This window comes from Panthera leo, chromosome A1, assembly GCF_018350215.1.
Source record: "Panthera leo isolate Ple1 chromosome A1, P.leo_Ple1_pat1.1, whole genome shotgun sequence".
NCBI lineage: Eukaryota > Metazoa > Chordata > Mammalia > Carnivora > Felidae > Panthera > Panthera leo.
The window spans coordinates 135110303-135182391 of NC_056679.1; the positions used below are offsets into that span (position 1 = coordinate 135110303).

Genomic DNA, 72089 nt, shown 5'->3' on the forward strand with positions numbered 1-72089 from the left:
ACCTTCTCTTATCTTTGTGGCTCTCCTCACATTTGCTTCATTCTTTTCCCACCCAGCCACTGACTGTCTTGGCTTTGTCATGGTAGAAAATAGCCACTACCAATGTTTACATCTCTTCTACTAAGGGGGATAACCAAACTAAACTGGAATCATATGCCAAATTCCAAATTCCTAGAAAAGGAACTCATTGGTCCAGCCTAGTCAGGTGCCACCCTTGGTTCATTTAACTCTGGGTTGAATGGCAGGTGGGTTCACACTATGGGAACATGGCTTCTATAGTAATCCTGTGTATTAGGATGAGGAAGTGATGGCTCCTAAAAGAAAGTAAAGCTCTAGGTGGACTCATTTCTTCAAGTTTCTGATCACATACTGCCTTTTGACATTTGTGTGTGTGTGTGTGTGTGTGTGTGTGTGTGTGTGTGTGTTGTCATTTTCATTGTTGATCACCTTAGTTTTTCATGGGCTTATATCCTTTCTCCCCAATTAGGTTGGTTATACTATTGTATTATATGTGCCCCCCAAATTCAGATGTTGAAACCTAACTGCCAAGGTGATGGTATTAGGAGGTAGGGTCTTTGGAAGGTGGTAAGAACAAGGCCAAAGTTCTTACCAATGCAACTAGTGCCCTTACAGAGCTATCTCTAGGGTACTCCCTGGCCCCTTCGGCCATGTGAGGACGCAATGACAAGTCGGCAATCTGAAACCCAGAAGAGGATCCTTACCTGACCCTGCTGGCACCCTAATCCAAGACTTCCAGCCTCCAGAACTGTGAGACCTAAATTTCTATTGTTTCTAAGCCACTCAGTCTATGGTATTTTTGTTATAGCAGCCTGAACAGACTAAGACATGTAATAAGTAACCAAAGTAAGGACTGTGAGTACAATCTTTTTTCTATTCCACAGGGCTAATGCAGTGATCTATAATAGGCATTTAAAAAATATCTAATGAGTTAAAGAATAAATGATTAGTCTTGGAGGGGGATGGAGGGACAAGTATTGCCAATTTAGTGGCTTTAAAAGGTCCATGTCACACCCTTGGAAGACTGACTTACTTGAAGAAAGCAGTTGAGTCATAAAGAGATGGTGCACAAGACAAACTGATGCTTCCTAGACCTTTTTTTTTTTTTAACTCTCCTTGCAAATGACTGATTAGAGTCTTTAAAAATTAGCCTGCCACTGACTACTAATTACTTTTGTGTCAGTCCTTGGATGCTGCAGCTTTACTGATGTTTGATTCTTACCTTTTCTTGCCATCACTCATTCCTAAAACTGAATCTTCATGTAGACATGTAAAGTATTTTTCACCCTAATGTCACTATTATGGATGCACATGGTAATTACCCTTAATGTTTATTTAGTGCATTTGTTACAGAGCACTCAACTCTTAACTCTTTAATTCTCTTTGTTGCCCATTCATTCATTTGCTATCCGTAGAGTGTCTCCAATGCACAAAGTCCTGGGTACATAACACTGAGTGAGAACCAGTGCCTCCCTCAAGGAGCTACGATGAGGGGGAGAAGCCATCAGCAGGCAGTTACTGAGGAAACTATGAGTTAGTCCACCTTTTTCAAATGTGTGGTTCTGCAGATAGCAGTCGCGAATAAAGAAACTTAAAAAAGTCTTCAGTTCCATAGCATCTAAGTAAAAAGAATCACTTGAAAGGCTACAAGTAGGTCATGGTAAAAATGTGTACCTAACTTAATGGACAGCGTTTTATGCATTCTTTATTTATAGTAACCACACTCTGTATTTCATTCCATCTGTTTTCAAGTGGAAGTCTGACCACTGTTAAAGTGACGACCCACTTGTTTTTCTTTCCTTTCTTCTTTCCTTCCTTCTTGTCTTTTCTTCCATTAATTCTCATTGGCCTGGAGCTCAATTTCCAACAGGCTTAGTAGTGAGAGGGCTCCCTGTGGGCCTGGGGAGTATGGCAATGAGAGGTCATTGTAGTCTCGAGAGGTCAGCAAAAAAGGGATACGCATTTACTTTCACCTCCCTCCCTCATTACAGCAAACCATATGAACCCCTTCGGTGGTCACTAGATGAGAAATGTGAGAGACCTCCTTGAGGAGGAGAGTAGTTGGCCCTTTGCTTTGGCTGTTTAGCATGCATTCCCATAGCAACATCCAGTGAGAAGGAACAGTCAATTGCTTATTCCCTCCATCCTCTAAATAATTGACAAGCCATCTCTTTGGAAACTTAATGGTACAGCTAGATTCATGTGAAAGAGGCCATTGTCAACCTTTTTCCAAATCTGTCCAAATATTCCATTCCTCCATCACTACCTCCAAATGTAACTGTGGAAGACACCACCAACCAACCAACCAACTGACCAGCCAACCAACAACAGAGCATTCTAAATGTAAATGGAACAAAGATTCCCGACATTAGCTAGCCAGAGAGAGACGCAAGCTCCTTGTTAGAGTTCCAGACCCCCTTGCACATGTAAGTACAAGGTTTGGTTTTGTGGTAACTTCTGGATCTCAGGAGGCTGCAGAATTAGCAGTCCTTGCGTGAGAATGTGGTTCCATTATTTATTCGAATAAATAGCCACATGAAAGCCCACAGGAGCCGTCAAAGTCAGCGTGCAACCGGGCCTGCGGGCAGAACTGTTCTTTCTTATGTCTTCTTCAGGGGCCCTTTCTAAAGAAAACATCACCACATATTTAAAACATGATGGGCTTGGTCTGACTTCATTTTGGGTGGTGCAAAACTTTGTTTTTTTCCAACTTGGGAAAACAAGTACTGGCATTGTGGTTAACCTTGGGAGACTCACTACCTACTCTCCTCCCACATTTATAGATTGTTCCATTCTTACTTAGTTTCCTCTTCCAAAGAAATGTGGATTCATTGTTCCACCATACTCTATTCAGCTTCTGCCAGTTAAGTGGTAACAAATTTCAACTCTTTCAGAGATGGCTTTTCTCTTCCTAATTTCTAGGGCCATATATCACAGTACTGAGATTGGCCATTATCAAATTACAGCTGGGACTTGTCTGACCTAGACTTAGGTGCCAAGTACATGGAGAACAGAGTCTGACAGTAGCCAAGGGCCTTCATGATATCTTTGTGCACTTTTAAACCTTAGTAATTTAAGTTGTAGGCCTATTAGAAATAATGCACAAGTGGCTTTTAGAAAGCCATCTGTTAAGTTTAAAACGGCTACGTTAGATAAGCATACATGATGCACTTTTTTTCTTCCAGAATCCATGACAAATAAAAAGCCTTCTATAGATGATAAGGGGAATGGTATCCTGTGGTTCCAGGGGAGAAGTCCTTATCGGTTGGGAGAAAAGAATTCAATTTGTGTTTAAATGCCATTTATAACTTGTTTCTTTCACAATTGCAGCCTGTTGTTAAATGTTTCAAAGCTGCTTCAGGATTTTATGATGTCTGAATTCTTAAAGCCAAAACATGTTCACCTTTTTCAGAATTATGTTTAAATAATAACTTAAAAAAAAAAAAAAGTAAGTGCAAAAAATGATGTACAACGTATTTAATATAACCCCGGTAAGGAAGGGTCAAGGTCATTTAATAGCTGGGGCCACTGAGCCAGAGGTGCTGGAGAATTCTCTCTCTTCTCTGAGATTCTATTCCTGGCCCTGTGTGCCCCTAGAACCATTCCATATTCCACCTGGATCAGAATGGGGACTGAGTTTTGCCTTCTCTGTTTCAAGCCAAAGTCCTACAGGGGCCTCCTCTGGCACAGAATAAAGATTTCCTTACAGGAATGATGTGCCCCGACTCCGGGAAGCATTTGCTGCCCGCACCGCCCGCATCTCTGCCTGGCTGATAGACGGGGATACGACCACATCCTAGCTCACAGTGTAAGCCCCCGAGCTCCCTCTGCATCAGGTCCTCACACACTCAGAATTACTCCGACGTGAAACAGGCCTGAGTTCCCATTCCAACTTCACCACTTCAACCAGCTGTATGAAATTTGTGAGGCCCCGTTTCCTTCTCTATAACATGAGGCTAATAATAACTAATCCACAGCATTACTGTGAGATTTGATGAGATGATACATGCAAGGCACTTCCTACAGTGCCTGCAACCATCACCTGAAGTTACTATAAGTGATCTGCATGAGGCAAAGTATCCAGTTGCTTTGAGGGATAAATAATTAAAGCCATAGATTCTTTCATTTTGACACAAAACACCCATTTATATTGATGTTGTGAAGAGCAGAGTATCTACCAGGCCTAAAATTCACTTCTTGTAGTCATTCTTGAACTTGACATCAAATTCCAATGTCTACGCAGAGTTGGAATATGGCAGCTTCCTGGTTCAAAACAAAAGTCCTCAATACTTACGGCAGGTTAAAAATTCAATAGTTCTCTCTTATGAGAGCTTGTCTCAATTCTTTCCCTGAAATGGTTCTTGATTCTGTTCTTTCTCCTTCTTTTGTTCTGTTCTCTCCTTTCTCCTGCTTTTGTAAAGTATAACAGCCTCAGCCTGATCTCCATGACTCTCAATTCTACCTACCTTCAGGCAATGGAGATAGAAAATACCAAATGAACTCAACAACATAGTCATTTTAAAAATTCACATTCTAAAAACTGCCACTACTGTGATGTTTTTGGTCAACATATTTACTGTACTTGATATTTCAAGTAACCATCAAGGAGGAAATTCAATTTTTGTGCTTATCAAAAAGTGGGAGGGTGAGTTAAGAGAGGTCTAGATGTTGTGACTTCGCAAGACACACAGAGCTCTGCACAACCTACCCCAACATGTCTTTTCAGGATCACCACTTGTCACTTCCCTGTGAAGTCTATCATCAGTCTTGTTGAATTACAAATTACATGGCCTCGTCTCCAAAACACACTGCTCTTTCAACCTTTGGGTCTTTGCAAACTTGGCTGCATCTGTCTCTGGAATGATCTAAATGCTCCCTTTCCACTTACAAAGCCTCTATTCAAAGGTCACCTTGCAAGAGGAATACATTCATAGTCCAAAGAATATGGGTTTGAATCCTGGCTCTGCTATGTCCTGGTTCCATGACCATGAGCAATGAATAACCTTCAGTTTTCTCATCTGTAGGCAACTCAAAGAGCTCCGCTACGCTAGGGGTAAAAATCTAGGCACTTACACATCCCTGATTCTCACTGGCTTGACCACCCCGTTCCTCCCCCAGCCAATTGAAAGGCAATTCATTTCTGGTTTCTCTAAATCCAGACCAAGCTGATGCATGCAGTGTACTTGGCGGCTGAAATTTTGCCCTTATTATAAATGTCACAGTCATCTCACTCACCTAAGGATGAGTGATTTTCCTTACCAGTTGGAGCAGACTCACTGCTGCTCAAGAGAAACATCTACCACCATCCCTGTCACCATCTTGATCCTCCTCGCTCAAGTCTGCGGGCAACACCACTACTGTTTCTTAACAGTTCTTTTTTGAACAAGAGAGAAAGTTCCTCTCTCACATGTTTCGGTCAGTCAAGGAGTTCCTAAGATGATGCAACAATACTAATTGGGTTCCAAAGTTTGATAGTTCTTCTTCCCCAGATAATTACAGATAGTAAATACAGGGCCTATCTCTATCCAGACATCGCCAAACCTTTAAGCCCTGAGCAAATCTTCAAGTGAGTCAACTCACTGGGCCACCTCCTCCCCATTTGGCCTTTCCTCCCAAAGATTCTCCCACTGTTCCCCTCTAAGAGTTCAAGGCCTTCTTAAACCTCAGATCCCCTTAGGCAAATCAGCACACTCAAATGAATACTGGGAGTGTTCCAGGAATGGTATTTTATCTCCTTTCAAAGAAGTTTCAGTTACCATCCAGGGGGAATCCATGGGATTGCAAAATTAGGGTAAGAATATCTACCTAAAACGATCCCAAAGAATGATAAATTAAATTATATTAAATGAGATATATTTCAAGCACCTGGTGCAGTCCCAGGTACATAGTTCATTCTTAGGCAGATGTAAGCAACCAGTGCTCCAAATACCACAGTAAAAAAGCTGCTTCTCTGGACTCCCACAAAGATTAGCAAGATTTTGGTTTAGCTCTGACTATACCATGTGGGGGGGTTGAACTGCTCCCTGTTACACTGGGACTATCTCTTCTCATCTCTATATCCTTACCACTCGGCCCTACCCTTGGCTTAGCACAGCACCTGGTCTATCATAGCCCCTAGGAACCTTTGAATGGATGAGTTAAGAGGAAAACAGACCTGAAACAAGCAGATTGCAATTTTCCTTGGAAAGTAAATTTCAGCACATCTTTTGAAGCCCGTGTGCTCTTTCAAAACTCTAAGTGAAGGTGTTTATTTATTTTTTGAGTCTCTAGTACCAAGCCCCAGTGTCCTGTACATGGTTGACACTCAATGGACATTTGTTAACGATAATGATAATTGAGTTAATGTTATGTTAACTGTTCAAACCATGACAAAATCCTAGGCAATATCATTAACCCAAATTCCTGAATAACTATCCCTCAAACAAACAAACAAGCAAAAAGTCTGCAGTACCTTACTGCTGACCCCTATGAGTGGCTGTTCAGAGTAACTGGACTCTGAAGCCTACCCCTCCGTGGACTTCCAACTATGTGAAATAATACACTTCTTCATTGTTTACAGCCATTTGAGTGAAGGTTTCTTTTCCTCATATCTGAAAGCATTCTAATTGGTAGAAGTCCCAAGAGAAAAGTAAAGAATCTGAACACATCTTTTCCATTCTTTTCCCAAACCTTGAAAGAATGGAACAGTGGTCTCCACTTGCTATTCTAGTCTCTTAAGGGACCACCCCCCAGCAAATCCTCCCCCTTCCTGAACTGGCATTTCTTCCTCCTTGTGGCTTCCAGTATTTGTACCATGTTTAAAACTCCTGTTTAAAGGATGTGAATCCAAAAGAAAGAAGTTGTTTGATGCCATGTGATTTAGGAAAGGGAAGAAGAGAGGAGTAAAGATTACGGATTATGGATGAAAATTACAAACACTGTATGAAATGGCACATATACCTCCAGTGCAAATCCAGGTCAGTTTTCAAACTCAACGACCCCAGGACCCTTTCCATAAAGCTGTGCTGTCCTATACAGCAGCCAACGAGAATTAGCCACTTTTTTAGCCAATAGCTATAAATATTTAAAATTTTAAGTAAAATGCAATTCAATGAAAATTTTAGTTTTCCAGTCACACCAGCCACATTTCAATTCTCAAGAGCCACATGTGGCTACAATATTTGAAGGAATAAATGTAGAATATTTTTGTAATTGCAGAAAGTTCTATCTGAAGAAATAAATGTGGAATATTTCTGTAATTGCAGAACGTTCTATTGTACAGAGCCATTTCAAAAGTTTCTCTTCATTCAAAAATAAAATGATAACCAGAGAACCAATCGCAAGCTTAGGAAGTATGAAGAGAGAAAAATGAACATTTTTGTGGTTCAGCTGACATTAAAATGGGAAAAAGCACATCACTGGAATTAGAATGTCCTGCTCATTCGTCACTTTTTCTTCAATTAAAATGGCTTTGCTTGCTTACCTAATCTCTATGAACCTTACTTGCCACACCGTCAATGTGGAGATAACATTTACCTTGCATCAGCGTCATGAGGACTAGAGTTGATATCTGTATCAACTGTAGATGATCAAGTACAGTATTATCCCCAGTTTCTTTCCTTGGGGGTGAATCATACACAAGTTTTTTGTTTTGTCTGTTTTTGTTTGGTTTTTTTCCACACAACCTTCTCTATTCTTGATTCCAAGTGTGGTCCACAGACCTGCAGCAGAAGCACCTGAAAGCGTGTTAGAAGGTTGGAAAGCATTCATCTATACAACATAGGCAAAAACTCAAAACAAGTACGTTACGTGACCACACAATAAAGATTTGGATAGTGGACTATGGAACCCTAACCATAACTTTGAGGCCACAGTTTGAAGAGCCTATGAGAGCCTAGTGGCTGAGGCCAGCAATGATGGGAAGTTGGGTCAAGAAGGAACACCCAGGACAGAAAGAAAGCTCTTGCACCAGCCAAGCAAGGTAATACTCCGAGAAGCAGAATCTCCCAGCTCCCTATGTGCATCATCTGGTAGCATCCCTGAATTCTCTAAGGAGGTTTGCGATTGCTGCATAACAAATTACTCCCCAAAAGTTAATGATTTAAAACAATAATTGTTTATTATCTTTCCCATTTCCTGTAGGTCAGAAATTCAGACAGGTCACTGGATCTGGGACCTCAGCTGGAAAGCTTGCAGGCTGGGGGATGGGGGCTGGAATCATTTGAAGACTCCTTCAGTCACAATCTGGCAGCGATGTTGGCTATTAGTGGTGGGCCTAGTTAGCACTGTCAGCTGGAACACCCACAATCCGGTCTCATCATGTAGGCTTTCTTCTTCAGATTGGTGGCTGGGCCTCAAGGACAATCAGAGAAGGAGAGGGAGAGAGGAAGAGAGGGAGACAGGGAGAAATGGAGAGAGAACACCAAATAGAAGCCCTATTACATACTGTGTCCTAGCTTTGGAAGTCATCCAGCATCACTGCTGCCACATTCTGTCGGGCACAGCAGTTACAAAGGTCTGTGGGGGATGAGAGGGAGGAAACATACACAAACATAAGTCAAGGTCATACCGTGACATAATAATATAGGTATGTCAAGGTCGCATTCTAAGAGCATATGGTGGGAAGAGCAAGTTTTGTGATGGCCCTCTAATTGAGGCCATCTTATTATGGCCATCTTCGAAAAACCCAATCTGCCACATGAATATTCTTTTTGGTTCAAGTTATTCCAGATCTCGAATCACCACGCCCACCACCATCATCATAAACAAGTTCTTATTTAGTGTCTTCCATGTGGAGGGCACCATATTCTGATTCATATTTATTTTATAGAAAAAGTTACAGGATATTCATCTCCCGTTGGTGTATCTTGTTCTTGGGAATTCTTTCATTTTTTTTTTTTCTCCAGGAAAAATAGCTTCAAAGCTAGTTTCACTTTCCATTCTGTCTTGTTCTTTTGCATTATTTCATTACAGTCAAACTCTGTGAATGTGACATCAAAGGACTTGGAAAGTTAAGTGAGAATAAGTGGGATAGGTAGAGATAATGGCTCCTTCGCTGGTACTAGGTTCCGAAATAGGTTTTTGGTTGCTCTACAGCTTAAGATTTATTGCTAATGGCAAATAAAATAATTACAGCAAAATGTGCCCATGGATTAAAATTTAGAGTTCCTTTTTTTTTAAAAAAGCTATCTAAATACCTTGTATTCTCAGACTAAAACTTTTCTCTGTGTATTTTCATCTTCATAATAAAACTTTCTTGGCAAGACTTCTCTCAATCTGTTGGGTGCTTCTTATATTAGAGTAGAATGAAAAAAGAGGGAGGAAGAGATATAGTTTTCTAAATATGATAGAATAAAAAATACTAGTGTTTGTTTCTCATTAAAAAAAAATCGGAGGCAAAAACTACAATTGGATCTGGCCTATAGCCATTCATCCTAAATAATGGAGGAAGAGAAACATAAGGCAACTGAATATAAACCTGGCACATACTTTCAGGTTTCTAATTTTACAGAGTCTTCTGTGTTCCCTTTCATTAGAAAGTCACATTCTAACTTTCTATAGTTAGCTGGTCTGCCCCTGTGATGGTCTTTTCTCCCCACCCACCTAACTGCTATTAATACCCAGGGTTCCCATTATTGCCTTCTAGAAATTTCACACACACACACACACACACACGCACACACACACACACACACTCACCACATACATACACATTCACTCATATACACAAACTTTCACACTCACACTCATTCACATGCACGTGGTCACTCATAAAATTATGCGCGTGCGCGCGCGCACACACACACACACACACACACACACACACAAGTTTAGTACAACCCACCTCCTGACTTTGACCTCCTATGCAACTACTTGGCCCCCTCTTCCTTGACATCCCAGCTCCACTCCTAAGCAGGATGAAAATGGTTGACCTTTTGGGATCTATCTGGCAATGGCCACATTCACATTCAAGACTCAGTTCCAAAGCTCATGCTGGGTCCTCAGCTTCTCCAGTGCCAACAGCACATGACCCTATCCTATTTTTTCTGCTAATCAAGATTATCAGAATGCAATCAGAAGTCAGTGAAATTTTCATGGGGTTAACCTTGAATCTGTTCTAATTAATTATAATTTCTCAAAATTCTACATAAGTGTTAAGGATTGAATGGTGTCTCCCAAAAAGGTATGTTAAAGTCCTAACTCTTGGTACCTGTGAATGTGACCACATTTGAAAACAAGGTTTTTGAAGATGTAACTGAGTTCAAACGAGATCTTTAAATTGGCACCTAAGCCAACATGACTGTGGGTTCCCCTAAGAGGAAAAGATCAGAGACACACAGGGAGATCACCATGTGACAACAGAGGTAGAAACTGGAGTGGAAACAGCAGCAAGGCAAGGATTACCAGCTAAACCAGAAAAGAGGCAGGAGCAACAAATGACTTTCCAGGGTCAGAGGGACATAGTCCTGCTGATACCTTGATTTCAGACTTCTAGATCCCAGCACTGTGAGAAAATAAATGCTGTTAGCAAAGAAAAGCATGAGGAGAGAACATGGGAACCAGGTTGGGTAGGAGCCAGGTTGTCTTAGTCAGCCTGAGCTGCTGTAGCAGAATCCCGTCAACTGAGTGTCTTATAAACAATACACGTTTAGTTCTCATAGCTCTGGAGGCTGGGAAGCTCAAGATCAAAACATCAGTAGATTGAGGGTGTAGTCATGACCCGCTTCCTAGTTCATAGATGGCCCTACAACCTCACAAGGCAGGGCAGAGAAGGGAGATCTCCGAAGTCTTTTTTTTTTATATATAACTTATGAGGGCTCCACCCTCATGACCTATGCACCTCTTAAAGGTCCCCCTCCAAATATATGTTGATTTAATATGAATGTTGGGGAATACAAATATTCAGTCTAGAGCACTGGTCCTTGGTCAATGTAGACTCCCTTAAGTCAACATCAAGCAACTACTTTAGGGACCTCATTTGCTCCAGCTCTTCCAGGAAATTTGATTCCACCTTGATCATCTACTGCTCATTAAAAAGTAACTTCTTATCCCTGTGCACATTTTCATTTATATTTATGGAAATCTTAGGTGTAGCTGAGTGTATTCTGCATGTTTCTGGGTGAGCATCAGTCCATGGAATGTGCTCCTGGCTGTAGTTCATTTCTTGTGTTCAATGACAACATAGCAATTACAACAGTTGATGGTGTACCTTGAATATGCTAGGGCTACCCCTTTAGGTGACTTGGTTAGAAAACATCCAAACCAGGGAGAAAAGAAGATGTTTTGGGAGGCTGGAAGTATAGAAATCATCAGAGAGCAGAAGAGAAGCTTCAAGAAAACAAAGGATAATGTGTATTCACAGAGGAGGAAACAGAGTTCTTATTTATTCTATCAACTGTACCTACACGCCAGGTATTTAACATCTCTACTGATATCTAATCCTAATAATATCTTTGGTTATGGGTGTCACGCCCATAAAAGCATAATGAAATTGAAGTTCTGAGAACTTAAGTAATCTTCTCTAAGTCACATAGCTACTAAGTGGGAGAGCTAGGATGTGAATCCAGTTATGTCTGATTCCTAACCGTCACTTGTAGTGAGAACTCAAACATTAGATCACCCTTTAGAAGAGCTGTTCACATTTATCAGAATCAAGGAAGGAAGCTAGATTCTCTTATTACGGACTTTAAATTGTAGGTAGCCACATCTTTTACATTGCATAATGGCAGTTTGATATTGATACTAAGAAGGTTAGACTAACATGTACAGGTTAAAATAATCACTGACTGAGAGCTGGGATTTAGGCAATTACCATGGCCCTTTCCTTTCTCCATAGTAACAGAACCCCCCATTTTTAATTAAACTCACAGCCACATTTATTGGTTTCCTTTACAACTTGATGTAACCTTGTCTCTAGGTGCTGACCAATGGGAAATGCAGGGAACTGTCATGCCATTTCAGTAAAGTTTGCTAAAGAAAGCTTAAGATACCCTTTGTCCCTTTCTTCTCCACCCCTTCTTCCTTTCGTGGCACTTGGATAGGATGGCTTGAATTCCAACCACCATGTTGGGACCCTGAAGACAAAACTCTCACTCTAGAGACACCAGAGCACCAAGTGGAAGAGGCCAAGTCCTGAGGACTTTGTGAAGCAGAGTTGCCAGTCAGTCCTCAACTGCCCACCTCCTACATGTTCACAAGAGAGAAACAAATGTCTCTCTTATTCGAGCTACTGTAGTTTGGGTCTTTGTTACAGGAAGCCAATACTTCCAATTAGCTAACCTAATTGATGTAGGTTCATCATAAAGAAACACTCCACTAAGAGCAAAGGATACAGCAGGGATTGGCCTGTGCCAGTAGCTTCCCGTATTATAGAGGCTTGTGTCCTTTTAACAAACAAACAGAAAGGATGCCTCCTTCTTTATGTTTCCTAGGTACCTTCATAGACTCCCCCTTCCCTCACAAAAAGCCTAAAGTCCTCAAGTCAAGTATTGGGTACTCAATTCCCATCTATTGCCAATAAATTCAATAAAATGTGTTTACATTTTTTATTTTTCTCCATTTCTTCATTTGTCTCAGTCACTTGCTACTTTTACTGCTACTTTTGCTCTATAATCTGGTTTGTTAAAAACAGTGACGAGAGGGGACATCGTTGCCTTGTTCCTGGTCTTCGTGGGAGACATTATGCTATACACTTTCCATGCAGATCTCAGAAAATCTTTGCAAAGACCCTGTGAGATAAGAACTATTGTAATTCTTTTTTTTTTTTTTTTTCATCTAAGGATACTAAAACCAAGCGAGGTCATGACCAAGGTTACATGTTTTATAAGTGGTTACAGGTGAGATTTGAACTCTCATATTCTTCCTCCACTATCTGGCTTCTTAGCTACTATTTCAGGCACTAAGACAACCTGGGAAAAAGTATCAAGATCCAAGAGATACTCAGACTTTTCAGCAAGTAAACAGATCCACGGAGGTATTAAAACGAGCATATATTGCAAAAGCTACTCAATTGACTAACATTTAGAATCTATCTGAATTAAACCTTAATAGATAAAGCTCAGGGGAATCAGTCTGCTGAATTCACCATATTCCTCTCTTATAATTAATTTAGTCATACACATGCTCCTAGAAGCGACACTGTTAGCAGTCACACAACAGAAATTAATGTGATGTCACCCTAGACCTCTGAGGTCCCTGTTCTAAAATGCAATGGCCTGGGAGCCTGGGTGGCTCAGTTGGTGGAACGACCAACATCCGCTCAGGTCATAATCTCACAGTCTGTGAGCTGGAGCCCCGAACTGTGCTTGCCGCTGTGAGCACAGAGCCTGCTTCAGATCTTCTGTTCCCCTCTCTTTCTGTCCCTCCCCTGCTCACGCTCTCAATCTCAAAAATAAATTTTAAAAACCTTAAAAAATTTTTTAAATAACATGGGCATGTTTGAAAGTACAAATACAGAGAGCAACATCTTCTGAAATCAGTTAGCAACAAGAGCAAACCTGATGAGACCAAGCATATTGTCACCGCAGGCGACACCCTCTGCTTGTGTTGTAATGGCTCACCTGTTGTAGTGGGTGGGAGAAGAAACAAATTGCTCCTCACCCACGTGACCAGAAACAATCTTTAAGGGAGATTAGATTTTAGGAAGGGCTTCTCTTCAAGCAAGAAAAGTAGCACTTCTCCTTTCTGTGTGGACTTCGCACTAAAGGAGATTCACCCAAGTTTGGGCTTAGATGTCAAGAGCCGGAAAATAAATTTTGCTGAATTCTGAAAGTGCACTCAGTTCACTGAGTGGCTTTTGGTGTGTGTGGGGGGGGGGGGGGTGGGGGCGGATGGTGGATGGGTGATATTCTCTTATTCTCACATCTGTGTCCCAAATACAGTGACTGGTGTGACTAGCAGGATCCCGAATGATCCAGAGGAACTCAGCTGTTCCTCTGGGTGTGAGTGGAAACAGGGGGAGATGCAGTTCATTTGCATAAGGACCACAGGTGTCCTACAGGAGTGACTGAATGTGGTGAGGCTGAGAGAGGGCTCAACTGTTGGAATGAAGTCTGCTCTAGCACCCCCGTCCTGCACTCAGATTCACCCTCAGGGAGAGGCTGTAGGTACTGTATTCATTTCCTATGGCCGCTGTACCAAGTTACCACACACCAGGGGCTTAAAACACCCGTTCTCTTTCAGTTCTGCAGGCTGCAAATCCAAAGTCACTATCTCCGGGCGGAAATCAAGGTGTTGGCAGGACCACGAGGGAGGATCTCAGAGAAAATCTGCTCTTTGCCACTTGGAGCTTCTGGGGGCCACAGCACTCCTTGGCCTGTGGTCATGTGACTCCACTCCTCAAGGTCAGCATCCTCAAACATCTCTCTCTGCTCTGGCTTCCCATGGCCTTCTCCTCTGCATCACTCTTATTAGGATACATGGGATTACATTGGGATTCCACTCTGATAACCCAGGACATTCTCCGCATCTCAAGAGCCTTGAACTAAATCACAGATGCAAAGATTTTGCTGTATAAGTTAACATTCATGAGTTCCGGGGATTAAGACCTAGTATCTTTGGGGACTACTATTCAGCCTACTACAGAAACAGAAGCCTGACCGTGGAGTCTATGGGGAATACTTTCTTGGCCAGGTCCCCAGAAATTACTCTATCTTTCTAATGAAGGACGGCAGTTAAACAATGACTCTAATTACAGTGCTATATGTGCATCTGCTATTTAAATGCAATTTGTTAAGGTTGCTAATATAGCCAAGGAAATCATAGATTTGTTCAACATTCAGCTACTTTCCATCGAGCAATCAACCCCCAAATTATTTGGTTTTTGCCTGGACCATTATTTCAATTTAATTAATGCTGTAAAAAGGAATGTGAGCGTATTTATGTGGACTCAAGTTACAAAATGTTAAATTTAGTATATGTTTTCTGAGGTGCGGCTCATTCGTGACTTCTGTTCCTATCATCTCGTGTTTGCACAGCTGGTAACCGTAAATTTGACGTAAAACACCGTTTGAAAAGCCAGCAGACATTTCACTGACCTTGAGGGTGAATTTGTCACTGCTTAATTCTATGATGATCTATATTCTCATCTGTTGCCTTTGCAGGAAGGTAATGGCTATGGTGTTACTCACTTGCCGGGGGTCCAAGGTTGGCCCAGCTTGTCATGTCACAAGATATGTGAACCACGCCCAGAACTTTGTCCTGATCTAACCACAGAGATGAACACTGACCCATCCATTTGATTAAGAAAAGGTACAATCCTGGCACTGGGGAAGAGGGGGGTGGGGTGGGTGATGCTCAGAGAGTTCAAAGTTCAGTGGCAGCCATAGTTAACCTCAGACTCAGAGGTCTCAGGGATGTGGAGGCAAAGGATGTTATTCATTGAAAGCAGAACACACCCTCTTTCTAACCACCATCTTCCTATCAACGAAGGTTCTATTGCCCTTCACTCTAGCCCTTTATCAGCAGTTGGTTCCTTTCACGTCCTTTTTAATGGCCTGGAAAGGGGATCTCGGTTTCTAAGAGTGGCCCTGAGTACAGTGAGCCAAGCCTTGCGATGAAAATGCCTGCCCAAATTCCTCCTTTTCAGTTTCTAACAGGCTCCGAATGGCTTGCGAAGGAAAATGGATCTTCAGCAGCTGCCTTCAAGGTTACCAACCCCCTCTCCCCTCCAGCCCCTGCCAACCCCACAAAGAGTACATACTCTCCTTCACGAGGACCTGAGAGGCCGCCAGTCAATGGCTGACAGAAATGGAAAATCGATTTCAGATTTATCTCCGCTGGGAATTAAGTATATTCCTTAGAAATAATGAATTATGAGGTCATCGAGGGCTTGTTCTTTTTCCTGCTTGCAGAGACATTTTAATTGAAGAAAAAGTGACGAATGAACAGGACATTCTAATTCCAGTGATGTGCTTTTTCCCATTTTAATGTCAGCTGAACCACAAAAATGTTCATTTTTCTCTCTTCATTATTCCTCAGGGTTCAGGAGAAACACTGTTGCCAAAGGGGAAAAAAACTGGGTAACTCCTGCTCCCTCCACCCAGCTTTCAAAACACTAAGATACAGCTCTGGCCTCAGCCAGCCTGTGTTTTCACTATTGGTGCAGCCATGATGCTCACTAGCACTGGTGAGTGCTAGTAACAGGACTAGGGTACCCCTAAGAAACCTTCTCCATACGTCTTCGATAACAGTGGGACACAAGGAAGAAAGTCATTCAGAACCCACAACACTGATCATGGTGGACCAGCCTGAGAGGCAAAAATCAGTAGTTCCCTTAGCAAGCCTTGCAACAAACACACGCGCAACTGCTCTCCACCCCGCCCAAGTGCACAGGCACCATCTACTAAGTGCCAGGTATGATTCTAATCCTGTTAAAACCCTGTCAACAGACATTGTCTCATCTAATCCTTGTAAGAGCCCTCAGACATCCCACAATTAGTCAACTGTAGGGCTGGGGTTAGAACCCAGGTAACACAGTCTGCGTTCTTAAACCCTGTGCTCTTATCCAGCCGTTCCCAAACATCGTCACAAATCGGAACCACCTGAAGGGGTTGTCAAACCAGAATGCTGAGCCTCACCCCATAACTTCGGATGCAGTAGGTTGGGGGTTCACACTTTGAGAACCACTACTCTAGCATCTCATTCTGATGGTCAACAGTCATATTCTAAAGGCTCTAGCCACGGAAGAACCTCAAATACAGAAAGCCATTCTAGGGTTTCTGTTCCTTTCTCTACTTCCTAAGAAAAAAATCTGAGAACAGTGGCTGGCATACCCAAGACCAGGCAGAGAAATAGGAAAAAGGATGAAGTTAGCGGGGTGCCTGGGTGGCTCAGTCGGTTAAGCCTCTGACTTTGGCTCAGGTCATGATCCTGTGGTCTGTGAGTTCGATCCTGCGTCGGGCTCTGTGCTGACAGCTGTGAGCCTGGAGCCTGCTTCAGATTCTGTGTCTCCCTCTCTCTCTGCCCCTCCCTTGTTCATGGTCTCTCTCTCTCTCTCTCTCTCTCTCTCTCAAAAATAAACATTAGGGGCGCCTGGGTGGCTCAGTCAGTTAAGCAGCCGACTTCGGCTCAGGTCATGATCTCGAGGTCCGTGAGTTCGAGCCCCGCGTCGGGCTCTGTGCTGACCGCTCAGAGCATGGAGCCTGTTTCAGATTCTGTGTCGCCCTCTCTCTCTGACCCTCCCCTGTTCATGCTCTGTCTCTCTCTGTCTCAAAAATAAATAAACGTTAAAAATAAATAAACATTTAAAAAAGTTTTTTTTTTAAAAAAAGGACAAAGTTAGAGATGCACATTTCTCTTCTACCAACTTCTCAGTTCAAATAAAACTGATTAGAGTTGCCGAGGATACCCATCCTTAAGAGCATAGCTATGCCCGTTGAAGTGACTGCCTCTTTCACGTGGGCAGGAGTTGATTCTATGGGAATGACTCTCTCTTCTCTACCATCCCAGCTCTTGCATGAGTGCTCATCATTTAAAATACTTTGTGTTCTCGGTCTCAAGCCACCCTGACCCTACCATTTTGAAGCCATGGCGAACTTAGCCGCTGATGCACCACAACAGCTGCAACCTCACTACCACTGAGTTGTAGCTTTTCCGTCTCTGTGAGGGTGTGACCCCCTGTCTCATATTATCACTGATCTTTCTTGAATTATTATTGCTCACTGTTTTCTCAGGTATTAGCTCACTATTGGTTGATTCAGTAACGAACCTGATGTAGTCTCATAAAATGAAATGCCTAACATAGGTAGACACAGCCCAATACTTTGACTACACTGGGCAAGGATCTAACATGACTCTCTTCCCACACTTCTCTTTCCCCAACAACATCGATGCCTTGGGCCTCAAACAGCCACCCTTTTCCTTTCTTGCACTCCCTTGAGAAACTGAGGACTTTCAGAATGGAGGACAATTATACAATTCCCTCCAAGGACAGAGGAGACGTCTATAACACTCCTGACCTTTATAAAACAGGGGTGGCCATATCTCCATAGCCTCATGGAGCTACTGTGAAGCAGGTGTGCTCCTCAGAAAAGAAGCTTGACAGGACAAAAGTCTACAGACTAAGGTTTCACGTCTTAATATGAAAATGTCACAAGATAATAATGGGAGGTAAGGCTTTAGGTTTCACCTGTCTATACTGAAAGGCTTATCGGAAGTTATTTCCTCACTAATAATTTTAAAAAATGGACAGCATTCGCCTGAAATGGCAAGGGGAACCAACATTTACGGGCACCTGGAATATAGAGGTTCTAGCTATGCTATTCAATTTAGCCACGACAATGGCTCTGAGAGCTTGACCTTATTATTCCCATTTCATAGAAAAGCTGAGGCTAAGAAGTTATGTAATTTGCCCAAGATCAAACTGAGTCAAGCCTGGAACCCAGACTTGTCTTTCTTCTATATACTATGGCTTTGTTGAAAAGCATATAGTTACTAAGGATGTCAAAGTGAAGGACAAAGATAAGCAACCTTTCAAGGAAAATAAGAACATTCAATGGAAAAATATCGAAGCCATTTACATGGATCACAGAACCAATTCTGTGACACCAATTCTGACACCGTTTCCAACGTGTTTTTCTTTGACATACCACCAAGCAATTAACCCAGTTCTCTGTGGACACTGACCAGATGTCCCACAAAGTTAACTCAATTCTGACACGACCTACCTGGAGGTAGCATTTGATTCCACAGCGTAAGGGCCCAGTCCCACAAGCCCTCACTTCAGATGCCAAATGCAAGTCAAGGTTATTACCTCTGTTTCTGACTGGCTGCAAATGAGGGGTTCCCACAACTGCCTCCTTGGGTTCCATTAACTTACAAGAACTACTTACAGAACCCAGGAAATCAGTTTACTTACCAGATTGCCCGTCTATTACAAAGGAAATCACAGGATACAAATCAACAGCCAGATGAAGATACAGAGGGCAAAGTCCCAAAGGCAGGAGCCTTTCTGCATGGAGTTGAGGACCTGGCACATGGATGGATGCATTATGGTCCCTCAACCCAGAAGCTCTCTCTGAAATCCTGTTCTTTAGGCTTTTGTGGAGGTAATTGAGGTTACCCAGGCATGATTGGCTACATCACTGGCCTTTGGTAACTGAACTCAGCCTCCAGCCTCCTCTGACACAAGGTCAGAGGGTGGGGCTGATCAACCCAACCCTCTAACCAGGTTGGTTCCCCCCAGCAACCAGCACCTTACTCTCCAGTTACCTGGAGCTCTCCATGTTTGCTTCATTAACAGAATAAAAGACGCCTTGATCAACTGATAGCTTCTATTAGAAAATTCCAGGGGATTTTGGAGTCTGTGCCAGGAATGGAGAGGAAAACCAAATATGCATTTCTTACTGTAAATCGTAATATCACAACATTTAAAAACCATTACCAACAAGCAAAAATTCAAAAATAAAGAGAGATTTGAGAAGTATTAAGAGATACTAATAGAAAGTTTCAGGAAAATTGGAGTCCAATCTTTGCTAACAAGTAGCAGACAAGAATGGGCAACAAATGCTTACCCGTGAAGGTATGAATATACCATAACGAAGACACAGAGAAACAGGAGTACCATTATGAAGAATGGGAATGTGGACAAAACCAACTAAAATAAACTATTTCTTTTTATTTTTTAAACGTTTATTTATTTTTGAGAGACAGACGGAGAGCATGAGTGGGGGGAGGGGCAGAGAGAGAGGGAGACACAGAATCCGAAGCAGGCTCCAGGCTCTGAGCCATCAGTACAGAGCCCGATGGGGGTTCGAACCCACCAACTGCGAGATCATGACCTGAGCTGAAGTCGGACACTCAACTGACTGAGCCACCCAGGCGTCCCATAAAGTATTTCTTGAGTCTGGTTAAAACGGAAGTGGAAAAGGAAATAGAAATAAGCATGTTATATAAATGGTAAACGCTAGAAATGTGTCAAGGAATTTAAAAAATAAACTGCCTAAAGCAGAGAAAGGAGGGGGAGGAGAAGGGAGAGAAGAAAAGAGAAGAGGCGGAAAGGGGGAGTGAAAGGGAGGGGAGAAGGGAGGAACAAGACACAGGAGAGAAGACAGAATTTCTAAAACATTTCCAAGAAACAGGCATGCAATTATTCCGATGTTTATAGAAACATTGATTTTCTGTTAATGAGGGAAAATGCCGATATGAAATGCCTTTAATGATTTCAAAATCAAACTACACAGACAGGCTAAAGTGACAATATCAGCAAGGTGTTCTTCAGAGGAAGGAACTCCATGAATTGAAAAGCCAGGCTGGACTTTTTTCTTCAAGGTGCCTCAGCGAACCCTGGTGAATTCAGTTGCCTTCCCTTCTTTGCTTTTCTCTGGCGCATTACTGAGGTGCAAGCAAGCAAGGTGCTGTCACAACCCCCAGCCAATAAGGGTGGGTTGGAAAGACACACCTGCTACTCTTCCTTTTATAGTTAGGAGCAAGCAATGCAAGTGAGGATTTATATCATGTCTGAAAATGCCCCAAAGGCAGCCACTGTCTATAGGATAACTGGCGTGGACAGCCCAGACTCAGATACAGATCCCACATGGAACCTATTGGAGGCAGCTGTCTTTATGGACTGTAGGATAGTAATTGAGGTTAATTGCCACTGAAAGACACACACCGTGTGATCTCTTTATGTCCGTTTAGTGAGACGGTTTCAGCATCGAGATCTTTTCCCAGGGGCACCACAGTGATTTGCTCTCACAGTTTATGTGCTCCTTACATTTATGGGTTATGCACAAGCTAATGGGGCTAATTGTTACTGCTCCAGTGGAGGCCCCTTTAACATTTTCCCCTACCTCCTGCCTAAATGTCAAACCCATTGTCTACTTGTGCTTTAGTGTTTCCACATTCTGTAGTCTTCACCTTTGAATTGCAGTTTGGAAGAAAAAAAAGTTAGCACGAGTGGAGGTTGGCAGCCTTGACTGTTGCTCTCTGCTCAAGAGAGATTTTGTTTTTCGAGTCATAGAAAAAAAATGATTTAAGAAAAAGAATCCTCAGCACTCAGGCTCTGCCTTCTAGCTTCAAAGCCTTTTACAAGCTGCAATTCATTAAACGCAATAATCATTTGAGGCCAGTGGACCGACCTCTGCAGGGAGAGGGGCCAAGCCCTCCCACCCCACCCTCTTTCCCTTTGTGTTCCCAGCCACAGAGAGCAGGAGGGGGTGGAATAATTGTGCTCCCACCAGGCAGGCCGCCCGTGGCCCTCAGCCCAGGCCTGCTTTTCCTCCCTTCCTTGCCAGGGCTCCACGCTCCACTTAGCCATCGGGTACAGGCTCTTCTCTCCTCGGGGCGGCATTTGTCTGCTTTTCACAAAATAATCTGCCCACATTTTGATTTCCTTCAGACAAATGAAGAATTTCCTAGCCACAGCGCCCAACCAAGCCTAACATTCGCCCCATGGGACAGACTGCTCCCGCTTGGCCACTCAAGGGCAGAGAACCAAGAGGTATCACACCCCACTGTCACCAAGAGAGAGCCAAGGTACCCCCACAGCCTGCAGGGGCCATTGTGTCAACATGTGCCCTTTCCATCGCAGCCAGATCTGGTTAGCCCTTGGCAGTCTCCCGTCCACTACTGACAAGGGTTGCCTCTACAGTGAGGGTGTAAGCATGGCTGACTGCGGTTCTTTGGTATGGGGTCACTGACACAAGAAATATGTGGTCTACTGAGGTCCCCTGGGTCGCTCCACGGTTTGGAACACCTATTTCTTTTGCCTTCCGTTCTTCTACCTGTACCCTAACCAGATGGTTTCTTGGAGAGAGGGAACAATACTAAAGCACCCACAAGGCCCAACAATGGCATATTACATTTCATAAGAAAACACCAAGTTGCTTTTTATAGTTCTTTCTTTCCAGTTGCCTTTGCTCTCCTCAATTCTGCCCACTAGTTTAAGGAGAAAAAAAAAGGATAATGCCCTCTTAAAACACTACATTAATGATGCCAGTGTAAGAAGGCAGGTTTGGTCTCCTTTTAACAGCTGATCATTTCCTAACGGTACTGAAAACATTCATGCATTTCATCCACACAACAACCTTAAGAGCAGAAATTTGCGCCAGGGTCTCCACAGCCACATGTTCATGTGGATGAAAGATGAAAAACCATATCCAAAGCCAGTCCTGACTGCCTCCTGCCCTTCTTCACCCTCTCTACCTCTCACCGCACCTGTCTGCTTTTTTCTCACCCCAACAGAAAAGTCCTGCGAAGACCATTCCTCAGGCACGTGTTTTCTCCAGGGCTCTCTCCTCGTGACCAGAGATTTATATGCTGCCCCACATGTAAGGTCCCACACCACTCCCAGCAACTCCATGAAGACCTTTCTATCCTGCTCCAGCCCAAATGAATCTCTTTTCTTTGAATTATGAAAATGTTCATTCTCACTGATGTTCAAAATTATAATTTTGAACTTGAAAGAGCCTTAAACTCCAACCCTCTCCATTTACGACACAGAAAATTGAGTCTCTGCGAGCTTAAGTGACTTTCCCTATGTCACAGTTAGTTTGTAGCAGGGCAAGATAAGAATTCGAGTCTCCGGACAACAACCTGCCTTACCACTTCCCCCTCAAAGATTGCCAGAGACAGGGATGCCTGGAGATCACCAAGGGCATCATGCATGGCACATCTAATCTCTTCAACGCTTTCAGCAGAATTAATTTCATTCCACAGTGAATCATACCCTTGCCTCCAACTGCATTCATTCTTATAGCACTCAATACTGCCTTGCTCTGGACATCTCCAGCCAGTTCTGTCACGAGCCCTTGCTGTTCTCTTTTCACCCTTTCTCCCCAGTTCTGCATTTCCCTGCTCAGGTCACTACCTGGGCCCCCTCTGGACACAGAGAACTCACGTGTGTTCGCTAACACATTCAGAGTTAAAAACCATCACTTTATACTGATGTTAATTGGCACCAACATGACTGTGAAGACACATTAGACGACAGGACTTAGTTATAAGGAGGAAGTAGAGATGTCTCAGAATAGACTTGTATTGAACTTTTACTTTTTAGGGGTGCCTGGTGGCTTAGTCGGTTAAGCATCCGACTCTTGATTTGGGCTCAAGTCATGATCTCACGGTTCCTGGGATCAAGCCCCACGTTGGGCTCTGTGCTGACAATAGCAAGCTTGCTTGGGATTCTCTCTCTCCCTCTCTTTCTGCCCCACCTCTTGTGCTCTCTCTCTCTCTAAAAATAAATAAATCAACTTAAAAAAAACTTTTTAAACAATTTCAAACTTACATAAAAGCTTCAACAGTGCAAAGAACTTTCTCCTTGAACTTTTTGAGCGTAAGTGGTTGACATGATGTGTCCTAACCCCCAAATGCTCTAGCGTGTAACTCCTGCTAGAGAAGATATTTTCCTACATAACCACAATACAAACATCAAAACCCAGACATTCACACCAATACACTACTAGTATCTAATTTGCAGACCCCATTGAAGTTTTAGCAATTGTCCCAAAAAGGTTCTTTATGACAAAAGCATCTAATCCAGGATCATACTTAGACTTAGTTGTCATGACTTTCAATGCTCATCGATTTGGAGCAATTCCACAGTCTTTCCGTGACTTTTGTGACTTTAACTCTTTCAAACATGTTATAGGCCAATTATTCATAGAAAATTTCTCAATTTGGGTTTATTGGCCATTTCTTCATGATTACATTAGATTATGTTTTGGGGGCAGAAACATCACAAAATTGATGTTCTCATTATTATTATATTAAGGCAGTATCTTATCAGGTGGTATATCACTTGGCCCAATTAATAATAACATCTTACTAACAGCATAATACAACATTAGAATACAGAACACTTAAGAATAGAACGTAAGGAAGTTCTAGAATTTACAGAAGCACAATAATAGGGAAAGATTTTAACAAAATCCTCCTTGTTTTTGATAGATCAAGGGGCAAAAAAGTAAGTAAGGAGAAAGAGACTTAGAGAAATACAATTGATACAGTTGTCTCATTTTATATATATTGACTTCTGGACCATATGAGCAGATAAATATTTTTCCCCATAATTGACATGCTTTGGGTCACAGAGAGCACAGCATTAAGTTTACCAAATAAGGCATTTTATACTTTATTTTAATAATAAAAGTAGAAAACATTTAAATCACTACTTGGTTATCCAAACATGCTTTTAAAAGTTACTCTTGGGACAGAGAAAATTCAAAACCATGATTAAAGAATACTGAAAGAATAATAATAATGAGAACATCATATTTTATAACCTGAAAATATAATCATATTTTATGAGGTCAGTGTAATCAGAAGCATATCTGTAACATTAAATGCATTTTTAAAGAAAGAATGAAGTGTACTACAAATTGGCTGAAGACGTTATAAAGAAAGCCAAAATACCAAAATAAAGAGGAAGATGACCCATTAAAGAAGAAGCGAAAACTAGTGAAGAGAAATTGAAAGAAAAGAAAAAACCTGATAAATAGAAGAGCTGGATAAACCTATGATCACTAAAGAGATTGGTATTGCTTCAGAATTGCACGTACAGATCAGTGAAATTCTATAAAGTACCTAGAAACAGAGTTCATGTATAAGTATTTCCTATATCAACAATGTGGCATTTAAAAAAAAATTTTTTTAACCTTTATTTATTTTTGAGACAGAGAGAGACAGAGCATGAACGGGGGAGGGTCAGAGAGAGGGAGACACAGAATCTGAAACAGGCTCCAGGCTCTGAGCTGTCAGCACAGAGCCCGACGCGGGACCCGAACTCACGGACCATGAGATCATGACCTGAGCCGAACGCTTAACCGACTGAGCCACCCAGGCTCCCCAACAAGGTGGCATTTTATATCAACAAAGGATGACTCTGTTACTCAATAAATGGAGTTGGGAAAATAATCTGGTAAATGGAATTAGATTTCCTAACTTATCCTATGGAGCTTTAAATTACAAAGAGATTAAGAAGTTACTTGTGACATTAAAAAATTATTTCTGAATACTAGGGGGAAAAATGAGTATTATATCCTACAGTGGAAATAATCTACCTATGTAGCATCCAGTATACAAAATAGCATCAAGACACTAAAGGTAAAAGATTAATACATTTGATTATATGACATTTAAATAATAAGGTAAAATTAAAGGAAATGACAAATTAGCAAAGTATTTGTATCATATAAAACAAATACAAAATATCCCAATATATAAATAGTTCTAATAGAGCAATTAAAAATAGGAACACCCCATTTATTGGTGATAATGTATCTACATATTTCATCAACAAATAAGTGAAAAAAACACCAAATCACACTAATAGGCAAAAAGGTTCAAATTAAAGTCATGAGATAGAACTTTAGGCTTTTCAATTTGACAAAGATTAACGAAGATACAGTCTATCCAATGTTAGACTGTAAAAGATACATTTCATATACTATTGATACAAATACAATTTAGAACATCTTACTGGTGAGAAATAATGTAGTATGTATAAAAAATTTAATGTGCATATTCCATTTCTAGAAATGTATTTTAAAGATAAAATTATGAAAGTGAGCAAAGACTTATGTTAAAATAAAGACAACCTAAATGTCCAACAATAGGTGTTTAATTGAGTAAATTATGGTACATGAAAAGATGAAATAATATTCAGTGATTAAAATCATTTTTCGGGGTGCCTGGGTGGCCCAGTCGGTTAAGTGTCCGACTTCGGCTCAGGTCATGATCTGGTGGTTTGTGAGTTTGAGCCCCGCGACGGGCTCTGTGCTGACAGCTCAGAGCCTGGAGCCTGCTTCAGATTCTGTGTCTCCCTCTCTCTCTCTGCTCCCTCTCTCTGCTCCCTCTCTCTGCTCTCCCCTGCTCACGCTCTGTCTCTCTCTGACTCAAAAATAAATAAGACGTTAAAAAAAATTTTTTTAATCATTTTGCAAAAAAATATATAACAGTGAAAAAAGCAGGGTATAATAGAATATGATTCCTCCTTTAGTTAAAAATATGTATATATATAATATATAATTTCTTTATGTATAAGGAAAGAAACAGATGAATTTATACCAAAGTGCTAATATATTAACAACAGTTATCCCTATTTGAATGATTTTTGTTTTTCTACTGGTGATTCTTGGGTTTCCCATGTTTGTCACAGTGAGAATGGTTATTTTTATAAACAAGAAAAGAAAATCTGCTATTTAAAAAAAAGGTATTTGAGCCCTTTAATGACAGTTACTGAATGTTTTTTCCCCAAGATTGCTGGTAATGAGCTTGGCTCAGAGCAAAAGCCAGGTCTACTCAGGCTTCCTTCTCCTCGCCCCCCCCCCCCCCCCCCCCCCCCCCCCCCCCCCCGCCCATAACTGTCCATCTACCCTTCCTCCCATGCCCTGAATCCCCAGAGTGCTCCTCTGTACACAAACAGCTCCTTCTTTGAGCCCTTTCCTGGGTTCCTAATAAAGAAAAGGCTGGGAAGCCCCATCAGGCATTGGGCTTTTCACAGCAGCTCCCATCTTCTTCTTTAAACCCCTAGGCAGCTTACAATCCAGCAGACTCTCATCCCTGCATGACTCTCCTGAGTCCCAGCCAGCCCCAACACAATGGGCACTTCACAGCTTCTATGGAAAGGAAGCCAAGCCAAGAGCCGAGCGTGGTCAGAACAAAGTGTCCGAGCTACAGAGCAAAGTGCAGCCTGTGGCGATTGCTGTCAGTATCTGTATGTCCAGGGCTCACAACAGAGCCCCGTGGAAGAGCAATGACTAACCAGAGCATCTGAGGCCAGCCTGGGATGATTTGCTCACAACAAGACAAGAGTCTTACTGCAATAATTGAGGTCAATTCTGCAGAACAAAGCTAAGAAGACATTGTCACTGTCCTCCTATGCACATGGCCTGGATGGACCTGGCTTCTCTGGATTTCTATAAGAAAAAGAGGGAGAGGACATGAACAGTAGGCAGAGTGGGTTCCAGGCTACAAAGCAGTGTGATTTTGGAGGCTTCCATTTGCCTCTAAGTCTCTCCCCAGCTAGCTGCTGTCAACTAAAATAATTTCTAGATGCCTTAACACAGTCACTCCGTAAGAGTCCCTGTGGGTGGATTTGCTGCCTTCTCCCTGGAGGGGAGAAACAGAAAGGTGGCCAGGTGTGCTCTGAAGGTATTTTTTAAGTGAACAGATCTAGGAGGAGACCCTGCATGATGAGGGGCCACTGCAGGGCTCTGGGACTAACAGGGAAGAGAGAAAAACAAAGAGAGAGAAGGTCTAAAGCAGGGTGAAGGGGTTCAGAGAAATAGTTTTCCTGACTTTATGTCCTGGCCCAGCCCTGGGTTTGGGGTTTCTGCCTGTTCTCAGTGCTTGCCTTAGTGGGGTGGTACACAGGGAAATAGGAGCTTCTTGTTTGATTTACATGTGAGCTGGGCTCAGGATAGGGTTATCCAGCTGAGTTCCATCGAATTCTTGCTCTGCATTGAAGGTAACAGTCATTATAAGTTTGGTTATTTGGAAGGGAATTTAATATAAAATCCATATGGGTTTAATATTCTGATGGGTCCCTTCATTTTCACATGTTTAGATCCAAAGCTTTTGCTTCAGTGGCAGGCACTCAACTTTTCCATCCCCTTCATACTTATCAAAACTTACCTGTCCAACATCCTAGCTCTCTGACAGCTCCTTCTTCGGGGAGTGAAGGATGGAGAGTGACTGGTATAACAGAGAAGCCAACATTGAACATCACTAGGTGCTAGTAACGTATCCACCCACATACAGTGTAATGTGTTCCTGACTGCAGAGTCATATTATTTTCACCTCACCTAGTAGGTTGAGGAAGGGACTTGGACCATAGTGTTGGGTGATGGGAACTCATTTCACCTATAGATACAGAAGGCCCCCAAACTAATTATAGCTCATGCCTATGCTCAAAGTCTCAAGGATCCCAGGCTGCTCCAGACGAGGCATACGAAGAGCCACAGCCACATCTACTCCATATGATTCCACAAAAAGCCCTTTTATTCGGTATTGTCAGCATCTGTTGCTTCAATGAACTCTTCCCATTGGTCTATGAAAAGCTTAGGAAACAGTGTTCCTTTGAGGAAGCAATTTCAATAACTCATGATTCAGTAAAGAAGACTTCTCAGGAAACATCTCCTATCAATGGACTTCAAGAATGTACAAATGTCTTCCTTGTCCCTTGCATGTTGCTCTAAGTCGTAAGCAAAATCATCATAAACCAGACTTGCTATATTGTTGCCACTTAAACAGCATTTGGGATGATATATCCATTTTTTTAAAAGATCAGAGAAGCTGGTTCTGTCTGTGCCTAGAATAGTAGCAGATCCCTGACATACGAGAAATTGGGAAATGGATGGAAACTGAGGAAAAAAGGACAGAGAACACTCTAGAAGCTAGAGTCTCCCCACACTACTCTTCCATAAGAAGGTGGCTTTGTTTTTGCCTGTTTTCTCTTTTTCTTAGGAAAATGAGGAGGAGTTTCTCTTTTTATAAGTCATAGTTTTTTTTAGTGCTATCTCCATTAAAAAATAAACACAGGTTCCTATGAAATTACTCCACATCTACATTCTTCAGACTTTGGGCAAGCGGGAGAGAGAAGAATTTTCCCTAACTCGCCACCTGCTTCAGCTGTTCCATCCCCTGTCCCCCTATCTTGAGAGCTTCCTTATTTAATTCTAGTCTTGGATTTGCTTTGGGCTTACAGTCAATACAGTAGGTCTTCTCTGCATGACAATCACTTTAGTCCACAGATAGCTCTGGTTCGGGGTTCTCCTTTCATGCAAATCATTTTTTAGATCACCTCATTTCTCCCATTTCTGTCGGAGGAGGAGTTGTTTAAAAAAAAAAAATTCAGCTCAACGTCTTATGTCCAATTGCAGGGATTCTCTTTAACCTAACCACTGGTGTAAGGATACGTATAAAGATACAACTGAATTCAGAGAAAATAATCCTTACATTTACAATCAATTGATTTTTGACAATGGTGTCAAGGAAATTCAATGGGGAAAGAATAGTCTTTTTAACACAAGGTGTTAGGAAAATTGGATATCTATATGCAAAAGGTGAACTCAGACCTCACATTATTCACAAAAGTTAGCTTAAGATGGATCAGAGACCTAAATGCAAAGGTTGAAATATAAAACATTTAGAAGAAAACAGGAGAAAATCTTCGGTAACTTCAGTTAGCAAAGACTTCCTAGATACAACACCGAGAAAGAACACGATAAAAAGAAAAAAAATTGATAAATTGGATTTTATCAAAATTCAAAACTTTTGTGCCTCAAAGACATTAAGAAAATGAAACTAAGCCACAGGATGGGAGAAAATATTTTTGCAAATTACATAACTGACAAAGGACTTGTATCCAGAATATACAAAAAAAAAAAAGAAAAAAACTTCTTACAACCCAATAATAAAAAGATGAACAACTCAATTAAAAATGGACCAAAGATATAAATAAACATCTTACCAAAAAAGATATCGAATGCCTAATAAGCACACAAAAAGATTGTCCACATCATTAGTCACTAGAGAAATGCAAATCAAAATCACACACAGATATCATATTATACCCACCAGAATGGCTGTCAAAGACAGGTAACAGAATACATTGTCCAGGATGCAGAGAAATAGAAACCCTCACACAGTGCTGGTGGGAATGTAAAATGGTACAGGTGCTTTGGAAAAATGTTTGATAGTTTCTTAAAACTTAATCATAAATTTACCATAGGACCCAGCAATTCCAGACCTACATATCTAACCAAGAGAAAGGACAACATATGTCTATGCAAAGATGTGCACTCAAATGTTCATAGCAACATTATTCATAATTGCCTAAAAGTGAACAGAACCCAAATGTCCATAAATGGATGAATAGATAAATGAAAGGTGGTTTATACAAAAATGGAATGTTCTCAGCAATAAAAACAAGTGAAATATTGAAAATGCAACAACATGAATGAATTTCAAATACATGTTGAGTTAAAGAAGCCAGAAACAAACAGATTACATATTGAATAATTCCATGTATGCAACATGTCCAGAAAAGGCAAATCTACAGAAATGGAAAGTAGATTAATGGATGCTTGAGGCTAGGGTGAGAAACAGGATAAATTGTAAATGGATATGAGAAATCTTATAGGAGGGATGATGTTTTAAAATGATTATTGTGCTGTTACATCACTTAATAAATCTACCCCCAAAAAATCACCAAATGGTACACTTAAAATGACTGAATTTCATTATATGTAAACTTCACCTCCATAAAGTTAAGTCAGTCGCAACCAAAGTAAACGCAATGAATGAAAATTGTAAAGATAAACTCTCAATCTCAATTTCAAATGTTTTCTAATCCTTATTAACACACATACACACACACAAAGGGAGGGAGAGAGAGAAGGAACAGTTCTCTAACTGCAAAAAAAAAAAAAAAAGAGAGAGAGAGAGAGAGAGAATGTCTTTATGTCTTTTCTGGAAATGCAAAATGATCCATTAACAAAAAACAAATTCATACTAACCTAGGCATAATCAAAGAGAATGCTAGTTATCTCCCACGCATTTTCTTTGTAAAAGATATATCTCAATAAGAATCAGTCCTGAATCTTGTATTCTTAAATTACATACTAGGGCAACCACCCATATTTTCCTCAAAGTTCTTTTCCAAACAGAAGGAAAAGCAGGAAGGAAAGAAATGGGGAAAAGGGATGGGAGGGAGGGAGAAAGAAAAACTAACAAACTAGAAGAAGGGACGGACCTCAAGCCAAACTCCAAGGTTGGACAAATCTCACAATAGTGAACCAAATTCCCATAGCTCCAACTCATAGAGCCAGTTTTCAGGAAGAAGAACCCACTGCCACTCCTCTCCCTTAGTACACATGCTCTCTGACACTATTCCTGAATGAATACAAACACAGAAGTTATACCCCAGGATTGCAAGCAAAAGCCCAGCTGCCCCCCTCCCTAGATTGATTAGCCCTAGGAACCATCAAAGTGATCAAACGTTCTACCCTCTGGTGGCCAGGGCAATACGTAAACCACTACCTATTTATGGAAGCCCCCAGTCCTGAGGAGAATACACTCTGTCTTTTGCCATCAGTGTCCAAACCCAAAGTCAGATTATTGTTCATAGGGTCCTGTGATCTCTTTAACAATCTTGGTTTTTTTTTCCTTTTGAAAGGGTGCTGATCACTAGACAATCAAGATTCATCTAAGGAAGTAATATGAATTGTGAGGTTTCAGAACATGTGTCTGCAAGATCAAACTGTAGCTGCTCTTTCCAGGGTTAGCCCTGGGATGATAATCAAGGTATATCTGCGATCAACTTCTTGTCAACTGGCAGCTGAACTGGCCCCTTGCAGCCAGGCAAGACCTGAAGAGGAATCACGCTGGGGACATGACATGGGTCTAATTCTCTTTTAAGACCTGGGAACTTTTTTTGGTAGGCTGGAGAGAAGGATGTGAGAAATGAACCTCCTCCTGACAACAAAGAAGCAGTTCTGGTAACTGTTTATTTTACCCACAAAAGCTCTGCATGTCTATCAGACAAAAGGTGGTTTGTTCCTTTACAGACTCATTGATACTGTGGAATTGGCTGAGGTGGTTCCAAAAGGTGTTTGGCCAGTGCAAATGTATGAGCTTGGAGAAGGGCTTGCCAAATCCTGTTAAGGTTTATAGAAGTCAAGAAGCCATGGCATTCCAGCTCTGGTCATATTTCTCAAGTTCGGCTTAAGTTTTGTGCTTGCAGTTGACTGGCTTTTTGTATTTTGATTTTCATTAACACAGAAGGCTTGCTGTTGGCAATAACGCCTTGGAACGTCCTTGCTGGAGCTTAACATTTCAGCACATTTCGCATTGCCTAATGATGGAGTTGTGGTTTGCCAGGAAGGGACTGTTAACGCTTTCCTCCTAGAACTGGGTAGAACTATCCCCATGCAAACCTCAGCTAGTTCAAACAGAGCTTCTGTAATGGCAAAGGGAGAGAAAAGCTGCTATAAATACTTTTATAGGCTGCATAGGTGATTTACAACCCGCTTTATTAATCCTATAAAAAAGGCACAGCTGAACACCTTTAAGTTACATGCATACAGATGACTAATTAAATACACAGTTAAAAGTCTTGACCTAGCACAATTCTGACCATTAAAGAAATAAGTCTTGAATTCCCCCGCCCCCAGGCAAAAGTTTTGGGATGAATTTGTGGGTGCAAGAGGAGTGGGAGGGAGCTGGAGGGGGAAGGTTGACACCATTGGTGATGGCAGGTGAGAGAGCTGAGGGGGAAATGGGGTTTCTGCTGGTTCATGTTTACCCACTCTTCACTACACTTACTAAAGACAACACAGGAGCCTTAGGACTGCCCAACACTGCCAAAAGGCTGCTTTCTCTGACTTCTGACAATGACGAGGCCATGGTTAGGTTGACTGGGGATGAATTAAATTGCCTTTGGATGTAGAAGAATAATAGAATCCTAACATTCATGTTGGGAGGGATCCTACTAGCAGCCTTTCTCACCCAACTGGTTTATTATCTCAGAAACTGGGATTCAGGGATGAGAATGACATTTTTCAGTGACAGGACTGATACATGGCAAAGCCAGGATGAAGATCCAGAAGGCACCTTGAGAACATTAACTTTCCTGAGACATTCAGGCTGTGTTGCCAGGAGACACAACATATTTTGATGGGGGCAGGGGGTAGGGACTAGGGGATTAGTGGAAGGCAAGTCAGGTAGGATATAATTCCAAGACTCAAATGTTTGCCAAACCATTTATCAGAAACATAAAAGGCCCTTTCAGCTTTAAGGTTCTTGGGAGGGATTGGAAGAGGAGGGAGTGGCCTCTCCCATCAGAGGACAAGCCCCAACAATTCTCCCATCAGCTAAGTGGGGTTTTCTTTGTTGGTTGGTCCTCTCACAAAGTCAAGCTCTGAAAAAAGATTTTCAGAAGCTTCTAAATCAGGCTGTGAAAGTGTTGTGAGAACACTAGGCCAATGGGTCAGGAAGATTGCATACCATGCCTGAGGGGCCGCTTAAGGCAGCCAATATTATTCCTCCTGCATTTAGCAGTCGAGGTGACCCACCCAAGTCAAGGTCACCTCCACACCTGCATGCTGCCCACTTAGGGACTGCAGCTGAGAACTTCCCCACCCCACACACACATCTCTGCCTGCTTTGCTCTATTCCCTCATGACTCTGGGGCCATTCCCTCAGCTCCAAAATGGAAGACAAGCTTTCTTCCCTGTTTATACATGAAGCACAGAGGCTTTTGCCTCTGCCTAGAAACACTGCTCTCATTGCCCTCACTGTCTTTCATTTATCTTCCACCCCTTCCACTAGCGAATCCTTATCTATTATTCAGGTTTTAGGTCAGATGTCACTTCCAAGTCAGAGAAGTCCTTCTGGATCCTAAGAGTAGGATCTGCTCCCTCAACGGGCTATGCACACCCTTGTCTCATAATTGTCTAGGTTCAAGTTGGTTCCTGCTAGACTATAGGCTCCGGGAAGGTCTGTAGTTATCATATCTCTGGCATACAAGATGGTGCCTGGCATACAGAGGGATGCTCATACCACAAGCACTTGTTACATTTCCAAGTGATCCTCTTCCTCCTCCTCATTTCTCTGTGTCTTTCGTGTCTGAAAACAGTTTCATAGAATATAATTGTTTTCATTTCAAATTAAAAAAATTATTGTACTCTAGATGCAGCAATATGGAAGAATATGATTGAATATGGAGATCGAATTAGTCTTCTAGGGCTGACATAACAAAGTAACAGATGCTAGGTAGCTTAAACAACAGAAATTTATTGTCTCACAGTTCCCTTTTGGCCTCCAGGCCAGAAGGCCAAAATGAAGGTATAAGAAGAGTTGGTTCCTACTGTGGGCTGTGAAAGAAAGACGTGTTCCAGGCCTCCCTCCTTGACTTGTAGATACCTGTCTTCAAGTTCACATGGCATTCTCCCTGTTATGTCTGTCTCCAAATTTCCCCCTTTTTGTAAGGACACCAGTCACTGGATTAGGGCCCTCTTTAAAGAACTCATTTTAACTTGATTACCTCTATAAAGACCATATCTCCAAATAAGGTCACATTCTGAGGTCCTGGGGAGTAGGACTTCAATATACGGATTTGGAGGGATAACAGGGACAGTGGAAGTCATTGCAACTATAGCTAGCTGCTTGAAAGCCTAAAATCAGAATGAAACAAAAATACTGGATATGGTCACTTTTTGTGGGGTTTGGAAAGCCAGGTTTGGTAGCATATTCTAAGGACATAACCTTCTCCAAATTCGAACATTCAAACCTTCAAGACCCTTCACTGTATCACAGAAACACCTTGATTAAGGAACACCCTGGGTCACCTGTCATAGTCAAAAAACATTACCCCTTTTCTCTCATGATTACTCCCATGACCATGACAAGAAGCAAAGGAAAACTGATTTTTCCAAAGGAGTTATGAGGTTTCCATTCCCTGCTCTAAACTCACATGATTATTTCCAGGATAACTGTGAAATTAGAACGTAGGCCATTATCCAGTGAGTAATCAGCTAAGGTCTCTTAGAGCTACATAGGCCTCTGCTTGCTGAATCAGCATTTCTTCTCTCCGTCCCCTTCACAAGGCCAGAATCCAGCAGACCTCTAACGCAGCCTCCCTCCTGCTTCCATCTATTTCAATTTGCATTTGTAGAGTGAGTGATATTGAGTATCTTTCCATATGTTTATGAGCTACTCATATTTCCTCTTTTGTTAGTGCCCTTTACATATGAATATATAATATATATATAACATTATATATATATACACACATATATATATATAATTTATATGTGTTGAGTATAATTGACACAATGTTACATCAGGTTTAAGTGTTTAACAGTGATTTGACAGCTCTGTATGTTACACTGTGCTTTCACAATGGTAGCATCTCTCACCATATAACACTATTACACTACTAATGACTATATTCCCTACGCTGTACCTTTTATCCCCATGACTCACTCATTCCATAACTGGAGGCCTATATATCCCTCTCCCTTTTAACCCATTTTGTCCATCTCCACACCCCCTCCTCTCTGGCAACCATCAGTTTGTTCTCTGTATTTATAGTTGTGATTCTGCTTCTTGTTTATTTCTGTTAATTGTTTATTCATTTGCTTTGTGTTTTAGATTCCACATGTGAGTGAGATCATACAATATTTGTCTTTCTCTGTCTGACATGTCACTTAGCATAAAAGCCTCTCAACCCATGGCAAGATCTCATCCTTTTTTATGGCTGAAAAATATTCCAGTGTGTGTATGTGTGTATGTGTGTATGTGTGTGTGTGTGTGTGTGTGTGTGTGTGTGTCACATCTTCTTTATCCACTTCTCTATTGATTTACACATGGTAAATACTGCTGCAGTAAACATAGGGATGTATATATCTTTTCAAATTACTGTTTTCATTTCCTTTGTATAAATACCCAGTAGTGGAATTACTGGATCATATGGTATTTCTAGTTTTAATGTTTTGAGGAACCTCCATACTGTTTTCCATAGTTGGCTGCATCAGTTAAGGTAGGACTTAATGTGGTTCTTTCTCCTTCCCCCAGGTTCCCAAGTTTCAGTTTCATTTATGATTTCTTCCCAGCCAAAAGTTTAAATACTTAGGCACTCAATAAGTATTCCTGTTTATCTTTTATTCACATGTGTTTTTCTCTTAGAAACTTCGCTGATTCCTGAGTGGCATCTTCTGTCCCCTGCCTTTTTCACCAGGAATAGTTCATGTCTGAATTCTTTAGAAGTCTTGAGGAACTGCACAGTTTCCTTAAGTGATAGGTTTTATTTTCTCAGGGTGGCTTTGCAATATCCTTCAATAGCATCAAATAGCACTTCTATTCATTGTGTTTATTGTATTTTATGTAATTGTCTGTGTAGATGTCTATGTCTCTCACCAGACTACCTCCATTGAACGTAGGGACTATGTCTTGTTCAGTGTTGCAGCCTGAAGCTTAACACAGTGGCTGGCAAACAACAGGTGCCCAATAACTATTCTCTTAAATGCCATCACCTAGGCCTTTCCTGTGCTTTGGTTTCCCCTTATCCTTCCAGTGTCCATGTCTCACATACTAAGTTTGCTCAGATTATTGAGACCTCAGTATCTAATAACCTTGTCAACCCACTAGTCACATGGTGTCAAGATGGATGATCAAGTGTGGTGACTCCACTCCAAAAATAGTTTTACTAGAAAAAAAGGAGCTAAGGAATGAATTCTTTGGAATCTCTCAAATTCTATCCCTAAGCCTGTTTTTTTTTCTTTTATTCTTTTTTTGTGTTTTTTGTTGTTGTTGTTTTTTACGTATGAGGCTGAACCAGATTGAGTGACTTTGTCACCCAATACCTTGGCCACTTCTCAAATTAATCTTTGTCATTTGTTCCTTCTTACAGTCACACAGCCAACAAATACCCTATATTTCATTTTGCTGTTACTGGTCCTAAAGGGTGGGGAGTTCAATCGCTATTGAGACATGGATGCTACAGAAAGAATTTTAGATTCCCTTCTATGTGGCCACTGAATAGAATAACAGAATAATAGGATCTTATAACTCAGGGTACACATAAAACAGCCACCATTGTTGCCCGCTCATTTTTCCTCCCCACAGACTGGTGCTGAGTGAAGAGAAGACACACACATGCTGAACTACTCTAAACCTAGAAATTAGATATGATGACTTTGTTTGAGAAAAAGAACCCTGCTTTGTGTTCCTCATTTCCACCTTAGCAAACTTAGACTGCTTCTCAGAAGCTGGGCAAGCATGTGAAGGGAGGGAATGAGAAGAATGAAGGGGGATGCGTCTGTCAAATCCAGCACAAGTTTGCTTTTGGATTTGCTATGAAAGTGATTCATTTCATAAACAATACAGCTGCTGTAGGAGGCAGTCCTGTCAGATTTGATGGATGGCTGTGTATCTCTGGATCTTCTGCAGTTGTCGGGGCAGACAGGCTTTGGGGCCAAGCAACCATATCAAGTACATCTTGAGTCAATAAGAAATATGAGAAGTCTTCCTACCAGTGATAAAATACAAGAAGAAAGCAAAGTTTTCTGAATAGTAGAACTTTGGACCCACTCTACATGCTGGCCCCACCTTGCCTTTTGACCACAGTTTCACATTTGACCTATCCGAGTTCTCCTGCTTTGCAAGGGAGAGTTCTGGGGAGTCTTTCTCCCTTTTATAGGGCAAGACAAATCTCAGTTGGTCCCCAAATAGGAAAGCCTGAATAGGGAGATGGGTAAGGGATAAGGTATTATGAGGAAAGACTGGATTTCTGGGACCTGTGAGCTTCAAAGGACAAGTCCATGAATTAGATAATGGCCCTTCTCTTTTTTTGGCCCCCCCTCCTCATTATTAGCAGAAACACCACCAACAGAACAGCTCCTGGGGGTCACAAGCAGTGAGAACCAAGAATAATCACCCATGGGCTGTTTGCAGATAACAGAATATAGCCAACGGTAGAGCTTTCTGCCATCTGTCTCCTCCACTCAGGCTTAAGGGACAGTGGATTTTGCTCTAACCTGACCTTTCATCTCCTAGAAAGCTTGAGTCCTTGCCAAGAAAAGCACTAATTTTGACAGAGGGAATGTGATTAGAAGAACTCTGGAAAAGTCCTCTCAGTCAAATATATCTACACACCCACTCACTTCTCCTGGTCTCTGAAAGCCCTACCACAATACCTTTCGTTAAGACATTGAAAGAATCTGTGAAATTCAATCATAAAAGGGTGGAACATGAAGCCATTTCTCACAAGACATATCTAAAGGAAGTCGATTCTGGTGCCCACCAGCAATGTATGAGTGACTTTGCTCTACATTTTAAATGTTTTTATTTGACTAATGTCAAAATCAAAGTCCTTTCAACAGTTTCCTTGAAGCACCCAAAAAAGCAAAACCAGAAAGGGAAGCCCTTGTCGTGTTTGAGTTGGATGGTTTATGCCCCTGCCTGCTATTGAGCTCTCTCTGCCCACGCTCACTTTGATTCTCCAGACTGCCTTCGTGTTTTTCCTTCCTCTGAGAATCTTCCAAATCGCTTATCAACATCAGCTGCAATTCCTTTGTGTCTTGTTCTGATCATAATCTCCTAATCCTCCCCAGATGCCATGCCAAGTGCAGTGGTGCAGCCGGGACTGTAACCACAGCTCATGACTCAGCACCTTGGACAGAAAAGCTGGGCCTCTGGCCCCAGGGACCTATGCCAGCACTAGCCATTCACTCTTTCCAGGCCCAAGGGACAACTGTCTCCATTCCTATTTTGCTAGGAGTAACACAGAACTGTGGGATGGGCAGAGAGGGCAGGCCTGAAGTGAACAAGGCTGGAACAGGCACCTGCTGACAGGGGAGCCCACACAGAGCTGGATGCAGCCTTAGCACTAAGAGCTTTATTATTTGGGCCAGGCTTTTCCTCAGCGTGAGCATTGTGATCATAAGTATAGCAATGCTAGTTATCATTTATGGGTTATTTGATGTGGGCTAGGGAGTTTCCAAACACATCTTCCATCTATTAGCTCCTGAAATACCATAGCCACTCTACAAAGGCAGTTCTATTCTTCTCTCCATTCTTCAAGCGAAGGATCGGATCTGGAGCCTGAAATTGCAAAGGGATTTAAACCCAAGCAACCAACTTCAGAGTCCACACATTTAGCCACATTATTCCTTTTCAAATGAGTAGGCTTCTGTAGCTCCAGGTTCTACAAACCTTAAGAGAGAGCTCTGTATTCCCTTCCTACTAAGTCAGACCCAAATCATTTGCATGCCGAGAAGGAGAGCCCATACGGGGTGGGAAGCATGTCACAGGCAACAGCTGTGCTGCCTATTAATCAACCTTTGGTTCTTGTCTTAAGAGTCAAGTGACAGTGCCTCATCCACATAAACCAACATCTTCTGTCAATTTACAGTTTCCGTGATGAAAGAGGACAACCAAAAAGTTGCTTCCCATCCAAAAATGATTGAGGGCATATGGTATGCAGCAAGCTTCAGACAAGGGACACAGGCAAGTATGGCTCTCATCCACCTGCTCATGGCCCTGTGGCATACCACAAACTAGCAAGGATGCAGTGCCCTTCATGGTATGCCACAGCCCCAAACACATATTTGTCACATACCATTCACTCTGGCAACATGCATTCCACATACCCCAGAATTCTGCAACTCATGCTATTTTGTCTTCTGATGCAACAGCTTGCTGACAGTAAAGACTTCTTGATAGAAGGCCTCTGCTCCAAAGCTGAATGTTATTTGACTAATGTGTTAGATTCTTCCCCCCGCCCCCACTTTAAGCCACACCTCCTTAATCTTCACACACCCCAGCCTGCATAGCCTGCTAAAAATTCCATTCTGTCCCAAAGAGGACTGCATTCTAGATGATCCCTCGTGTCTTTAACCCAGGCTTGTCATGGGACTTCTTGACACTTACGGCTGCCAAGAACAACTTGGAATTCTTGCAGTCCACATACTCCATGCTCCTCCTGGCTTTCCTTGACACTAGAGAGCTCCAGCTTTCCTGGGCACATTCCATCCCGACTCATCCCACCCACCCTGGTCCCCTTTATTTGCTCATTGGGTGGTGTCACTCAAGCTTGTGAGCTTTTCTTTTCCCTTAGGCAGGGATTTAGATTTGATGGTTTTGTCAGCTCTGTGTGGTCCAGGGCAGGATGTAGTATTTAACTACCAGGAGATTGTGGCTTCCTGTCCTGATTCTTGTGCTAAGAACATACCCAGGTGCCAGTTGTGTTCACAATTACTAGGTTATCAAAAATCCACGTGGACAAAAAAATTCTGCCCCTATCTTGATTACTAGGAACACCTTCAGTGTCAACTTTACCTCCCCCCAGTTCCTTATATCTGCTGCTCCAGAACAACACATCTTCTTTCTATTTAATGACCCCTCCCTTGTTTAATTTTCTTCTTTCATCTCTGCTTTTTATATATGCTGTTTTAGACGTTTCATAAACTGGTTTCAATGCTTTCTGACTGTAAGTAGTAGGAAGAGTAAAGGAAGAAGTTAAAGAATAAAGTAACAAAAGAACAAAGGAGGGGGAAAAGGAAGAGGTAAACAAAATTAAGAAATTCCATACAGAACTCTGTCCATATCATATAAGATCACAATGCCTTAGCAAATTTAGCTTTTTCATCTAAGCAAAACAAGGGGCAACCAAGGGGAGGGAGCATCTGAAATCTCATAGGTAAGAAATGAATACCTTCAATTTCTTATATTATATGCACATCTTCACAGGTGAGGCGATTCTCTTTCTGATTCTCTTTCTCCATCTGTAAAATGAGGTGGGAATTATGGAACTGAGCCGCAATAACTAAGGTAAGACAATCTCTTATAAAATATTACCATTAAAAATACAAAGTAGCATTATTAAGGTCAATTAAAAACTCTGTTCCAAGCAGTATACTAATTGTTAGAAGAACACAATCATTTGTCAGTATTATCTAGGCAGAACCACAAATGCTAATTCCACCTTGTAAAGTGTTCTCTGTGTTTCTGATAAAAAATACATGATAATTATTGGAAATGAGTATAAATAGCTTAAAGCACCCCAATAACTTTTTCACCTTTGCCCTCTTCAGTTCTCCTTGGGAAGAACTTACCCTGGGACAATCAGTTTTACATTTCTGGGATTGCTATGCTTGGACTCTTAACCTCTCATTTGTCTTTGACTCTGTTTAATCTTCTTGAAACTCTCTCCTTCCATTGGCTTCCACCACTCTTTGCCAATTCTCCCCCAATCTTCTTGCTTTCTGTTGCTGGTTCCTCCTTCTCTGTCTTAACTATAGCCTCTTCTCTGCTCACTTTATACCTTCTGCCTTCCAGTGTATCAGTATTTTCCAATGGGGATATTACTGGAATTTTGGCTGGGCCAATTCATTGTGTGCAACTTTCCTTTTTACCACAGGACACTTAGCATCCTTGGTCCCCACTAAGTCACGCCAGCAGTACCGCCTCCAGTCATTGTGTAAGCCAAAAACATCCTTAGACATTTCAGAATGCTGCCCAGAGAGGCTGCATCACTCACATAGTATGAGAATTTGTGTCATTTTACCATACCCAGCCCAAATATCCCCCCTATGCCTTAGTCCTTTATTGACTACCTATTTTCACTTGGATAATGCAGAATAATTTCAAACTTATGTATGAAGCAGAATCCATAAGCTCTCATTTCCTTCAGTCTGATTTTCCTCCTGAATTCCTCTCCCTGTGCTCACTTCAGCAGCAAATATACTGAATTCCTATCTCTGTTGGCCACACATAATTATCAAAGCCAGAAACCTAGGTATCAACTTTTACTCCTCCTTCTTCAAATCCCAATCAACTAATCACCATGTCTTTTCAATTCTACTTCTTCAAGACTTTTGTCTAAATCTTTTCCCCTCTATCTCCACATAATAACCATTTCTTTGTAACCCAGTGATTTTAAGCATAGATCTTCAGCCTGGCGGCTGGCCATAAAAGATCTCCCAATAAGCTACATAATGATCAAATAAGTTTAGAGGGAATTGTTGAATAATAAACATCATATCTAAACTCATATATATCTAAACATATTCTTATTAAGAAAAATATGGTTCTATTCAGAATCTGTGTTTCTCTGAGTTCTATAATCACCACAGAGTAAAACTGTTAGAGTAGGTGTGCTGAGGCATTTTTTTAATCCTGTCTGAGTGAGCTAGGTCAAAAATCTTATGCACCACTATCATATTGCACCACGATGAGTTCTTAAATGTATTAAATCTCATCCTTTTCCCCTCTCTCTTCTTCCTCTGAAGTTTGTTCTTCTATGAAGTCTCAAAATTATCTTCCTAAAATGTTTAACTGGTGCTATCATGCTTCTGTTGAAATTTGCTCAATTGATTTTTATCACCTAAAACATACATTTTGCTCAATCACATGTGAAATTTCAGGATATGATACCTCCTGACCTCTTCATCTTCTTCCTCTTCCTTGGCCCCTGAATTTTACATGAAGCTCTAGCAATGCCAAACTTAGAGTTTCCCAGCTATATTTACAGTTTTGTATCTCCTTGCTTTTGTACATGTGGCTCTCTTGGGCTGGAATTGCCTTCTACTGATTTGAATTCACTTATGTTTTAAAAGTATCAGCTCTGGCACTGTATACAGAATAGGTTTCAGTGGGGCAAAGGCAGAAGCAGAGAGACCAGAATTGATGGTGGCTTGGCCTATGGTGATGGCAGTGAAGGTGAAGTGTGTTCAGATCTTCAGATGTTTTTAATGTATCCATTTTGTATATTTCTTTTTTTAAATTTATATATTTTATTTAAAAGCCTACCAAAAATGTTAAACTTGTTGATAGGTGGAAAAATTGAGCCATGAGGTATTCAAATATCTTGTCACCATTATACCTGAAAGAAAGTCCTATAATAGATTTTCTTACATGAAGTGTTATTCTCTGTCAAAAGCAAATAACAACAACAAAACAACAAAAACAAACAAACAAACAAAAAACCCTGATACTCCTTGTGAACGAAGCAGGGTGTAATTTCTATTCATCTTAAGGATCTTAAGATCTTGGATCCTAAGGATCTTTGGATCTTAGGGATCAAAGATAAGTGTCATAATTATCTTGAAAATAATGCCCCAACTGAGGTGTTCTGTTTTTGGTTTTTGTTTTTTTAACAGGGCTGGTAATAAGAAAAACCATAAAACAAGAAAAACCAGAGAGAAATTCGTAAAGTTTCTTTCTGACTCTTGTCCTTTCTCCTTTTTCAGCATTCTTCTCTTAATTGTACAATAGTCCCATAACATCATAAGGTCCTTTATCTTAATAATTGTATTGGTAATAGTAGTAGTACTAGTTAGTAGTGTAGTTGTACTAGAAATAATAGTAACAATACAATGCATTAACTGCCATCCATAGAATCTTGCCAGCCTGAAGGTTTATGCAAATTATATCACTTAATACTTATAGGAACCCTAAGAAGCAGTTGGTATCTATGTATCTGTTTTGCAGGAAAGGCAATAGAGGTTCCAAGAAGTTATAAAACTTGTTTAAGAGGATTCACTTAAATTGTGGAATGGAATTCAAATCCAGATTTCATGGCTTGCCCCCTCATGCACTACACCATATTGGCTCCTTTAGAGCCATTTTTACCCAGATTCCAATGATCATATGACAGTGGATCAACCTAATGAGGCATTTTAAAATAATGTTTTAACAAATTTGTTAAATAAGTTTGTGTTTTTTGTAGAATATCTGGTAAACCCAGATAAAACACAAAGCAGAAAATATTTCTATAGTATCACCAGGGATAACTATTGATAATATTTTTATATTCTCTATATCATACTTATTATATATTAATATCATTGTGATTAAAAAGAGCAAGTAATTTTAAAACATGATTTTTTAAACTTAATGAAGTTGTTAAAACATTCTCCCATATCATTAAGCTATCTTCACACATTTTACTTTTTTTTTTTGTAGTTAAATAGCAATTTATTATGTGGATGCACCAACAAATTTATTTCACCAATTCTATACTGTTGGACATTTAGGTTAAAATTTTTTTCCTTATCATAGGTTAAAACATGTATTTGTTTGTTTGTTTAAAGTTTATTTATTTACTTTGAGAGACAGAGAGAGCACAAGCAGGGGAGAGACAGAGAGAGAAGGAGAGAGAGAATCCCAAGCAGGTGCCACACTGTCAGTGTGCATCCCGATGTAAAGCTCCATCCCACGAACCATGAGATCACAACCTGAGCCAAAATCGAGAGTCGGATACTTGACTGACTGAGCCACCCAGGCACCCCTAAAATTTTTATGTATTATAATTAATTCTGTAAAGAATACTTTTATATATGTCTGATTATTCCTCTGGATAAATGCCTAAACGAAGAATTGCTAGATCAAAAATAAAATGTTTAAATTCTTTTTCATTTTTCCAAAATGCCTTTCTGAAAAATTGTTCAGATTTAAATACTAACCAATAGTTTTTTAATGCAGGCTGCTTCCATACACGCTAATACTCAGTATTAACTATCTGAAGTTTTACTATCTTTATGATTTTACATCTGGAGTTTTCTTTTCCTTTTAATAATTCTTCCCATTCACTTTACTCTTAAAATCAAAAGGGGAAGGATTTTGCTTCCACCCATGAAGGAATAGTAACTATATGGTGTTTGTACCCCACCCCTCATAACCAACAAGTTACAGAACTAGACAAAATGCTTTTTTTCATACATAAGATACCAGGCACTACTGATCTATGATTCATGAGAGCATGACTTAGAGCCTAGAGCCAATTTCCTAACCTTAGGGCAGGGAGGAGGAACCAATCTCTGAGTTAAGGAGAAAAAAACTGGAACACGAAAAGGCTGAAGCATCTAAAAATTGCAGGGAAGCATTCCAGAGTAGGAGGAGTTACACAAAGCAAGTTCTCCAGAAATATGCATAGTACTGTCATTGAGTCTCATGCCAAATCCAAGACTGCACATGTGTAAATTAATGCCATAAAACCAGGCAAAAAACAATAACAAAGACTGTCTCTAAGAACAACCAAGGCTTAGTAGTAGGGGATAAACTAGCCCTATAATAAGGCTACTCTAGACCTGCCGTAAGAAGCTTAACAATCCTCAAAAGGATCAAACAGAAGACAAACAATACAACTGCCTGACAAAATAAATGTCAATACTCTTTAAAGAAGACAACAAAATACACTCAATAGTGTAATATTCCTAATATCCAACGTCCCCCCTCAAAATTACTAGATATGTTAAGAAGTAGCAAAATGTGATCCCTAATGAAAAGAAATCCGTCAATAAAAACAGATGTAGAAATGGCAGAGATGTGAAATTATTAGACAAGGACTTTAAAAGAGCTATTATAAAAGCTCAACAATTTAAGAGAAAATAAGGATATGAAGAAAAAAGCAGTTGAAAATATAAAAAGAAGCCACATAAATACTCCAGAGGCCCAAGACATGACATCTGAAATGAAAAAATTCACTTAATGGACTTAAGAGATGATCAGGTATTGCAGAAGAAAGGATCGGCGAATTTGAAGACACAGTGACAGAAACTACCCAAAATCAAGCTGAGAAAACAGAGAGGCTGGGGAAAAAATGAATAGGACTTCATTAATATGTGGGACAATATCAAGCAGTGTAACATGTGTGTAACTGGAGTCTCAGATCAAGAAATGAGAAAGGGGCTGAAAAAAATAAAGAAATAGTGGCTGAACATATCCCAAATTAATTTTAAAAATTCTTTACCTTGTATACATTCAAAAAGCATAAAAAATCTCAAACAAGATAAATACAAAAAATACCACATCCATGAAGATAGACCACATTCTGGGCCATAAAACACAACTTAACAAGTGTTAAAGAATAGAAATCATACGATGTTTGTCCTCAGACCACAGTGAATTAAACTAAAAATTAATAACAGAAAGATAACTAGAAAAATCCCACAATAAGTGGAGATTAAATAATACACAGGTCAAAGAAAAGATTTCAAAAGAAAAATTTAAAATATCTTGAACTAAGTAAAAATGAAAACACAACTTATCAATATTTGTGCAATGCATCAATAACAGTGCTTAGAGGGAAACTTGTAGCATTTAATTACATACATTAGAAAAGAAGAAAATCAATAAACTAAGTTTCCATCTAAGGAAACTAGAAAAAGAAGAGCAAATTAAATCCAAAGTAAGTAGGAGGAAAGAAATAATAATTAGAGCAGAAATCCATCAAATTGAAAACAGGAAATTAGTAGAAAATATCAACAAAACCAAAGCTTGTTCTTTTGAAGGGTCAATAAAATTAATAATCCTCTATTTAGACTAAAAAAAAAAAAAACCACGAGAGAAGACATGAGTTACTAATATCAAAAAGGAAAGAAGGGGCATCACTACAGATCCATGGAAATTAACATGATAATAAAGGAATACCACAGACAACTCTATGACCACAAATCTGATAATTTAGATGAAATGGACCTATTCCTTGAAAGATACCATCTGCCAAAACTCACATAAGAAAAAAATAGATAATATAAATATACCCATATCTAGTAAAGAAATTGAGTCAATAATTAATAACCTTCTAAAAGAGAAAGCACCAGGTCCAGATGGGTTTACTGGTGAATTCCACCAAACATTTGAAGAAGATATTACACCAATTATTTGCAATCTCTTTCAAATGAAATAAATAGAAGGAATACTTCTTAACTCATTCTGTGAGGTCAGAATTTCCTTAATACTAAAACCAAAAAAAAAGACATTACAAGAAAACTACAGACCAATATCTCTCATGAACACAGATGCAAAAATCCTCAACAAATTATCAGCAAATCAAATCCAATAATGTTAAATGCCATGACCAGGTGGGATTTATTTCAGATATGAAAGCTTATTCAACATTCAACATTCAAAAATCAATTAATGTAATCCATCACATCAATGGGATAAAAAAAGAATAATCATATGATCATATCAATAGGTGCAGAAAAAGCATTTGACAGAATCCAACACCCACTCATGATATAAAAGAACTCTCAGTAAACTAGCATTAGAGAAACTTCCTCAACTTGATAAAAAGTATCTCCAAAAAGCCTACAGCTAAAACTATACTTAATGGTGAGAAACTTGATGTTTTCTCACCAAGATTAGGACCAAGGCAAAAATTTTTCCTCTCACCACTCCCTTTCAATATCATACTTGAATTCGTAGCTAATGCAATAAGGCAAGAAAAGGAAAGAAAAAATATATATACAGATTGGGAAGGAATTAATAGAACTATCTTTGTTCACAGATGATATGGCCATTTATTTAGAACTAAAAAAAATCAACACAAAGTTTCTAAAACTAATAAACAATTATAGAAAGATTGCAAAATACAAAACTAATCTACAGAAGTCAGTCACTTTCCTATATACCAGCAAAGAACAAGTGGATTGACATTAAAAACACAATACATTTAAATTAGTATCCCCCAAAAGGAAATAGTTGGGTACAAATTTTAAAAGTCTGTACAAGATTTATTTGAGGAAAACTACAAAATTCTGATGAGATAAATAAAAGGAGAGATATTACATGTTTATATATAGGAACACTAATATGGCCAAGATGTCAGTTCTTCCCAACGTGATATATAGATTCAGCGCAAACTAAATAAAATAAACTCAATAAAAATCCCACTCTGTTATGTTTTGGAAATTGAGGTGTCCTACCCAAGTCAGCATCAGCTTGCCAGGCACAAGGGTGAGTTATCTCGGAAGGAGATCCTTCAGCCTCAGTCAAGTCCTCAGATGACTGCAGACCCAACCAACATCTTGAGTGAAATCTTAGAGAGATCCACAGCAGAACCATCCAGGTAAACTATACCTGACTTTCTGACCTACAGAAACAATGAGATACAAGAAATGTTGGTTATTGTTTATAGCCACTTGATTTTGTGGATAATATTTTACACAGCAATAATTGTGTTTGTATTTGCTAGTAAAATAAAACTGGAAAACAAAATCTAAAAAAAAAAGTTTATAATTGTATCAAAACAAGTGAAATACTTAGGAATAAATATAACAAAATAAGGGAAAACTTTTCACTAAAATTACAGAGCATTGCTGGAAGAAATTAAATATCTAAATAAATGGAGCTATCAACCATGTTCATGGATTGGAAGAGACAGTATTGTTAAAATACCAGTTCTCCCTAATTTAATATAAAGGTCCAGTTGTGACCTCAATCAGAAATCCTGCAGGATTTTTGTAGGAATTGACAAGTTTATACTAAAATTAATATGGAAATGTAAACAATCCAGAATAGCCATATAAATCTTGAAATAAGAATAAAGTTAGAGGGAGGCCTTAAATTATCTTATTTCTGAATTATTATATGGCTGTAGGATTCAATACAACACAATACAATGTTATTTTATTAGCATAAAAATAGACATATAAATTAATGAGACACAATACAGAGCCCGGAAAGAGACCACACATATAGGATCAAATGGTTTTAGCAAGAGTGCTAAGACATTTCAGTGGGAAAAACAAAATCTTTTAACATACGATGTTGAAATTACTGGATATCCTTTGGTGGAAAAAAAAATGAATATGAACTTTTATCTCACACCATATCCAAAAGTTAGTCTAAAATGGTCACAGAACTAAATATAAATGCTGAAACCATAAAATTCCTAGGAAAAAAATCTTTGTGTTCTTGTGATAGGCAAAGATTTCTTAACATAGTACACAAAACCACAAACTCTAAAGGAAAAATGACAAATTAGCCATAATCTGAATTTAAAACTATTGCTTCCCAAAAATCACCATTAAGGAATAAAAAAGTAAAGACACCAAGTGTGGAAAATAATTGTAATACATACATGGCAAAGTACTTGTAGCCAGAATAAAGAACTCCAAACCTCAATAATAAAAAGGCAAACAACTACATTAAAAATGGGCAAAGGGTTTAAACAAACATTTTACAAAAGAAGGTATATGGCCAGTTAGCACACGAAAGTCTCATCAGTCATCAGAGAAATGTGAGATACCTTTACACATATTAGAATGGATAAAATTTAAAAGATGGATAATACCAGATGCTGTGGAGTTCTCATGAAAAACGGTACAATCACTTGAGAAAACTGACAATTCCTTAGAAGTTAAACATGAAGTATTTGCCATTTCACCCTTGCACTACTATTTCCACAAGATAAATTAAAACATACATCCCTAAGACTTATATATGAAGGTTTATAGTAGTCTTATTAATTAAGGCCAAAAATAGATCAATTCAAATGACCATTAGTAGGTGAATGGATATACATAATGTGTTATATCCACCTAACCAACACCACTCAATAAAAAGGAACAGATACTCATATACGTAACACAAAAGATAAATCTCAAAATCATTTTGCTGCATGAAAGAAGTGAGACACGAGATAGTACATACAGGGTTCCATTTATACAAGATTCTAGAAAATGCAAACTAATCTGTTGTGCCAAAACAGATCAGTGAATTCACTCCTAGTTACAAGCCCAAAAGAAATAAAATAGGTCCACACACAAAAAAAACTTGTACTTGAATATTCATATAATAGCAGCATTGTTCATAATAGTTCCAAATTGAAAACAACCCAACTATTAACTGATAAACAGATAAATAAAATTTCGTGTATCAATGTAATGGAATATTGTTCCACAATAAAAGGAAATGATGTATGAACCTTGAAAACATTACACCAAGTGAAAGAAGCTATCCATAAAGACCGCACACAGTATGACTTCATTCATATGAAATGTCCAGAGTAAGCAAATCAATAGAGACAGAAAGCAACGGTTTTCTATGGCTGTGAGGTTGGGGCAAAATGGAGAGTGACTACTAATGGGGACAGGTTTCATTTGGGGATAAAGTTCTCAAATTGATTGTAGCAATGGTCACACAGCTTTCTTAATATACCAAGACCTATTGAGTCCTATGTTTTAAGTGAATAAATTGTATGGTAGGTGAAGCCATTTTATTTAGTTAAATAAAGCTATTATTTTAAAAAAATTAGTCAGACTGGTTGTTGCCTGAGGCCAAAAGTGGATAGCAAAGGAGCAAAAGAGGAATCTTTTGGTGACGATTAACATGGGTTTTGTTTGTTTGTTTGTTGATGGGGTTTTTTTGTTGTTTTTATTTTTAATCCTTGGGGCACATGGGTGGCTTAGTTGGATGAGTGGCTGACTCTTGATTTCAGCTCAGGTCTTGATCTCACGGTCATGAGTTCAAGCTCTGCATCCGGCTCCACGCTGAGCATGAAGCCTACTTTAAAAAAAAAAAAAATGTTTTTTATATTCATTGGGTAAGCGATTTCATGACTGCAACTACGAAAATTCACGGAGTTATACACTTCAAACAAATGCAATTTACTGTATGTAAATTGTTCAGGTTGCTTCTATAAAGAGCGTATACTGAAAAGTCTCCCTCCTAGGTGTGGCTCTCATTTCCCAACCCCAGATGAAATTAACATTACCAACTTCTTATATATTCTTTTAGGTGCATTTTATACATATGTAGGTACATTCATATATTTGCTATTTTTCCCAATCCTAAACCAAATGGTAGCATGCTATACACACTCTTATATACCTTGGTTTTTTCACTTAAAAATTTTTGGAGAGTTATTGATTTTCTTTGATCTTGAAGATTATATGTAAAAATAGTATCTAATTTACTTACATTTATGTTTCTGTAACTTTGAGGAAGATTGTGTCTGCTCAGGGTTCTCCCAATCATTTGCACTTCTTTCACTATAAACCACTATTTGTAACCTTTGCCTATTTTTCTATTACAGTCTTAGGCATGTACTTATTTATTTGTAGAAGCTCTTTCTATATAAGCAAATTATCCGTTACGCGTGTTACAAGAGGCAAATATTTCTTCCAGTGTGTCATTTATATTTTGACTTGGATTATATTGAGTTTTACACCAATTCTTTTAATATAGTCTAATTTATCACTCTTTCATGACTTCTGGGTTCTGTGTTATATTTAGGTCTTTCCCATTTCATGGTTATAAAAATAATTCTCCAGAGGTTTCTTAGGTACGTTCATGGATTTCATATTTTGTGTCCAAATCTTTAATCATTTGGAAATACATTTTGTAAAATGCAGAGGTCTCAAATTTTTTCCAGATGGACACTCACTTGTTCCAATACCATTTATTGAGTAACCCATCTTTCACTGCTGTTTTGAAGTATCATCTTTATCATGTACTACATAACCATATGGACTTGGATCTATTTCTACACTTTCTATTTTATTCTACTGATCTGCCTATTCATGTAACAATAACAGATTGTACTATACTTATTATAGCTTTATAATAAGAGCTAATAACTAATAGGCTAGTTTCTCCCTCTTTCTATCTTTTTTATCAGAATATTTCCTAGCTATCCTTATTTTCCATTTAAACTTTAGCAACAACTTGTATAGTTGCACAAGAAAAATCCTTTTGATAGTTTTTATTGGAATGATATAAAATTTATAGATTATAGGAAACTGACATCTTTCTGATTTTGATGCTTCCTATCCAAAATCAATTACAGTATGCCTTTTCATTTATGTCTTTTTTTTTACTAGTCTTCAAGTCCTTTCCTAGCATTTAAATTTTCTTCTTTATAAGTCTTGTTTATTCCCTTTTCAGTTGTTTTAATCTAATTGCATTAGCAAGAACTTCTTAGAATTTATTAAAGAACACTGATAATAGAGGACATCTTTGTCTTGTTCTTAATTCTAATGGAAATGTTTCTAATATTTTCCTATTTAGAATCATACTGGTTGAAGGGCACCCTGGTGGTTCAGTCAGTTAAGTGGATAACTATTGATTTAGGATCAGGTCATGATCTCACGGTTCATGGGATCAAGCCCTACATCTGGCTCTGAGCTAACAGCACACAGTCTGTTTGGGATTCTCTCTCTCCCTCTCTTTGTCCCTCTCTCTCCCTCCTCTCATGTATGCACATGCTTTCTCTCTCTCAAAATAAATAAATAAACATTTAAAAAAAGAGAGTCATACTGGTTGAGTAAAATATATATACACACAAACACAGGTCTATTACTACCTATTGAGAGATTTTTAAAATCAGGAATAAGAAACAAACTTTATTAAATGCTTTTTAAACCTTTATGGAGGTTGTAATATTATGTTTTACTTTACCTATTAATCTTATAAATTTGGGAGTAAATTTTCTTATTGAAGTATAATTGACATACAATATTATATTAATGTCAGGTGTACAACATAGTGATTTGACAATTATATACATTATGAAATGCTCACCATGATAAGTGCATGATCTTAAAATCAATGCTATACTTGTTATAAAATGTTTTGGAAGCTTACCTTCTTATTAAAGGTTTAAATGGCATGCAGTTCTCTAGCCTGTAAAGGTTTGATAAAATTACCCTCTGAATTCATCAAATACACTGGGTTTTTTTAGGAAGGGAGCTATCTTGAAAAATGTTCTCTAGGGGCGCCTGGGTGGCTCAGTCGGTTAGGCGGCTGACTTCCACTCCGGTCATGATTTCGCGGTCCGTGAGTTCGAGCCCCACTTCGGGCTCTGTGCTGACAGCTCAGAGCCTGGAGCCTGTTTCAGATTCTGTGTCTCCCTCTCTCTGACCCTCCCCCGTTCATGCTCTGTCTCTCTCTGTCTCAAAAATAAAATAAACGTTAAAAAAAAATTTTTAGAAAAATGTTCTCTATTTTTATTATGATGATGGTGGAATGACATTTTTATCTCCTCTTGGTCAGTTCTGGAAATTTATACTTTTCCAGAAAATTGTAAAGTGTATCTGGATCCTGAAAATGATATTTATTTATTTATTTATTTATTTGTTTGTTTGTTTATTTATTTATTTATTTAGAGAAGGAGGAAGAGACAGCATGCACATGTGCTTGCACAGGGACAGGACAGAAAGAGGGAGAGCAAGATTTTTATGCAGGCTCCACACTCAGCACAGAGCCCAATGTGGGGTTCAATCTCGCAACTGTGAGATCATGACCTGAGCCAAAATCAAGAGTCAGATGCTTAAGCAACTGAGCCGCCTAGGTGCCCCTCAAATTTATTTTGATAAATGTAAACACAGAAATAATTTATTTCTGTTTTATTCTCATTTTCCATCCTCTGCTTTCCCTAGCTTTGTTTTGCTTCTGTATTGTTACCCTTCTAAAATTGGGCATTCAGCCATTTTCACCCTTTATTTATTGTTTATTACTATAAAATTCCTCTCATTACTGTGGAAGAGGGCCTATATCCGGATGGATCTCTTATGTTTTGTTTTCATCACCATCGTCATTATTTTCTAGATAATTGGCAACCTCAATGTTGAGCCCTGTTTAGCTGAAAAATTTGTTTAAGAGAGAGTTTTTCTTTCCCAAGTGGTATTTTGTTTTGTTCTATGGTTTTACTTTATAATTCTACTGCACAGTGATTAGACTAAATTGGTTAGAACTATTTCAACCATTTGAAATTTATTCAGTTGTGCTTTATGGCTTGAAATTTGGTCAATTTTTATAAACATTCCATGTATAGAAAAAGTAAGTTTATCTTCAATTTTGATGGTACAGAGATTCTATATATCAGTATAATCTAATTCAATAGTTGGGTCTTCTGTCCTTATTTTGTCCACTGGATCGCTCATAAATAATTAACTTCTTCTCCACTAAATTGTCTGAATAATTTTTCCTGTTTTTTTTAATGTTTGCCTTTATACCTTTATAATTCTATCTTTATTATTTATCAGTTAATTAAATAATCCTAGTTATAGAAAGTCAGGAATAACTTCATTATCTATAGCTTTTTATTCCCCATCCCCATTTAATTTTTATTATGTATATTATTTCTACATTTTCAGGGTTTACAATGTTTATATTCCATTGATCATCTGCATTTCTTTTTATCTGTACTTCTTCATTTACCTACTTACTGGTTGGCTAAAATTCTTCTGCTACCATCTTGAGAAAGGGCTCATATGAAAAAGATTTCCTCATCATTTTCTTTTCATGTTAAGTAATATTTTGTCATTGCTGTTCTTGTTTTTATATGTAAAGGACAATTTGAACATAATTTCCTTGACTCACACATTCTTTCCTTCAGTACTTAATTTTATTTATTTATTTATTTTTTTTAGAAAGAGAGCAGGGAGGAGGGGCATAGGAAGAGAGAGAATCCCAAGTAGGTTGCACACTCAGCGTGTAGTCCTATGTGGGGCTCGATCCCATGACCCTGGGATCATGACCTGAACCAAAACCAAGAGTGAGACAATCAACTGAACCAGCCAGGCACCCCTTTCCTTCAGTACTTTAAAGACATTACTGCATCCTCGCTAACACTGAATGTTCCTGTGAAGAAGTCTGAGGTCAGCATTGTTTTCTCTCTTACAGGTGACTTCATCATTTCCCTGATTCCCCCAATGTCCTTTAGCTTTAGGCCTACTAACTTTATAAGGAGATTTTGGCATTATTGTTCTATGTCAACTCTTTCCTGGGATATGACTCACCCTTAAAATTTCTGTATTCCAGTCCTTAAAGTGTTCTTGATTTATATGAAGTTTTCCACTTTAGAGGCACCAATTATGCCTGTCTGTATATATGTTATATATGTACATATATACTCATATATTTATATATGTATATGTAAATATCTATATTTATATATGTATATGTAAATATCTATATTTATATCTATCTCTATCTCTAGATATACTAGATATACTAGAGATAAATATACAGATATATACCCACATAGGTATATGTCTGATTCATATATGGTAACATTAAATGATACCCCCCATTCATTTTGGAAGTATTTAATTTAAAATTCAGACTCTTGAAATACCAACAAAGTTTTTGCTGCATCTACAGACTTCTAAGCTGGCTATAAGATCACAAACAGATAAGCATAATATATGTATCAATCTTGGTGTCCTTCTCACACATTCCATCATCCACTAAGGAGCAAGCCCTTGATGGTAATAGCAAAAGTATCAGAGAGGGGAAGCAATCTCAGTGTCCCTTAGAAATAACTAAATTAAGTCCCCAGCAATTTCTTTCCATTCATAATAATAGTATCATTCTATGCTCATCACAATTTTATGAGACTGAATGTTCTTTTCAGTTCTGTTGCATGTCAAATACTGACTACACACACACACACACACAAAACCACTTTTTAAAAAAAATTTTTAAAGCCTTTAAGTGTTTTTTGTTTGGTTAGTTGTGTTTTTTTTCAAAGAGAGAGACAGACAGACTGCAAGAGTGGGAAAGGCCTAGAGAGAGGGAGACAGAATCTGAAGCAAGCTCCAGGCTCTGAGCTGTCAGCACAGAACCCGACATGGGGCTTGAACTCAGAGACTGTGAGATCATGACCTGAGCCAAAGTCAGTGCTTAACTGATTGAGCCACCCAGGCGCCACCACGCAAAACCACTTTGATAAAATTCTTTAAACTTAGGAGCTGCTGAAGTAAGATGTGGATATAATTACAAATAGACTTCATAGAAAACAAGGATTTCACCACACTAAACAAACTCTTGTAGGTCCCAACTCTATTAAAAACCTTCAATAGGCAAGTATGTTTTGGGATATTATTAATTCCAGTTTTATTGAATTGTGATCAGAAAGTATTGACGATAATATTTCTAACTCGGGGAATTTACTAAGATTAATATCTGGCTGATTATGAGATCAGTATTTGTCCATTTTCATGAATTTCCAAGGGCATTTAAAAATGGTATATTTCCAATCACCAGTTTCTTCATATAAGTCTTATTTACACCAGTTTATGTTATATCGATCTTTTTTTTATCCTGACTTATTTTTTTCCTCTTGATTTGGTCCCTTTTCCCTGTATTTCCTATTACTCCTGCTTAATTACTGTTGTGCTAATTAGAGATAGATATTTGTAGCTATATCTTCTTTGTGAATTACATCCGTTAGCACTCAATAACCTTTTTGTTTGAAATTATTTGGGCCCCTCAATTTTACCTTATCTGAAATTGACATCAGGGCCATAGCATTTGTCTTGTCTTTTTTCGCTGTACTCTGGTATCTTTTTGCTTGCCCTTCTCTTTTCAAACATCTCAGAGTTGTATTTTAGGTGTTTCTCCTGCATACAACATGAAATTGGGTTTTCCTATGTAATTCAATTTGAAAGGGTTGTTGTTGTTGTTCATTTAATAGATGCATCAGACTCAACTTATATTTATTAATATGACAGGTAATGTTTAGCTTTAGTACTGTCATTATTTTATTTTTTGTTTTCTGCTTTTTATCCTTTTTTAAAATGTCTATTACATGACTTGTTGATTTCTGTATATTAATTTTGAGTTCTACTACCCAGCTGAAATCTCTCATTCAGTAATGCCCATAAGTCTCTAGGTATACAATTTAAAATAAAATTCTTCTGGGGCGCCTGGGTGGCGCAGTCGGTTAAGCGTCCGACTTCAGCCAGGTCACGATCTCGCGGCCCGTGAGTTCGAGCCCCGCGTCAGGCTCTGGGCTGATGGCTCGGAGCCTGGAGCCTGTTTCCGATTCTGTGTCTCCCTCTCTCTCTGCCCCTCCCCCGTTCATGCTCTGTCTCTCTCTGTCCCAAAAATAAATAAAAAAAAAATAAATAAAAATAAATAAAATAAAATAAAATAAAATTCTTCTAAAGTGACAATTGGTGAAGTCTCCCCAAATATTATAAAATATGTGTTTCAGTTCCAAAGCCATGTCATGTTCAGTGGGAAAATAGCAAATGCATTTCCATTAAGATCAGAAATACGACAATTATTCCATTGTAACCACTATGGTAATACAATAATCTGAGAGAAAAGAATAAGTGGTATAAAAAATTGTACACAATGAGGTAAAATTATATACCCAGAAACAAGAGAATCAACTGAATGAAAAACTACTTTAAAATTTTTTTTAAGGTTTATTCATTTTTCAAACACAGAGGGACAGGGTGTGAGTGGGGGGGAGGGGCAGAGAGAGAGGGAGGAAGACACAGAATCCGAAGCAGGCTCCAGGCTCCGAGCTGTCAGCACAGAGCCCCACGCGGGACTCGAACTCAAGAACTGCCAGATCATGATCTGAGCCAAAGTCGGACACTTACCTGACTGAGCCACCCAGGAGCCCCCTCAAAACTACTTTAAACAATTAGAAAATTCATGGGGCGCCTGGGTGGCTCAGTCAGTTGAGTGACCGACTTCGGCTCAGGTCATGATCTCGCGGTTCGTGAGTTCTAGCCCCACGTCGGGCTCTGTGCTGACAGCTCAGAGCCCGGAGCCTGCTTCCGATTCTGTGTCTCCCACTCTCTCTGCCCCTCCCCCACTCATGCTCTGCCTCTCTCTGTCTCAGAAATAAATGAACATAAAAGAAATTTTTTTAAAGAAAATTCATTAAGTTAAAATATGTAAATTTCTTTCATAGGTACACAAATTAGTTAGAAATCATATTGGAAAAACAAAAACACTTATAAATAACAAGTCTCACAACCACAAAATATACTAGGAGAAAAAAACCCAAAAACTTTCACAAATTCATGGAAAAAAAAAAGAAAAAACTTTTAAAACTCCTGAAAGGCAGTTAAGAAGATTTGACCTAATAAAAAGGTGCACTGTCTTCTGAGATAAAAGGTGATTAGAATGTCAATTTATTTTATAACCTAATGCTACAACATTAATTTATACCAACAAATTTTTATTATAATATGCGAACACTTTCTTGTTTGAAACAAATAGCTTTTAAATCTCATGTGAAAAGATGATATAAATATCCCATAAAACTCCGGGAAGGAGGAGCAGTGAAGGAGTAACAAGTCCAAATGAGTATTAAGATACATTATAAAGCTACAATAATTTAAATTGCATGATGTTACAGTAATTCATATTGCATGATACTGGGCATGAATAGATAGACCAGTGGAACAGAACAGGAAGTAGAGAAATAGTCTAAATCAACATGGGAATTTAGTATATGATGAAAATGACATTTCAAGTTAATGGTGTTAGGAGAACAGAATGGCTAGCTAGGAAAACTGCTGTCATATCACCTACTTAAAATTTAATGTAATACATTCTGAATGGATCGAAGACTTAAATGCAAAAATAAACCATAAACATACTAGAAAAAAAAAAGTCTATGCACTTCTTTTGAATTTAAAAATTTTTTAAAGTTTATTTATTTTTGAGGGGGGGGAGGGGGAGTAGAGAGAGAAGGGGACAAAAGATCCAAGGCAGCCCACTCCACCATCTCACATGAGATCGTGACCTGAGCCGAAGTCAGACGCTCAACCAACTTAGCCACCTGGGTGCCCCTCTTTTGAATTTTAAAACGGGAATGGTCTTCCAGCTTATGACACAAAATCTAAAAGCCATGTGAAAAGGACGGGTAAATATAACTATCCCTAAAATAACTTTTGAATAGCAAAATGATAGCGAATAGGATTAAAAGATCAAAGGTGAACTAGGAAAAAAAAAGTTGCCACTTGTATCACAAAGGGTCAATTTTTCTGTTTAAAGAGCTCCTAAGATTGATAAGAAAATAGCTAATAATCAAATAGAAAATATGGATAAATTATATGAATAGAAGTTCACAGAACATGAAATACAAACAACACAAATATGAAAAGATTTCCAATATAAGAGAAGGCATTACTATAATTACACTGAGACGTATTTTTTTAACTTATCAGGTTGACAAAAAATCCAAATATTTAAAAAGACCTTCTTTTGGCAACAGTAAAAGGTACAAAAGTATATAAATGTGTGTACGCTTTGACCCAGCAATCTGGCATTGGAGAATTTACCCTACCCATATACCTGTACATGTGAAAATGTTGTATTCAATATTATTTTTGCAATATTGTAATAGTAAAAACTACCCAAGTATAAGAGTGACTGGTTACATAAGTAATAGTACATCCATTCAAAGAATATTTTGAAACTTAAAAAAAATTTAGAAGCTATATATTGATATTAAAGTATTTCCAGGATATATTAAGCAAAAAGAATAAAGAACAAAACAGGGTATAAGCATGATAACTTTAGGGTTAGAAGAGCTGAATGTGAATATACATTCATATTTGCTCATATTTTATAAAAAATACCCTGGAAGACACATTAAAAAATGAAAAATAGAGGTTATGTTGGTGGAGGGGGGCTAGATGAATTAGGCATAGAATGAGAAGAATAATTTATTAACTTCTAGATTTGTTTTACAACTAAATGAATCTATTGCCAACTCAAAGGATTAAATTTACATAGACTTTCTCTTTTTATTGGTGTGAATATAATTTATAGATTAATTTAGGTAAAAATTGTTATCTTTGCCCTGATGAGCCTTCCTATGCCTAAACAAAGTATTCTTTTTCATTCTATTCAAATTTTCCTTCATTATCTATCTCTAGGTTTTCACAATTTTCTTTCCACCAATATTAAACATTTCTTAGGACATTTATCACTAAATATTTTACTGTTTTTGATTGTGTTATATTGTTCTTTTCTCCATTACAACTTCTAAAAGATTACTGTTTGCTGTCTTTATCTGGGTGGGCTGCTATAAGGGAATATTACAGACTGAGTGGGTTACAAATGGCAGAAACTTATTTCTCACAGTTTTGGAGGCTGGTAAGTTCAAAATCAAAGCACCAGAAGATTCAGTGTCTTGTTGAGAGCTTCCTGGTTCATAGACAGCCATCTTGTCGCTGTATCCTGACATGGTGCAAGAGGTGAGGGAGTTGTCTGGGGTCTCTTTTACCCTTGTAATACCATTCATGAAGACTCCACCCTCATGACCTAGCACCTCCCAAAACCCCATCTCAAGATATTGTCACATTGGTGTGGAGGTCTCAATATACTAATTTTGGAAGGATATAAACATTCAGTCTATAGGAAAGACTTAATTTTGTTATGCTAATTTTATATGCAGACATCTTTCTGAATTTGTTCTTTTTTTATAATAATTTTACAGTTGAACTTTTTGGATTTATTTCTCCTGTTCAATTGCATCAGTTTGGACTTCTGGAACAGTGGACATTAAATTACAGCATGGTGTGTGAACTTCCTTACTTTGCTCATGAATTTAATGGCAAATGTTTCATAAGTCTTCCCTCCCACCAAAAAAAAAAAAAATGTTTTAATGAGCTTTTAGGGCAAAGAAAAAGATGTATGGAGATGGATGTTCAGGATATGATAGACCAAGTATTGACCAACTACATCCATGGGCCAAATCTAGCTTACTGCCTATTTTTATAAATTAAGTTTTACTGGAACAGAGCCACATTCATATGTACTATCCATGGATGATTTCATGGAAAATATTTACTATCTGATTCTTTACAGAAAAAAAAATTTCCATCTTCAGTGCTAAAGTGTGCTTCAATAACAATTCTAAAATATTACTGGCTTAAAATAATAAAAGTTTATATCTTACTTAAACTACCTATCCAACTTACGTCAGCAAGGGCATGAGTTCCAACATCCACTCAGGGACCCACGTTGATGGACTCTCATAATCTTGTAGATATAACACCTGGAACACACATTCTTCTAGGGACACATATCACTTCCATTCATGTCTCATTGGCCAAAAACTTGTCACATAGCACCATCTGTGGAACTATAAGAACTAGAAAAATGGAAGACGCTCTTATCTTCACTCTTGGGAGCTTACAGTTTAATAAGGAAGAAACGAGTGGAAAGAAATAATCAGCTAAAATTCAAGTAGGTCCCATCAACAGGAACAAAGTTCCATAAAAAGGCCAAGCAGGAAGAAGTGATCATATCTGTTTCAGAACATGAACAAAAGCTCTGAGCAGGAGCGGCAGTCAAGACTTCCTAACTGGAGATACAGGGTAGGGGGTGTTTAAAGAGAAGGGGGCACTATAAATAAAAGGCCTGAGGCCAAAGTACTACAAGGGCTCAGAAAATAGAGTCTAGTGTGATTAAAATAGACGATATATTTAGGAGAAGAGAAGGCAATATAACTGGAACAAGAAGCTGGGGCCGCAGTGGTAGAATCTTGAATGTTTGGGCATGAAGTCTTTTGCTCAGCAATTTCATATGTAAAGATGTGGACTAGTCAATCTCACTGGTTTTGCTCATATTATAACCTCAGCACTTAGCGTAGTGCTTGGCACATGTAGGTGTTCAATAAATATTTATTACATGACTGAAAAAATAGATGAATACTTTCCTATTTTTTTCCTTTATTATTTTAGAGCTGGTTAGTAATTCACAGTAAAGAAAATATATCAGTGAAGACTGGTAATGCTGCTGAACACCTTCACTAAACTATGTAGACATATTGGCATTCTGCAAATACGTATAGCTCAAAGTAATTATTTTGTCCACTTTCCTAGTTTCAACCAAGTTTCATCCATTAGTTTCACAGCCCAGCCCTCCTACCAATTTCTTAATCCCTCAACTCCCTGCTTCACTTCTTCTAACCAACTAAGATCTTATCTCCCTATTCCTAGTGACTAACTAATGGGTACTCTTAAATTAAGTTCTTCACCTTAAAGTTACTTTTTCCAAAGGGAAATCCTAAATTAAAAAAGGATCACTTCAAATCAATGAAAAAAACAAAAAACAAAAAACAAAAAACACTCTTCCTTCTAGCATAACCAAAATAACTTCCAGATGGATTAAAGAGTAAATTGTTTTCATAATTCAATTTATAGAAAAAAGTAGAATCAGCCCTGAAACATCCAAAGAGAGGATGGCCTTGTAAGTTTAGAAGCAATAAAACACTTTAAAAAAGGAAAGATCAACAGGCTTACTACTAAACCCTAAATAAGCATAAATAAATAAAAAACAAATAAGTATATTAAAAGAAGTCACAGACAAAAGAAATTCTTTGTAGCATATTTAATGTACAAAGAGTTAATGGCTCTAAAGTAAAAAAGAGGGGATCCTGGGTGGCTCAGTTGTTTAAGTGTATGACTTTTTTCGGTTCAGGTCACGTTCTCGGCTGAGTTAGAGCCCCACATCCGTAAGGAGCCTACCTGGGATTCTCTCTCTCTCCCCCTCTCTCTCTGCCCCTCCCCCACTCTTGCTCTTTCTTTCTCTCAAAATAGATAAACTTTAAAAAATTAAAAAGTGGGGCGCCTGGGTGGTTCAGTCGGTTAAGCGTCCGACTTCGGCTCAGGTCATGATCTCACAGTCCATGAGTTCAAGCCCCATGTCAGGCTCTGTGCTGACAGCTCAGAGCCTGGAGCCTATTTCACATTCTGTGTCTCCCTCTTTCTTTGCCCTTCCCCTGCTCATGCTCTGCCTCTCACTGTCTCAAAAATAAATAAAAACATTAAAAAAAATTTTTAATAAAAATAAAAAAGTAAAAAAGAGTATAATCAAATATTAAGAGAGAACAATACCTCAATGGTCAAAGGAAAGACAGTTCATAATAGGATAAAACTAGAAAAAAAATTAGAAAGATGGTCAATCTCTCTAGCAATAAAATCCAAATTAAAAATAAATTAATTTACCACTTTACTGGAAAAATTACTGATATAAAAATGATATAAAATCCACTGCCGGAGGGGTGTCTGGGTGGATCAGTTGGTTGAATGTCTGACTCTCGATTTTGGCTCAGGTCATGATCCCAGGGTTGTGGGATCAAGCCCCGCATCAGACTCCACGCTCAGCATGGAAGTTAAGATTCTCTCTCTTCATCTGTGCCCCTCCCGTCCATGCAGTCTCTCTCAATCTCTAAAAAAAAAAAATAATAAAATAAAAAAAAAAAAATTTTAAATCCACTGCTGGAGACATATAGTAATAATTGTACGTTCATCTACAGCTGCTATGATTGTAATTGATATGGCTCTTTAGGAAAGCAATTTGGCAATACGTATGAAGAAGCATAAAAATGAAGATACTTTTTGATCCAGAAATTTCACTTCTGGGAACCTGTCCTATGGAAACAATCCAAAATATGGAAAAAGGTTTATTTACCAAGATGTTCATCATAGCATCATGTGTAATTATGAAAAAATAAAAACAATCCAAATTTCTAATAAGGGAATAGTTAAGTAAATTACAATGCATCATTTGAAGGATTTTATGTGGCCACTAAAAATACGGTGAAAAAACTAAAAAGTAAAATGTTTATTCTATAATAGAGTACTCAAAATATCATGCACACTAAAATATCCAATTAGCAAGAGTTGTCATATAAATGGTAAAATTATGGTGTTTTGAAACCTCCCCCATCCTGCCCTGCCGTGAGAAAACTCTACTCGTGACAATTTCCCACCTTAAACAGCGTAATAATCCATTGCTTTCTTAGTGAAAACATGGAATGAACTTCAGTTTACATGTCATTGTTATTGTCTTGGGTGATTATAAAGCCCAATCAATCCATGCTGTTCATTGAGCGCCCTCCCTCCACTGCCACGCAAGCCATTCTCTAACTTCTGGGCTTTGGATCCATGTGAAGAAAGCTTAGGGCTAGCCTGTCCTGTCAAACTTGGATCCTCATCTGGCCTCTGCGAGGGGGGGAGAGGCAAGTAGCTTAGGAAATGAAAGGTATTTAAGGGTCTCGCGCCACTACAATGACCTTCGCATGACGCCTCTTCTGCAGAGGCAAGAAGGTAGATGTCTGCTCCCCGCATTACCCTACATAATAGGAATGTTTTTGTGACATTCCACCTAAGTGATCAACCACACACTGTATAAAGACTAAGGCAAGGGAGACCATCCCTGGCCTTTCCTAAGTAAGAGTATACTCCCAAGTAGCACAGTTATGGTATAGTTCTATTGCTATATAACCATCTTTAAATGATCTAGAATAAATCATTTAACTAAGCTTAATAAAGCATTTATCTTGGGCCTGGCTCGAAGTACTTAACGTGTATTAACTCACTGAATATTCCCAACAGTCCTACAAGGCATGTGCTGTTATCATTCACATTTCACAGATGGGAAAACTGAGGTACAAAGAAATTAGATGGCTTACCCACCACCACTCACTCAGCAAGTTAGAAATAGAACACAGGCAGTCTGTCCCCACAGCCTGTATTCTTAACTACTATGTATCATCGCATCTTGTAATCGAGTTCCTACTGGTCATTATGGCGTGCCCTAATCTAATCTATTGTCCTTGTAAAAAGGGGAGATTTGGAGATACACACACACAGAGGATGCCAAGTGAAGATAAAGAGAGAGATGGGGCAGTGCTTCTACAAGCAAGGACTGCTAGCAGACCACCAGAAGCTAGGAGAGAGACACAGAAACAACTTCTCTCTCATTCTTCAGAACACAATAACACGGCCAACAGCTTGATCTTTGACTTGCAGTTTGCGGTACTTTGTTATGGGAGCCCCAGCAAACTACCACAATACCTTTTCTTTTTACTGTTATCATCGCCCATCTACCTATCTATCTCGGTTAAAATGGATTAGAAGTCAGGTGAAGAGTAGAGATTTGCAATGGAATGGGATAGTTTAGAGCAGTAGTTTTTTTGTTTGTTTGTCTGCTTGCTGTGTTTCAGTTTTAAGTTTTTTAATGTGTATTTATTTCGGAGACAGAGGGACAGAGCACAAGCAGGGGAGGGGCAAAGAGGGCCAGAGACACAATCTGAAACAGGCTGCAGGCTCTGAGCTGTCAGCACAGAGCCCAACGTGGGGCCTGAACCCACAAACTGGGAGATCATGACCTGAAGTGGACACTTAACTGACTGAGCCACCCAGGCGCCCCTAGGGCAGTAGTTTTAAAACTACATTATATGAAGGCTTAAGGTTCCAAAAAGTAACCTGAAGAGGCAGGTTCCATGAGGTCAAACAGTGGACAGAGAGCAGAGCTCTAAAACTCTGTCACCTTCACACACACACCCCAACTTCAAGGAAAGCCAGTCCACTTTTCTCTGTTGCATAATTTGTGTTCAAACTAAGATGCTGTTTGAAGAAAAATTCCCATTGCATTTTAAAAGGTCAAGAATACTGGGACACCTGGATGGCTCAGTTAGTTAAGTGTCCATCTTTGGCTCAGGTTGTGATCTTGAAGTTCATGAGTTCAATCCTTGCATCAGGTTCACTGCTGTCAGCGCACAGCCGGCTTCAGATCTTCTGTCTCCCTCTCTCTCTGCCCTCCCCTGCTCACGCTCTCTCTCTCTCTCAAAAATACATAAACATTAAAAACAAATAAAGACATAAATAAATAAATAAATGGTCAAGAATACCGATTTAAAAGCAAAGCTTATTTCTTCACTTGAGACAATTTTTATCGAGCCACTATTGTGTTCCAAGGAATATTTTAAAACTCAAAGACCAGGGTGCCTGGGTGGCTCAGTTGGTTAAGTGTCCAACTCTTGACTTTGATTCAGTCATGATCTCACAGTTCATGGGATCGTGCCCCACGTTGGGCTCCACACTGACAACATAGAGCCTGCTTGGGATTCTCTCTCTCCTTCTCTTTCTACCTCTCTCTCTCTCTCTCTCTCAGAATAAATATTTAAACTTAAAAAAATTTTAAATAAAACCCATGGGCCATTTTTAAGTGTCTGAGTGTCCCCCTTCTCAAAATAAATAAATAAACATCTTAAAACATACTGGGCTAAACAGAAAATTGGAAGTTAAAAAACTTTTTTGAGTATAGTTGACACACAGTGTTAATTTCAGCTGTACAACCTACATATCTGATAAGTTTATACATTATGCTATGCTCACCACAAGTGTAGCTACCACCATATCTCACCATACACTATTACAACATCATTGACTGTAGTCCTTATGCTGTGTCTTTTATTCCCATGTCTTACTCATTCCATAACTGGAGACCTGTATCTCCCTCTTCCCTTCACCCATTCTGCCCACCTCTCACTCTTCTCCTCTCTGGCAACCACTAGCCCGTCCTCTGAATTTATAAGTCTGATTCTGCTTTCTGTTTATTTATTCGTTTGTCTTTTTTTTTTTTTTTTAGATTCCCTATATAAGTTAAATCATATGGTATTAGGCTTTGTCAATCTGACTTATTTCACTTAGCATAATACCCTCTAGGTCCATCCATGTTGTCCCAAATGGCATGATTTTATCCTTGTTTATAGCTGTGTAATATTCCATTGTGTATATATACCACATCCTCCTTATCCATTTGTCTACTGATGGATGCTTAGGTTGCTTCCATATCTTGGTTATTGAAGATAATGCTAGAATAGACATAAATGTACATATATCTTTTTGAATTAGTGTTTTCATTTTCTTTGGGTATATACCCAGTAGTGGAATTATTGGATCATATGATATTTCCACTTTTAATTTTTTGAGGAATCCCCATGCTATTTTCCACAGTGGCCATACCAATTTACATTCCCACCAAGTTTCCATTTTCTCCACATCCATGCCAACACTTGTTAATTCCTATCTTCTTGATTTTAGACATTCTGACAGGTGTTAAATGATATTATGGTTTTGATTTACATTTCCCAATGATGAGTGATGTTAAGCAACTTTTCATGGGTCTGTTGGCTATTGGTATGTCTTCTTTGGGAAAATGTCTATTCAGGTCCTCTGCCCATTTTTAAATCAGATTGTTTGTTTTTTGGTGTTGAGTAGTGTAAGTTCTTTACATATTTTGGACATTAACCTGTTATCGAATATATCATTTGCAAATATGTTCTCCCATGTAGTAGATTGCCTTTTTTGTTTTGTTGATGGCTTCCTTCCCTGTGCAAAAGCTTTTTATTTTGGTATAGTCCCATTAATTTATTTTTGCTTTTGTTTCACTTGCCAGAGGAGGCATATCTAGGAAAAGGTTACTACAGCCAATGTCAGAGACATTATCACCTCTGTTCTCTTCTAGGATTTTTATGGTTTCAGGTCTCACATTTAAGACTTCAATTAAAAAATGAGATTATTGAGTAAAAGATGACTAATTAGCTTATTGTTAATAATCAAGACATGTAATAACCAATCAAAATTTAACTTGCAAGCCGAAAAGCAATGGTGCCTTGTATAGTCTTAGATTTTCTGTTTGAAATGTTACAAATAGGTAGCGATTTCCACTTTTGAATATTCAAATCCATAGGGTAGGAATAATAGAGTGAGCGGGTCTCAGTGAAATTAAAAATATGTAACATTTCTATTAAATAAAGACTAACAAGAGAAGCAATAGGGATTTGTTTGTTTCCAGTCATTTCAAAAGGCAACCAATAAAATATATGACTTTATGGGCTCCTTCAGAGGCTGAAGTTTGACAGTTTGGTATTGTGTATGACCTGGAAGAAGGAATCTTCAAAGGTATTAAGTCCATAGTATTCTGGAACACAGTTTGCCACTGAAATGATTTTCAAGTCTGCTTAAAATTAACTTAAAGCTTTGGCATTTACTTAGCCTTAAAAACAGACGAATCATTCTGTCATCAAATATATGCCTAGAGTATATATGTGTAAGACGGGGCACTAAGCAGAGCAGGCCTGCCCAGCAGCCGACCAAGAGAACTGATCTGGAAAGAACTGCTGGGGCCCGTACCCATTCAATAGGAGGCAGGCCTGGCTGGCAAGATCTGCTCATTCCTGCTGCCGACCTATACTGTCCCCACTCTGTCAGGACCTGAAGGCATCTTTCTCTTCACTCACTAGACCAGGAGGTGTTCCCTCTAAGATATATATTTTTTTATTATTGTCAGTTGTAATTCAAGAGAAAGATGGCTGTTCACACTGCCACAAATTGTCACTAAAATCGGATCCTTAAAGATTTGGTTTGCATCCTATCCCACAGGAAACATCAACTGCACTGTCTTTAAAATCATGCATGAGGTTCTGTGGGAAAACATCAAAAGAGAAGAAATTCAAGGAGTGAGACCATAAACTCATGATCCTGATTTTCAACAAGAGTTCCAATATTTATATAACCAAACAACTATTGTTTCCTTTACAGAAGGCACCCACAAAGCTATAAACATTCCCACAATGATTCCATTGTCTAAAGATGACCGGGAAATACTTTTGGAATTTCCTTTAGAGTCTGAGACATTTTCTTTTGAACAACCTCAAAGGTGATCATTCTTTTTGTGCAAGTTCCTTAACATCCTTGAGCCTACGTTTCCTCACAGTCCAATGGTATCTATTTCACTGGGCTTTTGTGAAGTTTCAATGAGAAAATCTGCTAACAGTACTCAGCACAGGGCCTGGCACCTGGCAAGTGTTCAATAAATGTTACTAGTATTATTAGTCATAATTCCTAGAGGATGCATGATATTTTTGGAGTGTTGAAGGACTTTTGAATCTAAGTGTTAAATCAGGTGGTGATACAACTAAGCAACACGGTGTAACGTCAGCCACAAGAAGAGACTATAAAGCAAGAAATATATTTTCTTTTTGTAGTCTATAGATTGGAATTTTTTAATTTTAAAATTTTAAAATTGTTTTTTTACAATTTATGTATTTATTTTAAGAAAGAGAGACAGAGCGTATGAGTGGGGTAGGTGCAGAGAGAGAGGGAGAGAGAATCCCAAGCAGGCTCCATGCTGCCAGCACAGAGCCCGATGCGGGGCTCAAACTCACGAACCACGAGATCATGACCTGAGCCGAAATCAAGAGCCAGGCGCTTAGCCCACTGAGTCGCTCAGGTGCCCCAAGGAGAATGTTTTTAAAGGAGTCTCAATACTTTGCTAAATACTTAAAAGAAGCACCATCTTCTAATGTCTACCCTGAAGGAAACACATCAGCTTCTTGCAAAGAAGGCTTCCTGGCAATGGGTGGCCTCACCATCCATCACTGTTTCCATAGTCACATATGGTTCAGTCCAGTGGGAGGTGACTAAGAAGAAGAAGAAGGCGCATGCAAATTGAAATAATACAAACCAGCACCTGTGTGCTTCTGCTCCATAATTCTCTTTCACTTTATCTCCTCCCTGTGTTCTTTCTCTCTCTCCCTCTGTCTCTCTCTCTCTCTCTCTGACCCTTTGAGGAGAAGAAAGAGGGGATTTTCTTAGGTTTGTGTGTCTGTATCATACGTGTTTATGTCATTCCACTGAAAGCAGGGAATCTGAATTGTTAGTGTGGCACAAGTTTCAACCCTTCAATTCTTATTTCTCTGCAGCAAATTACACCATACCCATCCTTTCTGTTCATAACTTTAAAATTGCTTTGTAAGTGGCTTGCTCAGCATTACCCAGGCCCAGGTGGGAACTCTGTCTTTCCCTGAGTAAAGACTGCCAAGCAGTAGTAATATCACTAAAACATTAAGATCAATAATCCTAAAACACTGGGGATTTCACTTACATACAAACCATGTCTTTTCTGTTTATTGTATCTTTCCCCTTGGCATCTAGAGTCTATTAGACGTTCCTTATCTATAGAGAAACAAAATATAAGGCAAGGGGATGTAGTCAGAAATAACTTAGAGCGCCTAACCTCCCTGATAATGAAGGTCCCTTATGAGAAAGCCAAACGTTTGTGGACATAGGCTTGCTTTTAAGCCTCACATTTCATAGCACTTGATCCACGGGAAGACACTCAGAGTGTCAGGCTCCTGACCCTGGTTTCCAAAGGACCAATTTTTGTCTTCGGTGGTAGCAAGTTTACAAAATTCCATTATGAACGCTAAGCATGAAACTGGTATGTAGTGAAAAAGTAAAGTTTATATCCTGGCTTGGTGAGTATATTGCTACATGTGTGAGTAAGGAAGATTCTGAGGCAGAGGTTAAATAACCAGTGGGTACTGATTACATTTCCCTTCTGAGCCCTGCAACTTATTTCCCAGGAGAATTCAATCACAAGCTAGAAAAACCTTAGAGCTGTAAGGGATCTTACAGCTTGAGGGATCTTCTTCATTATAACAATGAGGAAACTAAGGCCAAAACAGAGTTATGTCACGAGCTCGAGTCAAGCTAGAATTCGTTTCTAGGTCCAGGAAGGACACGGCTCTCTTAACTTGCAGCCACAACATTGTTTTCAGCTCTTGCTTTTCACTTCTTAGTTTCCTTAGGAGACAGAAGTATCTCACTACCTACCCACTTCCATTCCCCAAATCTCATAATCAGCTTCACCAGGGAATCGCCTTACATTAGAGAGATACAGAACACATTAGCAAAGAGTCTGTGGGTCTCTCTAGAGAGGGTTTAAAGGAGAAGGAGATCTCTATTAAAGAAATATTTTAAGTGCAGTCGTTACTACACAGAAGAGCAGCTTTCTGAAATTCCTTTCATGTCCCATGATTCTTCTATTAGACACCCTCCATGACAAAAATCAAGTGTCAAGAGGCCTTCTAACACGCTGACATCGAAATGTGAATTTCATCTCAGATAAGATGCAGAACTAATCTTCGATTTAATCCTACTAAGCCATGCACCCCGTTTCTTTGGGTAAGTTTGAGTCCACCGTCGACAGAAGTTAAATAAATCAGAGCACACATGGACGAGAACACGATTTTCAGAGTTATTTGGAGATCGTCTCTACCTTGCCAGCTCACGGCTTGCAGCAAGTAAGTAAACTTAGATTAACCCTAGATTAATCCAAAGACAAAAGAACCTTCAGCCAAGAGATTAAGATAGGGCTGAGGGGGAGGGGGAAGAAAAATATGCTATGTCCTAATCACTAGGAAAGAACAGGCTGTCCAAGCCAATTCTGGTCTGATCTATGAGATCAATTGCATCTGGAGCTCTTTGACTACTGGCAGCAAACACAGGGACAGCAGTGCAGTGCTGAGGAAGGATTACCTCATTGAAAAGAGCGGCCGTGGCTACCAACCTCCCTTTCTGAGCCTCCCTCTCTGAGCCTGCCCTCCCTGTCCTCAGCCATGACTCATTGCCAGTTGCCCAGTGATATGTAGCTAGTCTGAGAAGTATGTTGATAGAGCAAACCTACCGTCTCTTTTCCAATCAACCAACTACGCATCTTCCTATTCAAATCCATCTTAAAATTTAAACGAATACAAATTAGTGAGCTGCTTCCAAATGGTTGGTCTTCTAGGGGGTGCCTGGGTGGCTCAGTCAGTTAAGCATCCAACTTTGGCTCAGGTCACAATCTCACAGCTCTTGAGTTCGAGACCCTCTTTGGGCTCTGTGCTGACAGCTCAGAGCCTGGAGTCTGCTTCACATTCTACGTCTCCCTCTCTCTGCCCCACCCCCTCTTGCTCTCTGTCTCTCTCTCTGTCTTGCTCTCTGTCTCTCAAAAATGAATAAACATTAAAAAAAAATTTTTTTAATCAAATGGTTGGTCTTTTTTTCCCAAAAATTCTCTGTTGGGGCTGCCTCTACAGATCACAGTTAGGGGAAACTGAATCATCTCACTTATCCCCTTTCAACATTGAATGCACCCACATAACTGTGGGGGCATGGTTTGCCATTCAACTCCAGGGCCAAAGAAGATACATGTTATTCTTATAGCTTATGTTTATATAATTAGGCTCCTCCCCAAAGGAAAAGCTAGGATCTCTTCTTTGTCCTTTCCCCCCTTTCACTTATTTCCTTCTTCAGGAAAAACCAGAAAGCAAAATGGATAACGTCTTTATGGGCCACTTCCATTAGTGATCATACCAGAGTGGAAATGGTGTACAATGCGAGTCTGAGAAAGAGTACAGATAAGGCTTGGGTCAGATAGGGACTGGGAAAACAGAACTTCCCTATTAGCAGGGAAAAATATATTGGGGTGGGAGAAGAAAGGCTCATACTGGCTTTTTTTTTTTTTTTAATGGCATAGAATGCCTCTTGGACTTCAGATAACTCTTACAAAACATTTTGATGGATTGAGTGCAAAAAGTGAATCAAACATATGGATTAAATTTTCATTATAATACAGATGGGGTTTTTTTATTATTATTAAATTAAGTAAAATGTTTGGCAAAGTATATTTGGTTTTGGCCAAACCCAGGACATTTGAAAAATAGTTTTGAGATATTTAGTGAACTGAACACAAAGCCAGGTTTACCCATCCCTAAAGTTTGGAAAAATTAAATTTGGCTCATCAAGGTTTGATTCAGCGTCAAATATATTTGTGAGGAAATAAGTTTCTGAAACACCAAAATTGCCTACGTGCCTTAGGAGAGCAGTGGAAATGCCCAGTAGTTATTGAATAACTCAACCTGCCCAGCACTATAAAAGGCAGCAATCCAGTGACCTGAGAAAAAGGTGAGCTGTTCCCCTCCTCCCTCACCAAGATATTAAGAACTGAACCAAAGCCAGCGTGTTCTGTATTTGCAACTATGCTGTCTAGCCTAGAAAATTAGCACAAAGCAGCAAATGAATAGGAAATGCTCATTTGAGAGAAAGGTCATCACCGTAGCTGGATGGCTGACAAGGCTTTTATTATCTGCATTAACCAGAAGAATTTAGAAAAGCAAAGGACAGTAACAATATTGATGAAAGGTAAGGTCATATTGTTGGGTATTTTTTTCCAGGCATTAAGAACTTCATTTTACTTATTTGAAGAAAAAAAAAATCCCAAAGGAATGCATGGAAATTTTTGGCACTCTAATACCAGCCTATTTGAATATCTTTCCATCAACCCATGGGTTACTGGAAAAATCTTTTTTTTTTTTTAATCCATCTATCAGCAACCCATCTGAACATGACTATACATGAAATTTCAAGTTTGGCAATCTTTCATTCCTGCACATGGCCATTGTGAAACTCCATATTACCCATGTTAAAACTTTAGTTTTCTGCCAGGGTTTGGGGGGAATGGGCTCATCTGAAGAGTCA

The 72089-nt window shown here is 39.1% G+C and overlaps 1 long non-coding RNA gene across 2 annotated transcripts; it reads right to left on the reverse strand.

Annotated features, from left to right (window-relative positions):
• Positions 1-8198: 8198 nt before the first annotated feature.
• LOC122221016 lies at positions 8199-47312 on the reverse strand. Of its 2 annotated transcripts, none has more exons than XR_006203067.1 (3): positions 47151-47312; positions 40154-40223; positions 8199-8514 (listed from the first exon to the last, which is right to left on the reverse strand). It is a non-coding gene; the product is annotated as an uncharacterized LOC122221016 (long non-coding RNA). The 2 variants fall into 2 exon arrangements; XR_006203068.1 differs by lacking the exon at positions 8199-8514 and adding an exon at positions 39845-39926.
• Between the last annotated feature and the right edge of the window lie 24777 nt (positions 47313-72089).